The following is a 58,136-nucleotide window of genomic DNA, read 5'->3' on the forward strand; positions in this document are numbered from 1 at the left end:
TCTTGGGTATAATGCTACAAGCTTGGCACACTTGTATTTGGGGAGTTTCTCCCATTCCTCTCTGCAGATCCTCTCAAGCTCTGTCGGGTTGGATGGGGAGCGTAGCTGCACAGCTATTTTCAGGTCTCTCCAGAAATGGTAGATCGGGTTCAAGTCCGGGCCACTCAAGGACATTCAGAGACTTGTCCTGAAGCCACTCCTGCATTGTCTTGGCTGTGTGCTTAGGGTCATTGTCCTGTTGGAAAGTGAACGTTCACCCCAGTCTGAGGTCCTGAGCGCTCTGGAGCAGGTTTTCATCAAGGATCTCTGTACTTTGCTCCGTTCATCTTTGCCTCGAACCTCACTAGTCTCACAGTCCCTGCCACTGAAAAACATCCCCACAGCATGATGCTGCTACCATCATGCTTCACCGTAGGGATGGTGCAAGGTTTCCTCCAGACGCGCCGCTTGGCACTCAGGCCAAAGAGTTCAATCTTGGTTTCATCAGACCAGAGAATATTGAACTATACTTGTTCTAGCCTAGGTTTACTATCTCTCTAAAAAACAGTTATTAACACAAGCCTGTTAAATAATTCTAAGTTAAAGGGGTTAATAAGGGGTATGTGGTTAATTACCCTCTTATCCCAAGACACTAAACATTATAACTATAATATGTCAGATAAGGAATGATTCCCAGATATCCTCTGCGTACATCTCAAGACACACTGCTACGATTTCTCCCCATTGTGGACACTCCTATGTCTGATAAGGCTACTCAGGAAGGAGAAGCTCTTGTGACATAATTTGCAATTGAAGCTGTCCTTGGTGTGAACAGTCTGGTGCTGCTTCACATACCTTGCCTCAGCAAAGCGCTTCCCACACGTGGGGCAGGCATACGGCTTGTCGGCGTCCGTCCTAATGCTCGGCCTCCCACATTGTGACTCAATGACACCAGAGGAGGTAGAAGCAAGCGTTTTTGAGCTCCCTCCTTGACCTCTAGCCATTGTTTGGGTGTTGTTGGGATTGTGTGCTGTGTTATATGCTAGGTACCTCTTATGGTGAACGCCCATCCTGACCCTGTCTGTATTGGTGGGGTAAACCTGAGGTAAGTGAGGAAGGCTAGACCCAGGCCCAGACCTTCTATTAACCAAGTCACCAGGCATTGGACGAGGCCCTGAAGGAGAAGACAGACTTGCTGATAGACTACCACCAGGGGGGTCTCCCACCACTCTCTCTGAAGGCTGAAGCCCAGGGTGACCTGCTCTGTTCATCATTGATACTGTGGTGTTTGTATCATAGGAACAGGAGGGTCGATCTCTATCAGCCCCAGGACCTGCTCCATCCCTGCACTGAGACTGTGAAGAGAAGGGTCTGGGCTGCATACTGGATCCCTGATTGGAGCCTCTGTCTCTCTGATGACCACCAGGACTGAGGTTGTTCAGTCCACCTGTCCACTGGTTGTGTTCTGTGTAGTGGTTGTGGTGGAGTCTCTTTCCCTCGCGGTTGGGTACTAGTTCCGACTCGGGAAGGAAGAGTGATGGCTCCAGATCCAGGGTTTTGATCTGGGGCCAGGGTTTGTGACCACCCACCTCAGATGTCCAGTCTCTTCCGCCAGCAACACCAGACATCAGCTGGTCCTCATTGACTGCAGACTGTAAACAGAAAAGCATAAAGGTTTATATAAGAAACTCTTTGCTGTACACATAGAAACATGACATGATATTATAAAATGTTAACCACAGTCAAGTACCTAACAATATGGAGCCATTGGAGTTTACTATGAAACATTGTCCATATGTGTTGATTCAAGAATGAAATATGTTTTGGTTCGACTGAGATGAGGGAAACTCAGTCTCTGCAATAATACAAAAATAACCAAGTCAGTCAGCACAGCTATCTGTTCTCTCCCCCCGCATACAGACACATCCCCGTCCCCGCAGACCAAATCTACACCTCACCCTGCTCTCAGCCAGTCTGTTGTCATGGAGACTAAGTTTGGTTGTTGTTTTGTGTTCGACTGTCTTTTCTGGTTAACACTGTTGTTCCCCAGCCCAGAGTTGAGGACGCTGTCCCATCCACTGACCTCCACTATGTCGCCTCTGGTCCTGGCCTGCTCGGTAATGTTGTCCCCTGGGCCCTTGGCTGCACCCGTCTGGGTCTGAAAATCCAAGACGGCCGCCCAGTCTCCTCTGTTAGCCTCCAGCCAACCACCTGCAGGAGGTTAGAAAATAGACTTTACAAAGATGGCAGAGAAAACGCTACATATGGAGTTTTTCTTTATCAATTACCTGGTCAAGTTAATTAGGGATAGGTGTTCCGCTAGCGACCCACCTCGACAACATCAGGTGAAATTGCAGAGCTCCAAATTCAAAATACAGAAATGCTCAAAATTAACATTTATAAAAGATACAAGTGTTATACATCGGCTTAAAGATTAACTTCTTGTTAATCCAGCCGCTGTGTCAGATTTCAAAAAGGCTTTACGACGAAAGCACACCATGCGATTATCTGAGGACAGCGCCCCGCTTACAAAAGCATACAAACATTTTCAAGGCAAGTAGAGGAGTCACGAAAGTCAGAAATTGCGCTAAAATTAATCACTTACCTTTGATCATTTTCATCTGGTTGCAGTCACAAGAGTCCCTGTTACACAACAAATGTTCGTTTTGTTCGATAAAGTCCCTCTTTATATCCCAAAACTCTGTTTTGTTGGCGCGTTTTGTTCAGTAATCCACTGGCTCAAAGGCAGCACAACATGCAGACGAATACATCCTAATAGTACCGGTAAAGTTCGTCGAAACATGTCAAACGTTGTTTAGAATTAATCCCCAGGTTGTCTATTGTCTAAATAATCGATAATATTTCAACCGGACAATAGCGTATTCAATAGAAAGGAAAAACAACAAAGGGCGCGCAATCGGTCACACGTGCAAACCAGCTCTGCTTCATTCTACAGTCCACTTACAAAATGGTCTCATTCTTCTTCATTTTTCAGAATACAAGCCTGAAACAATGTCTAAAGACTGTTGACATCTAGTGGAAGCCATAGGAACTGCAATATGGGTCCTAACCCATTACATACTGTATAGGCATTCAATTGAAAAGTACCCACATCAAAAAAATCCCACATCCTGGATGGATTTTCCTCAGGTTTTTGCCTGCCATATCAGTTCTGTTATACTCACAGACATTTTCTTAACAGTTTTGGAAACTGTAGAGTGTTTTCTATCCAATACTACCAATTATATGCATATCCTAGCTTCTGGGCCTGAGTAACAGGCAGTTTACTTTGGGCACCTCATTCATCCAAACTTCCGAATACTGCCCCCTATCCCAAAAAAGTTTTAAGATGTGTGTTTTTGTATGCAAACACAAGTTGCTCTATGCTATAATTATTTCTCCCTTACCTTGCTCCCCCATCTTTAGTCCACTCAGCAGGTCAATGCTTTCTGGTTCGTCTTCGATTGTCTCCTCTTTGACCAGCAGCAGATCAAGCTTCCCATCCTCCATGTCTACTGACTGTAAGAGGTACAGAGTGAGAGGATGTGGGATCAAGAAATGATATGAGCACCCTGCTATGGAGCACCTTCTGATTGGGCAATGAGGGATGGCTATGAGTACTATGGAAACTTGTTAGTTGATTTGATACAATGCAAACATGTTAGTTGATTTGATTACTTGACACTTTTTCATGGTTTGATCATTCAAACTCACACTTAAGACAACATTCATCTAGACCTGGGCCCGTACCTAGAAAGAGTCTCAAAGTAGAAGTGCTGACCGAGGATCAGGTCCTTATCTGTCTACATAGTCTAATTCATTAGGATCTAAAAGGCAAAACCATTCAGACAGTAGTTCACAGTGGGCTCACCTCAGTGAGACTGTGTGTGGTCCTGTGCTGCTCAGCTGGTTCCTCTGTGGGTTCAGGAGGAGGTGTAGTCTGGTTGTCCTCCATGACCATGGTCTCCTCAGTGTTACCCAGACCCTCCTCACAACCATCCTCCTTCACCAGCAGCACCTCTGGACCCTCCTCCTCCTGGAAGAGACAGGTGATACAGATTACACAGACATACTCTCCCTCAGGTACGTACACACAGAAAATAAACACACTTTCAACATGAAGTGTTTACCCATCCTCACGACGTTTGAGTCCTATACTGTAGTTACAGAATGACTTCATTGTTGTTAAACCCATCATGGAGGACATAAATATGATGATGTGGGTAAATATGAGTCAGCTATGATAAGTCAAAAGTAATCATATCACAAACTTGACTAAACTATATGGAATTGTACAGTAAGTGTTAGTGTGTAAGTATATTTAAGTGTATATTGGTTATAAAGTGCTGTTGGATTTATGCAGAATAGGGTGAGATCAGATGTGATGTATACTAAAGAGAGTCTCAATGAAAGTCTTAGAATGAAAAGTCCCATTTTGTGTTTATTAAACATAAACAAGTTTTAAATACACTATTTATGAAAACCACATATATACATCTCAACAAAAAATGTATCACTTGCATACATTTTCTCATTAAAAATGTATTGGAAAAACATGTAGTTTAATAGAAGTAATGAAATAGACATTTGTGAACATCATATAGCCTACACAGTACAAACACAATATGTATCAGACTTTAGACTTATATACACTGCTCAAAAAAATAAAGGGAACACTTAAACAACACAATGTAACGCCAAGTCAATCACACTTCTGTGAAATCAAACTGTCCACTTAGGAAGCAACACTGATTGACAATAAATTTCACATGCTGTTGTGCAAATGGAATAGACAACAGGTGAAAATTATAGGTAATTAGCAAGACACCCCCAATAAAGGAGTGGTTCTGCAGGTGGTGACCACAGAACACTTCTCAGTTCCTATGCTTCCTGGCTGATGTTTTGGTCACTTTTGAATGCTGGCGGTGCTTTCACTCTAGTGGTAGCATGAAACGGAGTCTACAACCCACAAAAGTGGCTCAGGTAGTGCAGCTCATCCAGGATGGCACATCAATGCGAGCTGTGGCAAGACAGTTTGCTGTGTCTGTCAGCGTAGTGTCCAGAGCATGGAGGCGCTACCAGGAGACAGGCCAGTACATCAGGAGACGTGGAGGAGGCCGTAGGAGGGCAACAACCCAGCAGCAGGACCGCTACCTCCGCCTTTGTGCAAGGAGGAACACTGCCAGAGCCCTGCAAAATGACCTCCAGCAGGCCACAAATGTGCATGTGTCAGCATATGGTCTCACAAGGGGTCTGAGGATCTCATCTCGGTACCTAATGGCAGTCAGGCTACCTCTGGCGAGCACATGGAGGGCTGTGCGGCCCCACAAAGAAATGCCACCCCACACCATGACTGACCCACCGCCAAACCGATCATGCTGGAGGATGTTGCAGGCAGCAGAACGTTCTCCACGGCGTCTCCAGACTCTGTCACGTCTGTCACATGTGCTCAGTGTGAACCTGCTTTCATCTGTGAAGAGCACAGGGCGCCAGTGGCGAATTTGCCAATCTTGGTGTTCTCTGGCAAATGCCAAACGTCCTGCACGGTGTTGGGCTGTAAGCACAACCCCCACCTGTGGACGTCGGGCCCTCATACCAACCTCATGGAGTCTGTTTCTGACCGTTTGAGCAGACACATGCACATTTGTGGCCTGCTGGAGGTCATTTTGCAGGGCTCTGGCAGTGCTCCTCCTTGCACAAAGGCGGAGGTAGCGGTCCTGCTGCTGGGTTGTTGCCCTCCTACGGCCTCCTCCACGTCTCCTGATGTACTGGCCTGTCTCCTGGTAGCGCCTCCATGCTCTGGACACTACGCTGACAGACACAGCAAACCTTCTTGCCACAGCTCGCATTGATGTGCCATCCTGGATGAGCTGCACTACCTGAGCCACTTGTGTGGGTTGTAGACTCCGTCTCATGCTACCACTAGAGTGAAAGCACCGCCAGCATTCAAAAGTGACCAAAACATCAGCCAGGAAGCATAGGAACTGAGAAGTGGTCTGTGGTCACCACCTGCAGAACCACTCCTTTATTGGGGGTGTCTTGCTAATTGCCTATAATTTCCACCTTTTGTCTATTCCATTTGCACAACAGCATGTGAAATGTATTGTCAATCAGTGTTGCTTCCTAAGTGGACAGTTTGATTTCACAGAAGTGTGATTGACTTGGAGTTACATTGTGTTGTTTAAGTGTTCCCTTTATTTTTTTGAGCAGTGTATATATCACACAATGTCTGGATGCAATATTCTACCCAGGAATATTCAACACTGAAATCTGTTATTCCAAATATATCTGTGGATCTTTTCTGCTGACAACCGTGAAAATGTACATTTGTCTTTAATGCAGTGTTTGATGTAAATGTCAGAAGCTATTGAGTGGAATGGTTTTTCTGCTGGTGTATCCTGAGGTAGCTCCTCTCTGAGAACCTCTTCCCGCAGTGCGTACAGGCAAACGGCCTCTCTCGCGTGTGGACCATATGGTGCCTCTTCAGCTGGTCCTGACGGGAGAACCGCTTCTCACACTGGGGGCAGCTGTAGGGTTTCTCCCCTGAGTGGACCCTCTGGTGCCTCTTCAGGTCACCAGCCTGTGCGAAGCGCATGTGACACTGGGTACAGCTGAAGGGTTTCTCCCCAGTGTGGACCCTCTTGTGGATCTCCACCTTCTGGGGGCAGCTGAAGCCTTTGTTACAGAACATGCAGAGGAACCGTTTCTCTGTACTATTGTCTGATGTGGCACCCCCTCCCTGAGCCTGGGCTGTGGCCCTGTCGTTTGAGTTCAATACCTGATCGAAAAGGATGTGGCTGTGTGAATCGGAAGGTGCCATCGACGTGGACACTGGGTCGCGATCCCTGAACGCGTGTAAAAGGGAGTGGGTGGCGACATTTTGATTTGTCTCTAAGCTTTCCCTGTAGTCTAAGAAATCTCTGCCCTGCGAGTGTCCGTCTACTAGGTGACCATTCCATGTGGGAGGTACGTTGCCCTCCAATTTTACAGTCACTTCATCTACGACTAAACCCTCACCTTTCTTATCTAGACACCCTTCAGAGTATTCACTACTACTGTACCGGTTCCATTCCCCTCTAGACAGATCAGTCTGTGCTTCTAAACCCAAGGGCATGTTGCCAGGGTCCATCTCTGTAGTGTAAGAACAAGACAGATCATCAACGCCAGTGTCTAACGCGTCGCCATCTCCATCTCCATGGGAATGACCCATCCTCTGGCTCTGGTGAAATACCGGTAGGTACTCTGAGCCGGAAGCAGGAGGACAGCCCAGTCTCTCTGGTTCTGATCTGTGGTCAGATCCTGTGTGTAAGAGCCTGTGTGTTACAGTTAAAGTCTCGGTATCTGTCTCTGACTTGAGGACGGCGTTCGGCGTTCCACTGACCTCCAAGATGCTGTGTCTGGTCCTGGCCTGGGGCATGGCGGCGGTGGCGAGGTCCTCCGTGGCTACAGCCGCTGTTTCAGTCTGGATGTTTCTGCTGTGCCGTGGGTCCTTCTCTCCTTCAGTCCTCTCCTGCTTGACCCCAGGACCTGCAGCCTCTGCAGACTGACAAGAAGAGAGGAGGTTATTATCGATACATGAGTTGAATTGGATAACAATATGGTAGTGAAGTCTCAAAGTCCCCTATGGCAAATAGATGAATAGCTGATGGGAGTCTTTCTGAAATAAACTGATCACATTTGATCTACTGTAATTTTAATGTAACACTATTACACTAACCTCTATCACGATAACGTGCTGGGTTGAGGTTCCACTCCCCTCATCAACAGTGATTGGTTGGTCATCTCTCCATGTGTTGTGTCCCGCTGGCTTCACAAAGCTCCTGTGGCCTCCAGTGAGATGTCCTTCACCTGAGAGAGTGATTGGGGGAAACGGGTGGTTAAGTTAGGTACTCTCAATGCTCAATTGTGCACTTGACACTGTCTACAAGTGGCAAGGATGTCCCTTCTCATAAATTTTTGACATACTATTTATTGATTGATTGATTATGTTCCATGCATTACATTATTTTGAGTATGACAATAGGGAATTCAGTAAATCAAGAATCTGGTTAGAATATGATAATATGAATTGGGTTAGAATATAATATTGTGTCTCTGTGTTAGAATAATTAATTCTTAATTGACCTGCCTGGTAAATACATTTTTTTGCAAGATAGCTAAGTAATCAGGGGAAGTACTACATCAGGCCCGGCCCCAGGCATAAGTGACATAAGCGGTCACTTAGGGACCCCATCCACTAGTGCCCCCCCCCCAAGAAAAGTATGTATAGATTGCCTTGAGAAAGTATTGACACCCCTTGACTTTTTCCACATTTTGTTGTGTTACAGCCTGAATTTAAAATGGACTAAATATGGATTTTGGGGGGGTCACTGGCCTACAAACAATACCCCATAATGTCAAAGTGGAATTATGTTTTGGGGATTTAAAAAAAAACAAATTAAATTAAAAAGTAAAGTAATAAGTATTCAAGCATAAATAAGTTCAGGATAAACATTTTCTTAACAAGTCACATAATAAGTTGCATGGACTCACTTTGTGTGCAATAATAGTGTTTACATTTAGTTTTTTATGAATAACTCATCTCTGTACCCAACATATAGAATTATCTGTAAGGTCTCAGTCGAAGCAGTGAATTTAAAACACAGATTCAACCACAAAGACCAGGGAGGTTTTCGAATACCTCGCAAAGAAGGGCACTTATTGGGAGATGGGTAAAAAAACTAAACAGGCATTGAATATCCCTTTGAACATGGTGAAGTTATTAATTACACTTTGAATGGTGTATCAATACACCCAGTCACTACAAAGATACAGGTGTCCTTACTAACTCAGTTGCCAGAGAGGAAGGAAACCGCTTATGGTTTAATGGCTGTGATAGGAAAAACTGAGGATGGATCAACAACATTGTAGTTACTCCACAATACTAACATAAATGACAAGAGTGAAAAGAAGGAAGGTTGTACAGAATCAAAAATATTCCAAAATATGCATAATGTTTGCAACAAGGCACCAAAGTAATACTGCAAAAAAATGTGGCAAAGCAATTAACTTTTTGTACCACTCCATATTTTCAAGCATAGTGGTGTCTGAATCATGTTATGGGAATTATTGTAATCGTTAAGGACAGGGGATTGTTTTTATTTTTATAAACTTAATGGACCTAAGCAAAGGCAAAATCCTACAGGAAAATCTGGTTCAGTCTGCTTTCCAACAGACACAGGGAGATTAATTCACCTTTCAGCAGGACAATAACCTTAAACAGAAGGACAAATCTGCACTGGAGTTGCTTACCAAGAAGACAGTGAATGTTCCTGAGTGGCTGTGTTTAATTTTCTTAAATCTATTGCAAGAACTGAAAATGGTTGTCTAGCAACAACAACCTATTTGACAGAGCTTAAACAATTTTTAATAATTAGCAAATGTTGCACAATCCAGGTGTGGAATGCTTTTAGAGACTTACCCAGAAAGACTCACAGTGGTCATCGCTGCCAAAGGTAAGTCTACAAAGTATTGACTCAGGGGTGTGAATACTTATGTAAATTAGATCTTTTTGTATTTAATTTTCAATAAATTTGCTACAACATCCAAAAACATGTTTTCACTTTGTCATTATGGGGTAGTGTGTAGATTGGTAAGAAACAATTGTAATTAAATCCATTTTCAATTCATGCTGTAACACAACAAATGTGGAATAAGCAAAGTGGTATCAATACTTGAAAGCACTCACCGGCCAGTTTATTAGGTATACCACCTCATTCCCGAAAATGTGACAACGGAAGGCAGGCTTCATCAGCGCCTCACGCACCACTTGGAGGCAATATGCATTTTGAAAAAAAAATCTGGATCCCATGGCAACATGTGTAAAATTTCAGGAAATTAACTCTAAAACATTCTCTGCCTTCAAACTTTTGCGTAGGGCCCCCAAAAGGTTAGGGCCAGCCCCAGCGCCGCCGGAAAACGTGTGGCGAGACAGTATTTGCCCCAGTACTTTTCAATCTCAAAGCAGCAGCAGCAACAAATGCGTTTACCAGACATATTCATTAGTTAATGTCCTAGAAAAATGTTTTGCAACGGAAAGGAAAGCAGCCGTTTCTTATTGGACAAGTTTACATAGTACCTCCCCCAATTTCAGCCTGTTTTCCTCCGTTTTGTCTAGTGACGCGGTAGCCCCATGCTTGCTGTGACAGGTGGATTCACTTGTCAGTCACAGGGGTCTCCTAGCTACAGCCTCCAAAGCCTCATCAACCACTCCTCTCAACAACTAGTTTGGTTGCACCAGCACCTCGTCAGAGACGGTACAGTATGAAGATAGGCAGAAACTGCTTCTCCAAAAGAAATCCCTGATCACGCATGGAGGCGACGTCATTGCCGCGTTGGCTAGCTTTACTCATGCGCAGAAACATGTCATCGGGTCTAACGGTCGTCTCGTGCCGAACTGCACATGTGCAGGCCGTCAGATCAAAGACACTACTTCGATCTAAAGTTGTTTTTGTTCTCTCATCGACTTCTCAAACCCCGGCCTGGTCTGTTTGGTCTGCTTCGCAACGGTTCCTGGAAGTCTCGCAATGTTGCGTCTCGGTTTAGAAACTCTGTGACCTCGTTGTTTGGCTGTCCTTGCTATCAGGGATCCTTGGGACATCCCTACCCCATTGAAGTTGAAAGTTAAAATGGTTAGGGCTTTAGGGTAGGGATGTCCCAAGGATTTCGAATAGCACTAACCATTGTTTGACTCGCACTTTGCCTCTTTCTGCGCTCACGTTCTGTGGGATCTGAATTTGTGTTTGTGTTATCTAGTGTAAGTCTTCTCCTGCTTGCCTCATGAGAAAGCGAACACACATTTTCATGGAAAACAGAGTATGTGTTAATAAAAGCAGTTAAAGCAGTTTAGTCGTCGTCTAAAACTAGGTAGAAAGATCCAATCTATAGCTAGCTAAAAAAACTACTAACGCTAGTGTAGACTAGCTAGATGGGTAGGTAGAAACACATCCGCCACGCTGATCCTCAACACTGGAGCCCCCCAGGGGTGCGTGCTCAGTCCCCTCCTGTACTCCCTGTTCACCCACGACTGCATGGCCAGGCACGACTCCAACACCATCATTAAGTTTGCAGACGACACAATAGTGGTAGGCCTGATCACCGACAATGACGAGGCAGCCTACAGGGAGGATGTCAGAGACCTGGCCGGGTGGTGCCAGAATAACAACCTATCCCTCAACGTAACCAAGACTAAGGAGATGATTGTGAACAGGACTACAGGAACAGGAGGACTGAGCACGCCCCCATTCTCATCGACAAGGCTATAGTGGAGCAGGTTGAGAGCTTCAAGTTCCTTGGTGTCCACATCACAAACAAACTAGAATGGTCCAAACACACCAAGACAGTCGTGAAGAGGGCACAATAAAGCCTATTCCCCCTTAGAAAAAGAAAAAGATTTGGCATGGGTCCTCAGATCCTCAAAAGGTTCTACAGCTGCAACATCGAGAGCATCCTGACTGGTTGCATCACTGCCTGGTACGGCAATTGCTCAGCCTTTGACCGCAAGGCACTACAAAGGGTAGTGCGTACGGCCCAGTACATCACTGGGGCTAAGCTGCCTGCCATCCAGGACCTTTACACAAGGCGGTGTCAGAGGAAGGCCCAAAAAATTGTCAAAGACCCCAGCCACAGGCTGTTCTCTCTACTACCGCATGGCAAGCGGTACCGGAGTGCCAAGTCTAGGACAAAAAGGCTTCTCAACAGTTTTTACCCCCAAGCCATAAGATTCCTGAACAGCTAATCAAATGGCTACCCAGACAATTTGCATTGTCCCCACCCCTTCCCTGTTATGCTGCTGCTACTCTGTTTGTTATCTATGCATAGTCACTTTAACTCTACCCACATGTACATATTACCTCGACTAACCTGTGCCCCCGCACATATACTCTGTACCGGTACCCCCTGTATATAGCCTTGCTATTTTTTTTACTTAACACTTATTTTTCTTAACTGCATTGTTGGTTAAGGGCTTGTAAGTAAGCATTTCACTGTAACGTTGTATTCGGCGCATGTGAATAAAAAAAAAAAAAAAAGTAGTTGATTTAATGATTGAATATATGGATTTTACAGGCAATCAGTTCCTACAGTGAGCACCAGGAAACCAACCTCTGGTGGGACAGATGGAGCCCAGGACAACAACACAAAGTTAGTGGTTTTATGACTTACACATAAAAAACTGTTACAAAGTCTACTGTGTATAGTGTTAAATGTAACCCTGCCTTACATAAAGATTACAGAATTAATAATTGCATTAGAGCACTGCAATTAGATTAACAAATAGGTTTTATGACATTAAATTAAGACTTTCAAACCTGTTTGCTTAACATTGTGTATAGAGTGAAATTAATATTTAAAGACATTGTAACCATTCTTTGCATAACGCTCAGCCCTGCTATAGTAGTTCACTAAACTACAGAGCATGGTGTCCATTAAAGTTGTCTTCTCTGGCTGTTTTGATATCTGATTTAGAATGAATAATAACAAGGTTTGTGGTAGTTTGAAAGGGTTTGATCCACCTTAGGCCAGGAGTGTTTCCAATTCACATGACCAAAAAAAATCCAAGCCCTATAGTCATAACACAGATGAAAAGGGAAGCTATCTATAACAATATTTTGTCATAGCCTAGGAATAGGACCCAGAGTTTTACCTGACCAGGAAAAACTCTAAACAATCAACCCGTTTATTGCATACTATCCAAAAACTGACCAAGTCACAATTCTGGGTAACATCTGAACACATGCGCAGAGGGGAACTGGATAATTTATGCAAAATGTACCTCTTGCCAATCCTCTGTATCGGTCGAGGATCTTGACACTACTGGGACGACTGTCAAGGACGCGCTCTCGTGCCACCTTCAGTTCCAATATCTGTAGTTTCCTCCGCAATCCCCTGTTTTCTTTCTGGCTTTGAGACATTTCCAAACGGAACACTGCATAGTCGTCGTCTACGAGTTTACAGATCTCTGCCACGGCTGCATTCGCTAGCACCTCTATGATGGAGGCTATTTGAGTGTGAAAACCCATACAATTAGCCATTGTTGTTAGCGGCTACCTAGCTAGCGTTACCTAGCTAAATAACATCTATCAACCAAGTCCTGTCTCCAACGCGAATTAAAAACTACCTGAGGTAAGTATGTAATGCTTTGCAGTTAAATCAGTCATATTTTGAGTTCCATGGTGTTAATAAACTTCTAAATAACAATAAAACCGCTAACGTGGAAATGGTTATTGGTCACTGTTTACTTTTGTTTACTACTTCTTCGATGAAGTTTAACTGCGGTTGGCATCCAATAAATGTTGCGTTACCGCCACCTATTAGACTGGAGTATAACTCCCTTATTCTTTGCTTTAAACAATTGTTTAATAAGAATAATACAACAAATACCCTACCATCTAACACTACACTCACACAAAAATGTAATAATAATTTTAAAAAACATACTCCACTATTTTAAATCTATTTAGTCCTACTCCAGCCCAACAGCCTGAAAGGATGGGACACCACCACTTAACACACCCAAATACCTCTCTGCAGCTGCCACCACAAAAATCCAATATTACTGAAACATATCACTTGTTGGTTTATCTCTCTGTACTGGTACAGATCTACAACTCACACCACTCCTCTCAGGATCCCTCCCCCTTGACTCATCTTCCTCTACTTTCTTCACTGCCTCAGCATAAGACAACTTCTGCACTACTCTGACCCTGGAAACCTCAACCTGGCTCTCTCACACTGGACATTTCTGATCCCCAGCCCCATGGGCACCCCTACAATTAACACATACCACTACTTTCCCCAATGCTACACATTCCTTTGTCTCATGCCCTTCCGCATGCACACTTCTCACACCTAGAACCTCCCTACACACTGCTGCCAAATGCCCATAAGCTTGACACCTGTAATAACGTAATGTATTCGGCACAAAAGCTCATACAGGATAACTTATATCCTAACATCACTTTGTTGGGCAAAGACTCAACATCAAAACTCAAAAGAACAGAAAATGACTTCTGTTTCTCCACTCATGCCACCCTGTCTGCGTCGCAACGAGCAACAGAATTTTTTTATTTTTATTTTACCTTTATTTAACCAGGTAGGCCAGTTGAGAACAAGTTCTCATTTACAACTGCGACCTGGCCAAGATAACGCAAAGCAGTGCGACAAAAACAACAGTTATACATGGGATAAACAAATGTACAGTCAATAACACAATAGAAGAAAAAAAAAATTATAATCTATGTACAACGTGTGCAAATATAGAAGAGTAGAGAGGTAGGCAATAAAAGGCAATAAATACGCCATAGAGGCAAAATAATTACAATTTAGCATTAACACTGGAGTGATTGATGTGCATAAGATGATGTGCAAGTAGAGATACTGGGGTGCAAGAGGGTAAGTAATAATATGGGGATGATGTAGTTTGGTGTGCTATTTACAGGTTGGCTGTGTACAGGTACAGTGATCGGTAAGCTGCTCTGACAGCTGATGCTTAAAGTTAGAGAGGGAGATATAAGACTCCAGCTTCAGTGATTTTTGCAATTCGTTCCAGTCATTGGCAGCAGAGAACTGGAAGGAAAGGCAGCCAAAGGAAGTGTTGGCTTTGGGGATGAAATATACCTGTGAAATATACCTGCTGGAGCGCGTGCTACGGGTGGGTGTTTCTATGGTGACCAGTGAGCTGAGATAAGGCGGGGCTTTACCTAGCAAAGACTTATAGATGACCTGGAGAAAGTGGGTTTGGTGACAAATATGTAGTAAATCTTCTCCGTCAGCTTTCACATTTACCGCTACCCCAGTAATCACTCCTTTCAATGGCACCCTTTTCTTGGGAGTAAAACCATTCACATCTCTTGCCCCCATTCGTTTAACATGAAGTGCCTGATCCCTCTGACCAGCAGAAACACCAGCAGAAACACAAACCACTTCTGGTTATTTTATGAAAGTTGAATATTGATATTTCTGTAGTTTGAATTTCGCGCTCTGGAATTTCACCGGATGTTCTTTGAAACGCGGTACTGCTTATTACATTACACATCAAATCTCCTATGATCAGTATCTTTCGAGCTGAGAGCAGACTTGTGAATTAATCAGACTGCAATACATCTAATTTGTATATACAGCATGAAACTAATGTAACATTGTGCAAATGTTCCTTACAAGCAAGAATATTGAATCAAATTACATGTGAACTTACTCTACGCTGGTGATCTGTGCGGTTTGTCCTTCAGTTGCTCGATATTCGAGAAATTATCGACAGGAAAGTATTGTTTAACCGGCTTTTTAGAGCACTATTACTGCCGTTATAAATTATCACCTGGCACGTATACAAAAACATTTAAACACCTGCAGACTTCAGATTCATGAATACTTTGCTTTTCCATGTACTTCCGTCTTGTGCACGGGCAAAAAAATCTGGATTGCCACACACAGAGATCTGCGTTTTGAAGTCTGGTTAATAACACTGTCCTGTTGATATTTTGTCTAACATGTCTACCAAGAGAAGGACGAACACCACGGACAATCAGCAGAGTAAGTTCAAATTAAGTTTATTAAACATTCTGACTTGTAAAGGGACGGTTTGTCATTATTGAATGTATATGTGCGCACAGTGTTTGCATAATTTGAAGGCCACGTTTCGTGACTAACTTGTAAGGAAAGAACATTGTGTTCATAAGAATAGAGCAGAAGAGAAAATAATGATAATCAGCTTCTTGATATGCCACACTGGAGAGGTGGATGGATTATCTTGGGAAAGTAGAAATGCTCACTAACAGGGATATAAACAAATTTGTCCACAACATTTTAGAAAAATAAGCTTTTTGTGCATCTGGGACATTTCTGGGATCTTTTTCAGCTCATGAAACATGGGACCAACACTTTACATGTTGCGTTTATATTTTTGTTCAGTGTACATTACACATAAAATCTCCTATGATTGCTATCTTTAGAGCTGAGCGCAGACTCGTTTAGAAAGAAGTGTTAGCAAGAATAGAGTAGAAGAGAAAATAATTAATTTATTCCATCTACATCGCCTCAGTAAGGTAAAACAACGGTCCTTGTTCTAGCCTAGGTTTACTGTCTCTCTAAAAACAGATTCACACAATCCTGTTTCAAATGATAAGTTAACAAAGGGTTAATGAGGGATATGTGGTTAATTACCCTCTTACGATAATGTCAGCGAAAGAATGTTTCCCAGACATCTCAAGCCACACTGCTACAATTTCTCCCCACTGTGGACACTCCTATGTCTGATAAGGTTACTCAGGAAAGAAAAGCTCTTGTAACATAGTTTGCACTTGAAGGGCTTTTCCTTGGTGTGAACGGTCTGATGCTTCTTCACATAGCTCGCCTCAGCGAAGCGCTTCCCACATGTGGGGCAGGCATACGGCTTGTCGGCGTCAGTCCTAATGCTCGGCCTCCCAATGACACCAGAGGAGGTAGAAGCAGAAGCCACCACCCTTAGGTGGTTAGTCTTTGAGCTCCCTCCTTGACCTCTAGCCATTGTTTGGGTGTTGTTGGGATTGTGTGCTGTGTTATAGGCTAGGTACCTCTTGTGGTGAACGCCCATCCTGGCCCTGGCTGTATTTGTGGGGTAACCATGAGGTAGCTGAGGAAGGCTGGACCCAGGCTTCCCATGAACCCAGTCACCAGGCATTAGACAAGATCCTGAAGGAGAAGACAGACTTGCCGATAGACTACCGCAAGGGGGGTCTCCCACCACTCTCTGTGAAGGCTGAAGCCCAGGGTGACCTGCTCTGTTCATCATGGATACTGTGGTGTTTGTATCAAAGGAACAGGAGGGTCTATCTCTATCAGCCCCAGGCCCTGCTTCATCCCTGCACTGAGACTGTGAAGAGAAGGGTCTGGCCTGCAGACTGGATCCCTGACTGGAGCCTTGGTCTCTCGGATGACCACCAGGACTGAGGTTGTTCAGTCCACCTGTACACTGGTTGTGTTCGGTGTGGTGGTGGTGGAGTCTCTGTCCCTCGTGGTTCGGTCCTAGTTCAGACTCGGAACAGAAGAGTAACGGCTCCTGATCCAGGGTTCTGATCTGGGGCCAGGGTTTGTGACCAGCTGCTTCAGAGGTCCAGTCTCTTCCGTCAGCAACACCGGACATCAGCAGGTCCTCATGGACCGCAGACTGTAAACACAAAATTGTACAGAAGAGCATATAAAAGGTTTATATAAACTCTTGCTGTACACATAAACATGACACATTTATATACCACGCCCCCTTGTGCCTTATTGCTATTATGAACTGGTTACAAATGTAATGAGAACAGTAGAAATAAATGTTTTGTCATCCCTGTGGTATACAGGTGTTAAGCATTCAGGGCTCAAACCACCCAGTTTATAATACAATGTAAACCAAAGTCAAGCCCATCTCTAACACTATGATTCAAGTATCAATATGGAGCCACTAGAGTTTTTTAAATGTTCTTTAAATCAGCAGACCACGTGTAACCGCGCCAGCCCAGAACCTACACATCTGGCTTCTTCAGCTACGGGATCATCTGAGACCAGCCACCTGGACAGCTGTTTAAACTGTGAGTTTGCACAACCAAAGAATTTCTGCACAAACTGTCTGAAACCGTCTGAGGGAAGCTCATCTGTGTGCTCGTCGTCCTCACCAGGGTCTCGACCTGACTTCAGAGGGAAAATGCTCACCTTCAATGGCCACTGGCATGCTGGAGAAGTATGCTCTTCACGGATGAATCCCGGTTTCAAATGTACCGGGCAGATGGCACACCAGATAGTGACTGGTTTTCTGATCCACGCCCTTACATTTTTTTAAGGTATCTGTATTCTTAGCAGTGTTGTAGTACTCGAGACCACATTTTGAGTGTCTGTCTTGTGTCGGATACATTGTACTCAGTCTTGACTCTGTCTCAGACAGTGAAGCCTCGTAATTCCTTCCAGAGACCAGCGGAGTAAAAAATCCATAATTATCAGCTTCCATTCAGTAAGTGCATAAAACCGCTTTGTTTTCTGAATGATATGTTAGATTAAAGAATAAAGCATTGTACAAGTCCTTACATACGGGGTCCAGGGAACAGCCCAGCTAGTCGATTACCTATCAACTAGACTCTGTAACATTATCATTTCAATAGAAAGTGCAAACATAACAGCACAACCATTAAGTTCTTAACAGTCAAGTCATAACAAATGAAAATGCATTACATTTTCTTTTTACTCCAGTTGTCCTGTTCCTGTTTTTTTTAATATATAACAGAGGACGAGTTAACACAGTCCCTTGCTTACAGAGTAAGCCTGTCCGGTGGCTTACACAGCCGACCCACCCGTGCGTAAGTGTGGGCTCTGACAGGGGTAGGTCAAGGGTCACGAGCTGGAGAGCTTGGTGGGGTAGAAGCCTCACCCTCAGTTGGCTCATGTCTCCATTCTGCGCCCTTAGGCCAGGACTGTGATCCAGCTCATCTAGGTGAGTTTATGGTGTGTTCTGTATTGTCTGCTTTCCTACACGGAGATTGAGCCGATTGTGACCCGATTGTGACGATAGAGGGAGCCACTGACATCCACCAGGTAAGAATGTGGTGCAACTCTCTGTAGGCACGTGCCCAGCCTCCAAAGTCCTGTGTGGGCTCCCGGCAGCGGTTTCACCCTTATCGTTTCACCCACCTTCAGCTCTGGTAGGTCTCGAGCAGTCCGGTTGTAGAAGCACTTAGCTATCTGCTTTCTGTGGCGCAGTACGCAAGGCTTTACGTAACATGTTTTTATTAGGGGTTGTTGCTGTCACGCAAAGCCTTGCGTAACATTTTTTTTGCAATCTTGATAGCTGACTCTGCCTTGCCATTTGCCTTTGGGTGCCTTGGAGAAGAGGGCTATACTCGGCCTTGTCTCAGGATGGTAAGTTGGTGGTTGAAGATATCCCTCTAGTGGTGTGGGGGCTGTGCTTTGGCAAAGTGGGTGGGGTTATATCCTTCCTGTTTGGCCCTGTCCGGGAGTATCATCGGATGGGGCCACAGTGTCTCCTGACCCCTCCTGTCTCAGCCTCCAATATTTATGCTGCAGTAGTTTGTGTCGGGGGGCTAGGGTCAGTCTGTTATATCTGGAGTACTTCTCCTTTCTTATCCGGTGTCCTGTGTGAATTTAAGTATGCTCTCTCTAATTCTCTCGTTCTCTTTCTTTCTCTCTCTCGGAGGACCTGAGCCCTAGGACCATGCCTCAGGACTACCTGGCATGATGACTCCTTGCTGTCCCCAGTCCACCTGGCCGTGCTGCTGCTCCAGTGTCAACTGTTCTGCCTGCGGCTATGGAACCCTGACCTGTTCACCTGACGTGCTACCTGTCCCAGACCTGCTGTTTTCAACTCTCTAGAGACAGCAGGAGCGGTAGAGATACTCTTAATGATCGGCTATGAAAAGCCAACTGACATTTACTCCTGAGGTGCTGACTTGCTGCACCCTCGAGAACTACTGTGATTATTATTATTTGACCATGCTGGTCATTTATGAACATTTGAACATCTTGGCCATGTTCTGTTATAATCTCCACACGGCACAGCCAGAAGAAGACTGGCCACCCCTCAAAGCCTGGTTCCTCTCTAGGTTTCTTCCTAGGTTTTGGCCTTTCTAGGGAGTTTTTCCTAGCCACTGTGCTTCTACACCTGCATTGCTTGCTGTTTGAGATTTTAGGCTGGGTTTCTGTACAGCACTTTGAGATATCAGCTGATGTAAGAAGGGCTATATAAATACATTTGATTTGATTTGGTCACGTGGTCAAACTCCCATTCTGAGGTGAAATGCTTGAACTGTGCAGTGAATTGTGGGCCATTGTCCGTGATGACCTCGTCAGGCTGGCCTTGCCTTGCAGTGCTTTATGACTGTCTCTGCAGACAAGTCAGGGAGCAGTTCAATTTCCCAAAAGTCAGAGTAGTGATAAACGTTGATAAGAGTCCATGTCGCTGAATACATCCATGCTGACGATTTGCCAGGCCCTTTTTTTAACCTTTATTTAACTAGGCAAGTCAGTTGAGAACAAATTCTCATTTTCAATGATGGCCTAGGAACAGTGGGTTAACTTCTCTAGGGTAGGGGGCAGCATTCGGAATTTTGGATGAAATGCATGCCCAAATTAAACTGCCTGCTTCTCGGGCCCAGAAGATATGATATGCATATAGATTTGGATAGAAAACACTCTAAAGTTTCCAAAACTGTTAAAATAGTGTCTGTGAGTATAACAGAACTGATTTGGCAGGCGAAAACCTCAGAAAAATCCATTCAGGAAGTAGTTTTTTTGTTGGTTTTGTAGTTTTCAATTCAATGCCATTACAGTATCCATTGACTTAGGACTCAAATTGCAGTTTCTATGCCTTCCACTAGATGTCAACAGTCTTTAGAAATTGTTTCAGGCTTGTATTCTGAATAATGAGGAAGTAAGAGCAGTCTGAATGAGTGGACCCTAAAGTGTCACAGAGCTTTTTCATGCGCGAGACCGCATTTACCTTTTAAATTGACGATGTTATTGTCCGGTTGAAATATTATCGATTATTTAGGCTAAAAACAACCTGAGGATTGAATATAAACATCGTTTGACATGTTTCTATGAACTTTACGGATACAATTTGGATTTTTCTTGTCTTCCTGTTTTGACTGCGTTTGAGCCTGTGGATTACTGAAGAAAACGCGCAAACAAAACGGAGGTTTTTGGATATAAAGAGACTTTATCGAACAAAAGGAACATTTATTGAGTAAATGAATGTCTTCTGAGTGCACCCATATGAAGATCATCAAAGGTAAGGGATTAATTTTATCTCTATTTCTGACTGGTGTAACTGTTCTACTTGGCTGGTTACTGTTTGTAATGATTTGTCTAGTGGGCTATGTTCTCAAATAATCGTAAGGTATGCTTTCGCCGTAAAGCATTTCTTTAAATCTGACACCGTGGTTGGATTCACAAGAAGTTAATCTTTAAACCTATGTAAAATATGTTTTGTTTTCTGAATTTTTATAATGAGTATTTCTGTATTTGAATTTGGCGCCCAGCAATTTCACTGGCTGTTGAAGAGGTGGGACGCTAACGTCTCACGTACCCAAGAGAGGTTAACTGCCTTGTTCAGGGGCAAAACAACAGATTCTTTACCTTGTCAGATCGGGGATTCGATCTGCAACCTTTCAGTTACTAGTCCAATGCTATAACCACGAGGCTACCTGCCGCCCCTTGTGGGCAGTTCATGCGACATCAAGGTTTCCTTTTGCTGTTCATTAGCGTACTCGTTGCATGTGGGGGACAGCTGCTGACAAAGTCTTTAATTTCGGGTTGCATATTTGGCCAGTATAATGATTTGGGGATAATGACAAGATGTCATTTTGCATGCTGATCTCATCTCGAAAGGTCCAGTATTCTCTCACTGTGAAAGGTGTCTCTTCTTTAAGGTACGGCCAACCTATGAGAACCATGGACTTCAGGTACTGTAGGTGTTCGTCCTTGTCAGTGTGTTGCCTGATCTGAGCCTAGGTGGTGATTTGTGATGTTTAAGTAGTCTGCCTGATTGATCTGTTGAACATCTTGTTGTTCCTGCTGTAGCGAACAGATGCATGCCACTGATAGGCAGTGCCTCTGCCTGTACATTGTTCTGTTGCCCTGCTCAGTGTGTCGCTGATGTACATCTCTGGTCCTGGCTTGTAGATGATTAGATGAAATTTCAGACTGAAATTTTGCAGTCAGGATCATGCTTTGAAGCCTCTTGGGCGCGTTGAGAGATTTACTGAATACGGTTTGTGATCAGTTTCAGAGGTGACCAGCTCTCGACCATATACAGTTGAAGTCGGAAGTTTACATACACCTTAGACAAATACATTTCAACTCAGTTTTCACAATTCCTGATATTTAATCCCAGTAAACATTCCTTGTCTTAGGTCAGTTAGGATCACCACTTTATTTTAAGAATGTGAAATGTCAGAATAATAGTAGAGAATGATTTTATTTCAGCTTTTATTACTTTCATCACATTCCCAGTGGGTCAGAAGTTTACATACTCAATTAGTATTTGGTATTATTGCCTTTAAATTGTTTAACTTGGGTCAAACGTTTTGGATAGCCTTCCACAAGCTCACCACAATAGGTTGGATGAATTTTGGCCCATTCTTCCTGACTGAGCTGGTGTAGCTGAGTCAGGTTTGTAGGCCTCCTTGCTCGCACCCGCTTTTTCAGTTCTGCCCACAAATCTTCTATGGGATTGAGGTCAGGGCTTTGTGATGGCCACTCCAATACCTTGACTTTCTTGTCCTTAAGCCATTTTGCCACAACTTTGGAAGTATGCTTGGGGTCATTGTCCATTTGGAAGACCCATTTGCGACCAAGCTTTAACTTCCTGACTGATGTCTTGATGCTGCTTCAATATATCCACATAATTTTCTTCCCTCATGATGCCATCTATTTTGTGAAGTGCACCAGTACCTCCTGCAGCAAAGCACCCCCACAACATGATGCTGCCCCCCCCTGCTTCACGGTTGGGATGGTGTTCTTCGGCTTGCAAGCTTCCCCCTTTCTCCTCCAAACATAACGATGGTCATTATGGCCAAACAGTTCTATTTTTGTTTCATCAGACCAGAGGACATTTCTCCAAAAAGTATGATCTTTGTCCCCATGTGCAGTTGCAAACCGTAGTCTGGCTTTTTTTAATGGCGGTTTTGGAGCAGCTGCTTCTTCCTTGCTGAGCGGCCTTTCAGGTTATGTCGATATAGGACTCGTTTTACTGTGGATATAGATACTCTTGTACCCGTTTCCTTCAGCATCTTCACAAGGTCCTTTGCTGTTGTTCTGGGATTGATTTGCACTTTCTGCACCAAAGTACGTTCATCTCTAGGAGACAGAACAGGTCTCCTCCTGAGTGGTATGACGGCTGCGTGGTCCCATGGTGTTTATACTTGCATACTATTGTTTGTACGGATGAACGTGGTACCTTCAGGCATTTGGAAATTGCTCCCAAGGATGAACCAGACTTGTGGAGGTCTACAATTTTATTTCTGAGGTCTTGGCTGATTTCTTCTGATTTTCCCATCATGTCACTTTTGCAAAGTGATTATTAGTTCCACAAGCTCTGCATGGTTTTCCGTAGGCAGGGCAGTGCTCTTTGCGTGTGCATTTTCACAGTGTTCACCGTTCGTTGTGAATTACTCTGCCTCGATTGGTTTTGTCTGAATGTTTGCCTGGCAACAGTGTGAACAGTATCAGCGTCGGTGTGTGGGGTTTCGATTTATATTGCTCTCATTCTCATGTCAGTGGCTTCAGCAGTGCGGCACATTTCAATGGTAGTTGCTAATGTTAAGCCTCTCTCTCTTAGTAGACGCCGACGCATGTCCTCATTTGCAATTCACAGTACTATTTTGTCTCGAATCAGTACATCTTTCAATCCCCGTATTCACAAGTAGCGGATCTTTCTCTCAAACGGGTTACAAAGTTGTTTACTGACTCACCATCTTCCTGTTTGCAGCTTCCAAAATCAAACTGCTCGTAAATGACGTTCCTGGCAGTTCTGAAGTAATTATCCAATGGATCCAGTATGTTGTGAGTGTGAGATTGCACAAGTAGATGTGCCTCGATTCGCTGCCCATTAAGCTCCTCAGAGTTGCCGCTTGGAACTCATTGGGTTTTTCATGTTGACCGGTCGCCAGTGCATAGTCCACGAATTCATCCCTAAAGTTGTCCTAATTTCAGGCCCCTGTCAGAATGTTCGCTGCCATAGCGATGGAATAGATCTCTTTGCCTTATAGGTTGTTAGTGATGCTAACTAGCCAGCTAACAACGAGTTGATCAGTGGTGAGACGAATGTTAGCAGTAGGAAACGGCATGTGTTCTCATGAAGGAGTGCACTTTTTGTAAAACGGAGGCTATAAGCAGGTATAAATCAAATTTTATTGGTCACATACACATGGTTAGCAGATGTTAATGTGAGTGTAAGCGAAATGCTTGTGCTTCTAGTTCCGACCATGCAGTAATTTCTAACATTTTTTTATGGCCATTTCGTATACTCACTTCTTAATCCCCACTGATGCATATCAAAGTAGTGTAGTGGAGGTATACGACTTATCAGTTATGTAGTACAATAGAGAAATCATGCACAAAGTAGCCTACACAATCGCATAGCACGTGAAATATATTCCCATGCGTGGCGCACAGCCTAGTTTCAGCAGAATATCATCTACAGGCAGCAAGCGCGCACAGCTCTGGTTTTGGCATGGAGTAGCTCTCAGAAGAATGACATCGGTAGCCGGTAGGGTAGGTAGGAAAGACATTTCAACTTATGATATCTACAAGTAAATGGGTATGAAAACCAGGTATTGAAAAAGTTTGGGTCAAAGTATTTGTTAGTAGGCTATTTGTGATACACAATTCAGTCATCATGCCCTGTTTTCATCAGGGGTGCAGGCATGGCCAGGCCCACCCTATCAGATTGAGCAAAAACAAAAAAAGAATACATTATTTTTACAAAAATAGTCCACACCTTCCCTTTCTGATTTTCCCCAGACCTCCAAAATGGTCTCAGGATGTGGTTTAAGCATTGTTGTGGACTTAGAAAAACAACAAATGTGATGTTCTATTTAAAAAAGTGTGATTTTGAGAGTGCAAATCTGAAAAAGATATAGGAATACTAATAAAAAACGATTAGGGAATCATAGGGTACCTTGTATTTGTATTTAACATGCCAAAGCAGCAGATAATTTTGCTGGACCCCAGGAAGACTAAGGCAGTTTATACAATTTTAAAAACAATTCATTCACAGATTTCAAAGCACACTGTGTTCCCTCAGGCTCCTACTCCACCACTACCACATATCTACAGTACTAAATCCATGTGTATGTATTGTATGCATGTGTCTGTGCCAATGTGTGTTGCTTCACAGTCCCCGCTGTTCCATAAGGTGTTTATTTATCAGTTTTAAAAAAAACGAATTTTACTGCTTGCGTCAGTTATTTGATGTCGAATAGAGTTCCATGTAGTCATGGCTCTATGTAGTACTGTGTGTCTGTTCTGGACTTGGGGACTGTGAGGAGATCTCTTGTGGCATGTCTTGTGGGGTATGCATGGGTGTCCGAGCTGTGTGCCAGTAGTTTAGACAGACAGCTCGGTGCATTCAACATACCTCTCATAAATAAAAGTAGTGATGAAGTCAATCTCTTCTCCACTTTCAGCCATGAGAGATTGACATGCATATTATTAATATTAGCTCTCTGTGTACATCCAAGGGCCAGCTGTGCTGCCCTGTTCTGAGCCAATTGCAATTTTCCTAAGTCCTTTTTTGTAGCATCTGACCACACGACTGAACAGTAGTCAAAATGTGACAAAAATAGGTCCTGCAGGACCTGCCTTGTTAAGAAGGCAGAGCATCGCTTTATTGTAGACAGACTTCTCACCATCTTAGCTACTACTGCATCAATATGTTTTGACCATGACAGTTTACAATCTAGGGTTACTCCAAGCAGTTTAGTCATCTCAACTTGCTCAATTTCCACATAATCTATTACAAGATTTAGTTGAGGTTTAGGGTTTAGTGAGTGTTTTGTTCCGAATACAATGCTTTGAGTTTGAGAAATATTTAAGGCTAACTTATTCCTTGCCACCCACTCTGATACTAACTGTCATTTTAGTCGCTGTAGTAGCTGACGTGTAGTGTTGAGTCATCCGCATACATAGACACTATGGCTATACTCAGTCAGCGGCATGTCATTAGTAAAAATTTAAAAACGCAAGGGGCCTAAACAGCTACCCTGGGGAATTCCTGATTCTAACTGGATTATATTTGAGGCTTCCATTAAAGAACACCCTATGTGTTCTGTTAGACAAGTAACTCTTTATCCACATTATAGCAGGGGGTGTAAAGCCATAACACATTTGTTTTTTTCCAGCAGAGACTATGATCGATAATGTCAAAAGCTGCACTGAAGTCGAACAAGACAGCCCCCACAATAATTTTATCATCAATTTCTCTCAGCCAATCATCAGTCATTTGTGTAAGTGCTGTGCTTGTTGAGTGTCCTTCCCTATAAGCATGCGGAAATTCTGTTGTCAATTTGTTTACCGTAAAATAGCATTGTATCTGGTCAAACACAATTCTCTTCCAGAAGTTTACTACGGGTTGGTAACAGACTGATTGGTCGGCTATTTGAGCCAGTAAAGGGGGCTTTACTATTCTTGGGTAGCCAAATTACTTTAGCTTCCCTCCAGGACCGAGGACACACACTCTCTAGTAGGCTTAAATTGAAGATGTGACAAAAAGGAGTGGCAATATCGTCTGCTATTATCCTCAGTAATTTTCCATCCAGATTGTCAGACCCCGGTGGCATTTTTCACCTCTTCCACACTGACTTTACGGAATTCAAAAGTACAATTCGTCTTTAATAATTTGTTCCGATATACTTGGATGTGTAGTGTCAGCGTTTTGTTGCTGGCATGTCATACCTAAGTTTGCTTATCTTGCCAATGAAACGTTATTAAAGTAGTTTGCAATATCAGTGGGCTTTGTGATGAATGAGCCAAGATGGCTTTTTTCCCCCAAAAATGTCATTTAAGGTGCCCCAAAGCTTTTTACTATCATTCGTTATATAATTTATCTTTGTTTCTTTAGTTTAGTCACATGATTTCTTAATTTGCAGTACGTTTGCCAATCAGTTGGGCTGCCAGACTTAATTGCCTCCGCTGGTCAGGTCATTTTGGTAAAATTGGAGTATACCCACTTCTCCAAGCACCACTACATGGGGCCGATGGAAAGACTGCAGCATGATGTTAAAGAATAAGCAGTCCATTCACACGGCGATAATAAGCCAGTAGGTCCCAATCATAAGAAAACAAAAACACAACCATTAGGCGAAGCATTTCCTAATCGAAATGTAGAACTTACTTCCAACTGCAAAAACATTTAGGACAAAGTAACCGGTGACCTAAAGTTTAAATGCAACAATGTTTCATACACAAGTTATTTTCAAAGAGATGGCTAAGAAAAGCAAGTGAGCTCCAATAAAACAGTTCAACTCGCCAGATGGTGATCATTTGAAATTTAACTTCTTGATGGAAGTTATTCTTGAAAAGGGAGAAGCTAACAAATTAGTAACATCTTCAATAACTGCTGCAGCCACTGCAAACTAGCCTACCACGAAAGATAGCTAGCTAGACAGTGAGAAAACTACTGCTCGCTATTGCGCAGTGACCTGTTGGCCTTTGAGAAGGCAGACGTTCCCATATGTTTTTTTGTAAAAACAGTTCAACCCATTCATTACAAGTCAAAATGTGATTGGTTGATTCCATTGTCTAGCCAAAATGTTGCCCTTATACCGTTTGAATGGCAGATCCCTTCTGCCTAGCTTCTAGTGGTCTAGCCAATGTCTTACGTGGCAAGCTAGATTTATCTACCCAGAGACCACCAAAGAGAAATCCTGATTGGATCTTTTTTTCTCTTGAGTGTTAACCCTTTCCAACAAAATGCAATGGATTAAATCAGAACATAATTGAAAATAGTAATGTAAATAGCATTATTATTTTATAAATCCTTAGCCCTTCTCTGAAGATGTAGAAGGCCCTCATTGTTCCCCACTGTGTTTGGGTTAGTAATAATTTGTAGAGTGGCTCTATTTTCCCTTAGCATGCATTTTTTCACCATTCTTAATGTCTAAAATACTGGACATGTTTAACTCTTACAATGGTGGCGATTGGACAAAATTCCAATCGTCTTGAATTGGACTCAAATTTTTCTGGTCTCAGTCTCGCCCCCCTTTCGGTCTTGAATTGGTCTCGCTTTAGGTGGTTTTGAACACAACACTGATTCCAAGTCATGTGAAATCCATAGATTAGGGACTAATGAATTCATTTTTATTAACGTATTTCCTTATTATAAACTAACTCAGTAACATTTTTGAAATTGTTACATGATGCGTTAACTTTTCTGTAAATCTGGTACCCTTGCTTTGATAAAATACATTTTAAAGTACTTTGGAAAAGGTTAAACATTACACACATCTTCACTACTTCATTTAAAGTAAACATGAATTAAGGCACTATCATTTCCTTATTATAAAACACCAGTATCAACCTAAAGGGACAAAGTTTGTCACTCTTCATCAGTGAAGCATTTCTACAGACACCATCACACCAACCATCGCCTCATCATCCTCAGTTCACCTCATCCAGTTCCCTATACATCCAAAACCAACATAATTAACTGCAAATAAACAAATTAGTACTACATATCACTATACTCTATACATGGGCTGTGTGCATTTTCTGCTGGTGTATCCTGAGAGAGCCCCTCTCTGAGAACCTCTTCCCGCAGTGCGTACAGGCGAACGGTCTCTCTCCCGTGTGGACCTTCAGGTGCATCTTCAGATGGTGCTGGTGGGAGAACCTTTTCTCACACTGGTGGCAGCCGTAGGGTTTCTCCCCTGTGTGGACCCTCTTGTGCAGCTTCAGCTGATGCTGGTGGGAGAACCTTTTCTCACACTGGGGGCAGCTGTAGGGTTTCTCCCCTGTGTGGACTCTCTGGTGCCTCTTCAGGTGGCCAGCCTGGGCAAAGCGCATGTGACACTGGCTACAGCCGAACGGTTTCTCCCCCGTGTGTATCCTCTGGTGGATCTCCACGTGTTTTGGGAAACTGAAGGCTTTCCCACAGAACGAACACGGGAAGCGCTTCTCCTTGGCGCTGCCACCTTTACTGATTCCATCTCTACTACTCTCATTTGTCGATGGGCTTGTGTAGCCATTTAGTGTTGAGGCACTGGCATTGTCTGAGGTCTGGTTTAACATAAGGAGAGCGTGAGGAGTATGAAGGCCAGGAAGTGTCTGTGTTGTCGCAGGGTCCAAGTTCCAGTTGATAGATCCTATAGAAGGCAGGCTGAAGCCAGCACCTGCTAGGGGCTTAACCTGAGGCCCCATCAGTCTCTCTGAATCACAACTATAGGAGCAGGACGGTGCATCACTAGCCGTGTCTGTTCTCTCCCTCCACATACGGACACCTCCCCGTCCCCACAGACCAAATCTACACCTCACCCTGGTCTCAGCCAGTCTGTTGGCATGGAGACTAAATTCGGTTGTTGTTTTGTTTTCGACTGTCTGTTTCTGGTTAACAGTGTTGTTCCCCAGCCCAGAGTTGAGGACGCTGTCCCATCCACTGGCCTCGCCTCTGGTCCTGGCCTGCTCTGTGATGTTGTCCCCTGGGCCCTTGGCTGCACCTATCTGGGAATCAGAGATGGCCACCCAGTCTCCTCTTTTAGCCTCCATCCAATCACCTGCAGGAAGAGGTTACAAAAATGAAAGAGAATGCTACATATGGATATTTTTTTGTCAATTATCTGGTCAAGTTCATACATTAAGATGTTTTTCTATGTAAACATAAGTTCTATTGATTTAATTTTATGAATGAAGAAAAGATAAAAATTGTCAGGAAGATTTATTACTGTATGTAGGCTATATGTATTTCTCCCTTACCTTGCGCCCCCAGCTTTAGTCCACTCAGCAGATCAATGCTCTCTGGTCCGTCTTCTATTGTCTCCTCTTTGACTAGCAGCAGATCAGGCTTCCCATCCTCCATGTCTACTGACTAAGAGATACAGAGTGAGAGGATGTTGGATCAAGAAATCTGATATGATGTTGGATCAAGAAATGTGGGTAACACTTTACTTGACACCTAGCATCATAACATGGTCATAACCGTGTCATATCTCATAACAGCTGACATAACCTGTCAAAATATAGTCATAACACATACTTAGACCTCTTGTGACATATTGCATTATTTTATGGCTGTTATGACACCTACATAAGTGTCAAAACCCACAAATCCTACCTGGAACATTTTCTAAAATTTACCATATTCATATATTATTGTAATTGCGCACACATTGATGTCAGACATGCACCTTCCCCAATGCTCTGTTGCTGATGAATGCAGGAGCAGATTTCAAGAGCAGGAAAAGACACCCTCTTTTTTTTTTGAAAACTCTGTTTATTAAGTTTTACACACACAGACAAGACAAAGCAATATAAATAATATACTCAACTAGAAAAAATACAAATAATACGTAAAAAAAAAAAAAAAAGCTTTAAAGATACCATACTTTAGACAAGTTAAACACACCAGGCAGAAGGCTACAAAGGTTAAAGGGCAATCTATAGTATAGGGACAGAGCAAACACCTCACCATTGTTCCTGTAAACAGTCAAGGGATGGGGTGGAGAAATGCAACCACTCACAGACAGTCAAGGCCACAGACCGACCATCCACTGGACCAAAAATAAAAAGTTTACAATGCTTTAAAATAAAAAATGAATAATAATAATTTTATGTAGGCGTGAACAAAATTTAAAAATAAAAATAACTGGGAAAAACAAGCTCACACCTTAGTCTCTGCCCGGGCAAGATGAACAAGGCATCCGCAGGTCACAATCAATAAGCACATCAACCTTAATGCCCCCCACCCCCACCCCAGAAAAAACACAGAGAAATGCTCATCCAACCCCTAAGTCACAGGGGGGTCAAATACAGACTTATTTTGGTTTTAATAGGAATGCCATCAGAGGATGGACTGTTTAAAGTAAGACCGGAATGGAGCCCAAGCCTCATTAAACAGTTTGGGGTTCCCACGTGAATTGAATTGAATTTTTTCTAGTTTCAGAGAGCACAACACATCTCACCCAATATTTATAAGATGGGGGAGCTGCCATCTTCCAGTTCTGTAGTATTAGCCGTCTAGCTAAAAGAGTTGTATAAGCAACAGTGTCCGACTGGATTCTTGACAGGGGGGTACCTATGGGCAGTACTCCAAAAAGGTCTGTAAGGGGAGAGGGATCTATAACAGTGTCATATATATCAGAGAAACATTTAAATATTAATTCCCAGAAACCTGACAGTTTATGACAGCCCCAGAACATATGCAACAGTGTGGCTGGTTCAATTTTACATCTGACACAGGTAGGATCAAAATCAGAGAATATTCTTCCAAGTCTGGCCCCAGACCAGTGGATACGGTGAACCACCTTGAATTGAATGAGGCTGTGTCTAGTGCTAAAAGAGGACGAGTGCACCCTGCGCAGCACAGATTCCCAGGTGTCTTCCCCAAGTTCCTCCCCCAAATCCTTTTCCCATCGAGTCTTTAAAGGCACCAAAGAAGGGTTCTGTAAGTCATGAATGATTGCATATACATCTGAAATTGCACCCCTAGGAAGCTTGTTCAGCTCCAAGATGCGCTCTATAGCTGTATTCGCAGGCCTATGGGGAAATTCAGGTGTGTTAGCTCTGACAAAGTTCCTAGTCTGGAGATAGCAGAAAAAGTGGGATTGGGGGAGGTTGAACCTTTCCTGTAGCTGAGCAAAAGAGGCAAATGTATCATCAAAGAATAATTGGGCTAGTGAGGAGAGGCCTAGTGAGTGCCAGATGCCAAAAGCCCCATCATTCAAAGATGGAGGAAATAAAATGTTCTGATTGATTGGGCCTGATAGAGAAAAGCCTCGGAGGCCAAAGGCTAAACGGAACTGATTCCAAATTTTAAGAGACTGCTTTACAATTGGGTTGACACACCTTTTGCCTAGGGACACTGGGAGAGACGAGCACAACACAGAAGAAAGTGCAGCAGGTTTACACGATTCAGACTCCATCTGGACCCAGAGTGGTCTAGGGCCAGTAGGATCAGTCTGCAGCTAGTACAGAAGGGCTCTGAAATTTGCAGCCCAATAGTATGTCTGAAAATTTGGTAGAGCTAAACCCCCCAATGACTTAGGCTTCTGTAAATGTTTTCTACCAATCCGTGGTACCTTGCCATCCCAAATAAAATGCATGAATGTTTGATCCAGTGAAATAAAAAAGATTTTGGAATAAAAATGGGTAAACATTTAAATAAATATAGAAATTTGGGCAACACACTCATTTTAATGACATTAATCCTTCCGATAAGAGAAAGAGGTAGCGAATTCCAAAAAGTAAAAGATTGTTTCAAACTGTCTGCTAGAGCAACCAAGTTTTCCTGAAACAGATTTGAATATTTCCTTGTCACTTTAACTCCCAAGTAGGTGAATTGATCCCGGACAATCCTAAACTGAGAACTTGTAAAAGAGCACTTTAAAGCAGCCTTGTTTACAGGAAAATGCTCACTCTTGCCTAGATTCAGCTTGTACCCTGAGATTGATCCAAACCTTTTAAGAACAGATAAGGCGCGTGGCAATGAGGTATCAGGGTTAGAGATAAACAAAAGGAGGTCATCCGCATATAGCGAGACTTTCTGCTCTGAGCCCGTCCTGATTATTCCTTGAATGGCATCATTAGAGCGTAGTGCAATGGCGAGAGGTTCGATTGCCAAAGCAAACAACAAGGGCGAGAGTGGACAACCCTGTCTGGATCCGCGGTGCAAGGGAAAATAGTCAGAGGACAAGTTGTTAGTCCGTACCGAAGCCATGGGGGAAAAATAAAGAATCTTTATCCACGCAATGAATTTGGGGCCAAAGCCAAATCTATAAAGGGTAGCTGTTAGGTAATCCCACTCAACGCGGTCAAACGCTTTTTCTGCATCAAGTGAGACCACCACCTCTGGGTCCTCCGACGCTGGGGAGTACAGTATATTCATAAGGCGCCTAATATTGCAAAACAAATGCCTATTTCTCACAAAGCCAGTCTGGTCAGAGTGTATTACTTGGTGCAGCGAGCCTTCCATACGGATGGCTAAAAGCTTGGCTAGGATTTTGTAATCACAGTTTAAAAGCGAGATAGGGCGATAGGATCCACATTCCAGGGGGTCTTTGTTTTTCTTTAATAGTAATGAAATTGAAGCCTGATAAAGACTAGGCGGTAGCTTTGAGGTATTAAGGCACTCTGCAAATAGTCGAGACAAGAATGGGCAAAGCAGACCAGAAAACGTCCTGTAAAATTCGGTTGGAAAACCATCCGGACCCGGTGATTTACCACTTTTCATTGCGGACACTGCTGTTGCAATCTCCTCAGGTGTAAATTCTTCTTCTAGACAGTCATGGGTGTCTGTATCAATTGAATATTCAGGCCATTAAAGAAGGAATCAATCAGCAAAGGGTCTTGAGGGGATTCAGAGGTGTATAGCGCAGAGTAAAATTGTTTGAATTGATCATTGATCTCTTTATGTATAACTGTGGTGGCACCGGACGGGGTCCTTATTTGTGGGATTAAACGTGAGGCCTCAGATTTACGGATCTGATGTGCAAGGAGTTTACTGGCCTTGTCGCCTTGTTCATACACTCTGTACCGAGCTCGCAAGAGTAACTGTTCAGCTTGCCTGGTAGAAAGCTCATCAAATTCAGATTGGAGTAGTTGGCGCTCTTTATGCAGATCAGAGGAAGGAACCGTAGCATACTTCTCATCCAATGTGGCTATGGATTCGCTCAGGTCCCGAAGTCGCTGAGTGCGAACTCTGTTTTGGTTGGCTGTATAAGAAATAATTTGGCCACGTAGGTATGCTTTGAGAGATTCCCATATGGTAGAGCAGGACATACCTGGTGTTGAATTAGTTTAGGAATAAGGTGATTTCAGAAGAAATGAAATTGACAAACTCCTTATCTGAGAGTAAAATGGGGTTAAGACGCCATTGATAACACATAGGAGGTCGCTGGGGAAACACTAGTTCAAGCACTAATGGTGAATGGTCAGAAATAACAATACTCTTGTAAGTACACTGCCGAAGGTTAGGCAGAAGTTTTTTGTCCAAAAAGAAGTAATCAATCCGGGAGTATGTTTGATGAACATGAGAATAAATGGAATACTGTCTATCTGTAGGATGTAGGAAACGCCAGGCCTCAAACATGGCATATTTCTGAAGAAAGGCTTGAATAAGTAGGGCACATTTAGATGGGCCTGTAGTTGTTCGTGAGGACTTGTCAAGAACTGGGGACATTTTGCAGTTGAAATCCCCCCCTAAAATCAACAAATGAGAATCTAAATTGGGTATAGCAGACAAAAAGGAAGAAATGAAACTTGTGTCATCCCAATTGGGAGCATAAACACTAGCCAAAACAAGAGGGGTAGAAAACAGTTTACCGGTTACTATGACGTATCGTCCCTTAGGATCAGCGATAACCTCAGAAGCTACAAAGGGAGTAGCTTTATCAACCAAAATGGCAGCCCCTCTTGATTTACTATGAAAGTTAGAGTGGAACACTTGACCAACCCAGTCCCTACGCATCCTAAAATGCTCAACAGTCCTCAAGTGAGTCTCTTGTAGAAATGCAACATTTGCATTCAAACCCTTTAAGTGTGTCAACACCCTCTTACGCTTCACTGGGTTATTAACCCCTTTGATGTTCCACGAAATGTACTTGATCGCATTGTTTCGGCCCCTCTGGGCATTCCCGTTATACAACCCTGTCATTAGAGCATAGAATGGAAAAGCAATGAGCGCCCAAAAACCCCAGAATAACTTGTCTCAGAGTAATAATGTACGGTGGTAGATGTTTGGGAAAAAGTACAGAAAACCCCCCGAAAAAGACAGAATGACAACATTAGAACTGAACAATTCAACCCCTCCCCCCTCCCCCTCCCCCCATCCCAGACAATACCTCCCCAAACGAGGTACAAGCCTAAATAGAAAATGTTCTTCGCACAGTATGTCTGTGAGAGTGCGGTCTTAAACCTAAACCCACAGTCCCGCTCTTTAAAGTCGCGTTTTGTTAGTGGATCAAACAGCAAAAAGAGATATTTTTTTTATTTAAAAAATGATTAAAAGTGAATCCCTTGTGCAAACGAAATTACAAAAGAACCACTTGTAGATGTATATAATTATATTCCCAGTCTTATAACAGGCATTTGAGAGAGAAAATAAATAAAATGTATAAAGGCTCTCAGCCGAAAACCTAATTTGAAGTAAGGAAATCGTAGTAAGACAATCAAAAATAATAATAATAATAATTATTATAATAGTTGTCTAGTTGAATGCTGAGACAGCTTACAACCAAGACCAAAAAACTACGTGTGCGCAACGTTGAACGCTTGCTGGGCATAAATGACGCTCAGAACTTTTACAATTTAAGTGAAGACCCCAAAAAACGTGTCGCCTCGGGAAGCATTTACTGTTTACTGGGTCAATGCAAACGGATGCAGTAAACAAATAACCAAGAATATTTTGAGTCACTGAGACACTATGTAAACAAACTGAATAGGTGAGCAAGACAGCCTAGAAACACAGGAGTAAAGTAAAACCTCAATACAATGAAATTAAAATGACTGAATGCTTGTAAGGCAAGCACACTAGATGATAAAAACATTAGATCACATCAAATAAGCCTGAATGGGTTCGCCAACTCCAACTATACAAAATTAGCATGTTATAGCTAAACATAATTGTACCACAGGTGGGTTACTTACTATCCACAGTTCGCAAGCAACAGTTGCTGAACTATGAGCAAGTTTAAGACTTCTTGATGTGACGTTGAATGTGAGAGAGAGCCTCATCCGGAGATTCAAATGTGTAGTCTTTACCATCATGAGATAGCCATAAACGGGCCGGGAATCGCAGTCCGTACTTCACACCTGGATGGTCCCGAAGTAGTCGTTTGGCCTGTCCGAAAGCTGCGCGCTGCCTGGAAACAGTGGGGGAGTAGTCCTGGTAGATGGAGAAGCTCTGTCCTTGAAAGCTCAGAGTGGTATTGTGGGCTCGTCGGAGAATCTCCATCTTCTCATGGAAAAAGTGCACTCGAAGAATTATGTCACGGGGCCTCTCCCCATCCCGGGGCTTTGGGCGCAGCGACCGGTGGGCACGATCAATCAGGGGCTTTTCATCTAAGGCAAGAACATCCTTCAGCAGCCCAGAAACGAAATCCGTGGCACGAGGCATTTCCGCTGCCTCTGGGACTGATACAAGTCTCAGGTTGTTGCGGTGAGAGAATCCCTCTAAACTTACACAGCTCTCCTTCACCTTTTTCAAATCCGCAGCTAGGCGTTTCACGTCAGCCTCCAGGGATGTAGTTAAGTCGGAGACATTTGTAGCGGAGGTCTCCAGTGCTGCAATCGTTGTAGTGTGCGACGCCATTGTTGTTTTGAGTGATGTGATTGCTGGCACCGTCTCGTTCCGCAGGATGGTTAGATCTGCTTTTAAAGTATCAGAAACCTCCTTTATTCGGGCCACAATCGTAGCAACCACCTCCGTTTTCATTTCAACTATCTCAGAGCGTAGTAGTTTGATGGCCTCGAGAATGTTCATTTCAGCGCCGCCAGGCCAAGCCGCCCCCCCGGGTAAAGTGTCAGTCCCCGGGCCGTCAGGCTCAGGAGAGGGCGGTGATGAGAGTGTGTCTTGTAGGCCGGGTTTTCTCAAAGTCATGCTTTTGGCCTTATGTTTCGTCGACATGCTGACATTTGGAAGTAAAGTAGTCTTGGTTTTTACGGGAAGGGATCACCAAAATAATATATGAAAATAAATACGGTTCTGCTGCAAAATTCACATAAACTTTAAAAATACCACGGGAGCAAACGGAAAACACGTCAGTCGCACATGGCGTCCCTCCAATCCCCCAAGACACCCTCTTTTTGACTGATGATTAACATAAGGGCATGTACGTGGCAGACCTGGCTTACATCATTCTGGTCATAATGCTTCTTGACCGTGTCAAAGTGTATTTTCTTAGTCCAAGTAAAGTGACAAAGGATGGTCATAATGCTTCATGACAGTATTTTCTACACGTTATTTAAAATATGATGAAATCAAAAACACGACTGAAGAATTCATAACAACAACAAAGGATCTAAGAAAAACTTTCAAAACTAAAAAACTTCTTGGCAGGGAAAAAACACAGTTGAATAAATGTGGGTTGACACTTATGTAGGTGCCATACAATAATGTAATATGTCACGTGTAAATGTGTCATGATGCTAGGTGTCATGTAAAGTGTTACTGAAATCGGATATTTGCGCCCTGTTATGGAGCATCTTCTGATAACGCAATGAGGGATTGCTAAGAGTACTATGTAAACATGTTGATTTGATTACTTGACACTCTTTCATGGTTTGATCATTCAAAGGCATGGTGCCACACTTAAGACAAAATTAATCAAGACCTGGGCCCGTATCCACAGAGTTGAAGTGCTGATCGGGTATCAGGTCCTCACCTGTCTATATAGTCTTATTCATTAGGATCTAAAAGACAAAACTGATCCTAGATCAGCACTCATACTCTGAGAGGCTTTGTGGATATGGACCCTGACCTAATACCATTCAGACAGTAGTTCACAGTGGGCTCACCTCAGTGAGACTGTGTGTGGTCCTGTGCTGCTCAGCTGGTTCCTCTGTGGGTTCAGGAGAAGGTGTAGTCTGGTTGTCCTCCATGACCACGGTCCCCTTAAGGTTCCCCAGACCCTCCTGCTTCACCAGCTGCACCTCTGGACCTTCTTCCTCCTCCTGGAAGAGACAGGTGATACAGACATACTCTCTCAGGTACGCACACACAGATAATAAACACACTTTCAACATGGAGTGTTTACCCATCTCCACTACATGAGACCTGTACTGTAGTTAAATCATTATTTTGTTGTTGTGAAACCCATCATAGTGGACATAAATATGATGTGGGTAAAAATAAGTCAGCTATGATAAGTCAAGTCATCAGACAACACCTGACTAAACTAGTTTGACGTGTACAGTAGGTGTTTGTTAGTGTGTGAGTATGTGTAGGTATATTTAGTAAGTCTATAATGGTGATAAAGCACTGTCTGGTGTATGCCAAATAGGGTGAGATCAGATATGATGTATACTAAAGATGTGGACACCAAGGAAGTTAAAGCTCTCAACTTGCTCCAATACTGCCCCGTCGATGAGAATGGGGACGTCCTCGTCCCTCCTTTTCCTGTAGTCCACAATCATCTCCTTTGTCTTGATCACGTTGTTATCTTGGCACCACACTGTCAGGTCTCTGACCTCCTCCCTATAGGCTGTCTCATCGTTGTCGGTGATCAGGCCTACCACTGTTGTGTCGTTGGCAAACTTAATGATGGTGTTGGAGTCATGCTTGGCCATGCAGTCATGGGTGAACAGGGAGTATAGGAGTGGACTGAGCACGCACCTCTGAGGGGGCCCCGTGTTGAGGATCAGCGTGGCAGATGTGTGGTTGCCTACCCTTACCACCTGGGGGCGGCCCATCAGGAAGTCCAGGATCCAGTTGCAGAGGGAGGTGTTTAGTCCCAGGGTCCTTAGCTTATTGATGAGCTTTGAGGGCACTATGGTGTTGAATGCTAAGCTGTAGTCAATGAATAGCATTCTCACGTAGGTGTTCATTTTTTCCAGGTGAGAAATGGCAGTGTGGAGTGCAATAGAAATTGCGTCATCTGTGGATCTGTTGGGGCGGTATGCAAATTGGAATGGGTCTAGGGTTTCTGGGATAATGGTGTTGATGTGAGCCATAATCAGCCTTCCAAAGCATTTCATGGCTACAGACGTGAGTGCTACGGGTCAGTAGTCATTTAGGCAGGTTACCTTGGTGTTCTTGGGCTCAGGGACTATGGTGATATGCTTGAAACATGTTGGTATTACGGACTTGGTCAGGGACAGGTTGAAAATGTCAGTGAAGACACTTGTCAGTTGGTCAGAGCATGCTCGGAGTACACGTCCTGGTAATCCATCTGGCCCTGCGGTCTTGTGAATGTTGACTTGTTTTTAAAGGTCTTACTCACACCGGCTACGGGGAGCGTGATCAGACAGTCGTCCGGAACAACTGGTGCTCTCATGCTTTCCTCGAAGCGTGCATAGAAGTCATTTAGCTCATTTGGTGAGCTCGTGTCACTGTGCAGCTCGTGGCTGTGCTTCCCTTTGTAGTCCGTAATAGCTTGCAAGCTCCGACGAGCGTCAGAGCCGGTATAGTACGATTCAATCTTAGTCCTGTATTGACGCTTTGCCTGTTTGATGGTTTGTCGGAGGGCAAAGCAGGATTTCTTATAAGCGTCCGGGTTAGAGTCCCAATCCTTGAAAGCGGCAGCTCTACCCTTTAGCTCAGTGTGAATGTTGCCTGTAATCCATGGCTTCTGGTTGGGGTATGTACGTACGGTCACTGTGGGGATGACGTCATCGATGCACTTTTTGATGAAGGAGGATAGAGTTATCGTCAGATTTGCCAAATGGAGGGCGAGGGAGAGCTTTGTACGTGTCTCTGTGTGGAGTATAGGTGGTCTAGAGTTTTTTTTTCTTTGGTTGCACATGTAACATGTTGGTAGAAATGAGGTAAAACGGATTTAAGGTTCCCTGCATTACAGTCCCCGGCCACAAGGAGCGCCACCTCAATGAGCATTTTCTTGTTTGCTTATGGCCATTTACAACTAAATAGTGCTTCCAAGACTTCCTTAATATTAGATGTCATGCACCAGCTGTTATTGACAAATAGACACAGTCCGACACCCCTTGTCTTTCCGGAGGCAGCTGTTCCATCTTGCCGATGCACGGAAAACCCAGCCAGCTGTACGTTATCCATGTCGTCGTTCAGCCACGACTCTGTGAAACATATGATATTACAGTTTTTAATGTCCCATTGGTAGGATAGTCTTGATCGGAGCTCATCTAGTTTATTATCCAATGATAATAGGACTGATGGTAGAGGTGGATTAACTACTCGTCGTTGGATTCTTACAAGGCACCCCAACCTACGTCCCCTATATCGCCGTCTCTTCTTCATGCGAATGACGGGGATTTGGGCCTTGTCTGGTGTCTGAAGTAAATCCTTCGTGTCCGACTTGTTAAAGAAAACACCAGTACGAGGTGAGTAAATACTGTTCTGATATCCAGAAGCTCCTTTCGGTCATAAGAGACGATGTTACAAATAACGCAAAAACATGCATAATTTGTTAGGAGCCCGTAAAACTGCAGCCATCTCCGGCCCAATTTGTGTGCTGAGGATTATTATTATTTTTTTTTTGAAAATGTCAGGGGGTCTGAATACTTTCCGAAGGCACTGTATATTCTTTATATATCACACGTCTGGATACAATGTTCTACCCAGGAATATTCAACACTAATACATCTGAAATACATATTCCAAATACATCTGTGGATCTTTTCTGTTAACAATAAAACATTAATCTTTGTCTTTAATGCATGGTTTGATCTAAACCAGGGCTGCCCAACCTTCTTCCTGGAGATCTACCGTCCTGTGGATTTTCAGTCCAACCCTAATTTAAACACACCTGATTCTACTAATCATCTGCTCAACAAGACCTTAACTAGCTGAATCAGATATGCTAAATTAGGGTTGGACTGAAAACCTACAGGACAGTAGATCTCCAGGAACAGGGTTGGGCAGCCCTGATCTAAACGATCTACTTTCTATGTTAGTGTGGAATAACTCCTCTCTGAGAACCTCTTCCCGCTGTGTGTACAGGCGAACATCCTCTCTCCCATGAGGACCTTCTGGTGCATCTTCAGCTAGTGCATGTGCATTCTCACACTAGTGGCAGACAAATGATTTCTCACCTGTGTGAACCATCTGGTGCCTGTTCAGGTCACCAGCATGGGTGAAGCGCATATGACACTGGGTACAGCTGTAGGGTTTCTCCCCTTTGTGGAACCTTGTGGATCGTCACCTTCTGGAGGCAGCTGAAGCCTTTGTTACAGAACATGCAGAGGAACCTTTCCTATTTACTGAGCGAGTGTACGTGTGGTTCGCAACTTCTGGATTTGTCTCTAAGCTTTCCCTGTAATCTAAGAAATCTCTGACCTTTATTTGTGGTGCAACACAAATAAAAATATTATAACAAATGCGCTTTCTCCTGCATTGGATAGTGGTCGGTGTCCGTGGTCCTGAAACATCAGTGCGCTCTTGAATTGGCTCCTTTTCCTAGACCATGTTGCTATGTGCATAATAGCAAAGTTAACCAGCATATTGGTGTTGAGAACAATGCGGCGGAGGCAGCGGCAGAGTTCGGAGATGAGAAATAAAGGCTTAAAAAAACATTACAACAGACTCTCTGGTACCTTATAATGTATTTAGTGTTGTTTACGTAGTTCCAAAACGGTCAGAAAAATTATATCTGTAATCTGTTTGGCACGTAGCGCTTACTTCATACCTTATTTTTCTTGAGCTACAGTATTTTTCCACAACTAGTTAAATGTATTCATCTGACTTCCCTTTTACCTCCTGCGCAGCCAGTAAACATTCCCCGTTTTGAGTTTGTCACGTCCTCTGCATCCATTTTGCTGTCACATGAGTTACGGCATTCAGTTTGCTAGAACCTATTTATTGATGCGATTATGATATGCTATAGGTCAGGCCCTATTGGTCACGTGCATGTGTCACATAAAGATAGCAAGGGTTGAGGGAATGTTTTTCCTAAACAAATTAGATTTTGGTAACAACTTTTCAGTCAGAAATGGCTGTAATTAGGCTATGTTGCAACTTCAGCAACACAGACAGTGCTATACACACTGATGTTCTGTGGTGGTCACTGCAGCAGGGAGGAGAGGAAGAGACAACAGGTGCTAGTGTAACGGATGTGAAATGGCTAGCTAGTTAGCGGGTACGCGCTAGTAGCGTTTCAATCAGTTACGTCACTTGCTCTGAAACCTAGAAGTAGTGTTGCCCCTTGCTCTGCAAGGGCCGCGGCTTTTGTGGAGCGATGGGTAACGATGCTTCGTGGGTGACTGTTGTTGATGTGTGCAGAGGGTCCCTGGTTCGCGCCCGTGTCGGGGCGAGGGGACGGTACTAAAGTTAAACTGTTGCACTAGTCACACAATCACTCTCTTTTTTTTTTAAACAAAGTGCAGCAAGTCAGCCAGGCGGCACAATCAAATCAATTGCGGTCGGACTCCCTCTAGTCATTTGTGTGTCTTAATTATTTCATCAAACAGTTCGCTTAAAGCATCAGACAAGCTCAGTGCATATATTTGATTACAACACAATCGATTGATCGAAAGAAAAGACAACTCTAGGTCGCCTAAGATTTTTTTTTTTTAGTCGGTGACGGCCTTAGTGTTAAAGTCTGTGTCGGTCTATGACTTGAGGATGGCGTTACATTGACCACAATGATGCTTCGTCGGGTCCTGTGCTGGGGCACTGCTGAAGGGAGTTCCACTCCAGCCGCTGCTCCAGTCTGGATGTGTCTGCCGTCTCGTGGGTCCTCTCCTTCAGTCCTCTTCTGCTTGACCAGAGAGAATCCTCCAGGACCCGAGGCCTCTGCATGTGCCGACTGACACAATAAAATTTGGTTATTAACTGTTAGGGGTGTGAACATTTAAAAAAATTGGGATCGTTAACATTTAGAAAAATTCCCTAACCATTTTTTATATATACTTTTTGTTAGCACAGTGCATTTATCACATAACTACCACTAACAGGTCCCGATCATCATCATCAATATCTGTATTTTGCATATTTGGGTATTATTCTACACACTGGCTATTATTCTAATGAGCGCCGCCCCCAAACAAGACCACCTTTGGTTGATCAGGACCAGACAAAATTTGAAACCATCATAGACGTCTGTTTCACAAGTTTGGACATCAAAGTACTCTAGTGTGTTCTACTGTAGTAGAAGATGTCTCAAGTTTCAAAGGAGCATGCAATTGACATGCTGACTGCAGGAATGTCCACCAGAGCTGTTGCCTGAGAATTGAATGTTAATTTCTCTACAATAAGCTGCCTCCAACATCGTTTTAGAGAATGTGTTAGTATGTCCAATGCAGACCACGTGTAACGACGCCAGCCCAGGACCTACACATCCAGCTTATTCACCTGCGGGAAGCTTCCCGGACAGCTGATGAAACTGTGGGTTTGCACAACTGAAGAACTTCTGCACAAACTGTCAGAAACCATCTCAAGGAAGCTTATCTGCGTGCTCATCTTCCTCACCAGGGTCTTAACCTGACTGCAGTTTGGCGTCGTAAACGACTTCAGTGGGCAAATGCTCATCTTTGATGGCCACTGGCACGCTGGAGAAGTGTGCTCTCACGGATGAATCCTGGTTTCAACTGTACCGGGCAGACGGCGTATATGGCGTTGTTTGGGCAAGCGGTTTGCTAATGTCAACATTATGAAGAGTGCCACATGGTGGCAGTGGGGTCATGGTATGGGCAGGCATAAGCTACAGAGAATGAACACAATTGCATTTTTCAATGGCAATTTGAATGCACAGAGATACCGTGACGAAATGTCCCAGTTCTTCCATGCCCTGCATACTCAGACATATCACCCATTGAGCATGTTTGGGATGCTCTGAATCGACGTGTACAACAGCGCTTTCCAGTTCCTGCCAATATCCAGCAACTTCACACAGCCATTGAAGAGGAGTGGGACAACATTCCACAGGCCACAATCAACTCTATGCGAAGGAGATGTGTCGCTCTGCATGTGGAAAATGGTGGTCACACTGGATACTGACTGGTTTTCTGATCCACACCCCTGCCTTGTTTTTATTTATTTATCTGTGACCCAACAGATGCATGTCTGTATTCCCAGTCATGTGAAATCCATAGATTAGGGTCTAATGAATTTCATTCAATTGACTGATTTCCTTATATGAACTGTAACTCAGTAAAATCTTTGACATTTTTGTTCAGTGCATTACACTTATGAGTGCACCACTCGTTTGTGCTATTAGAAGTAAAACTCCGGGACTATTTCATTTGTTTATAAGAAAGAATGTGCTTTATTTTACAAGTTTAATTTATTGTAATAGGCTACCTGTTGGTTTGGCATGGGCCCTCAGATCCTCAAAAAGGTTCTACAGCTGCACCATTGAGAGCATCTTGACTGGCTGCATCACTGCTTGGTATGGCAACTGCTTGGCATCCGACCGCAAGGCGCTACAGAGGGTAGGTGCATACGGCCCAGTACATCACGGTGGCCGAGCTCCCTGCCATTCGTTGGTGTCGGGCAAGCAGTGTTGCTAGCGCACGCACTTCACACCTCATGCAATCGGTCACTGCATTGGTTAGTCCCGTTTTGGAGTCATGCTATATTCGGAAAATTATCCATTGTATTGCTTAACCAATAACTGTAGAAATTATGATTTAAGTTTGTCTATCGGATTTCCTTTTAGTGTCTACAACAATGATCTAGCCATGTATCTGCTTAAAGTGTGCATTGGTATGGTTTCTCTCCAATTGGGTGTGCAGGGGGATATTGTGGGTATAGAAGACCGTTCTTTACCATTATCAGTAGAACTGCTGTGAAGATAGCAACACATTAAGTTCTCTAAACAAATTCTCAGTTGAGTGAGTTTTTTTTGGCCTGTTATAGGCTTTATGCGTTTTGCCTTTCGTAGCCATTTAGTTGCTATTGCATGATATTGTTCTTTATTTTGACCTTTTTGTCATTTGTCGACTGCAAAAGGCTACCAGGACGTAATTTTTGGATACATTCTGAGCCATTTTTGTAAATATTCACCTTGTAAAGTGCACTTGTAAATAAAACCTTACATTTTGGACCATATTTTTTTCTATGGTTGTTCTCGTGCTCAAACTCTCCTGTTAGACTGCCGGATCCCGTGATATCTTAACACAGTAGTTGAAACAAACAATTGTGTAGCCTATTTGGCGCGTGTACAGTTATGCCCTAAAGCTTGGCTTATGTATATAATAAAAGAAAGAAGCCTATAGATATTAATTGCACATGTATGGATTTATGCATTGTTTTCTCTTCATTCAACCCATACAATATTTCATGACACTAAATCCACCTGCCCCCCGGATATAAGCGCGAGCAATGTGGTTATGAGTCAACTCGCACATCACTAGCCTACATTATATTCACTGTGTTTATGCAAGTTTTTTGGGCCTTAAAATTCATCAATATGATGCTAGGATCCTGTTGCTGAAGCAGCAGCTACTCATCCTGGGGACCACACAAAACACAGTGCATAAGGAAAGTATTCAGACCCCTTCGCCTTTTCCAGATTTTGTTACAGACGTATTCTGAAATGGATTAAATTGTTTTTTCCCCTCATCAATCTACACACAATACCCTATAATGACAAAGCAAAAACACGTTTTTAGAAATGTTGGTAAATGTATTAAAAACAAATGTAACATTTGCATAAGTATTCAGACCCTTTACTCAGTACTTCGTTGAAGCACTTTTGACAGTGATTACAGTCTCGAGTCTTCTTGGGTATGACGCTACAAGCCTGGCACACCTGTATTTGGGGAGTTTCTCCCATTCTTGTCTCCAGATACTCTGTCAGGTTGGAAGTGGAGCGTCGCTGCACAGCTATTTTCAGGTCTCTCCAACAATGTTTGGTCGGGTTCAAGTCCGGGCTCTGGCTGGGCCACTCAAGACATTCAGAGACTAGTCCCGAAGCCACTCCTGCGTTGTCTTGGCTGTGTGCTTAGGGTTGTTGTCCTGTTGGACGGTGAACCTTCGCCCCCAGTCTGAGGTCCTGAGTGCTCTGGAGCAGGATTTCATCAAGGATCTCTATGTACTTTGCTACGTTCATCTTTTCCTCAATCATGATGTGTCTCCCAGTCCCTGCCACTGAAAAACATCCCCACAGCATGATGCTGCCACCACCATGCTTCACCGTAGGGTTGGTGCCAGGTTTCCTCCAGATGTGATGCTTGGCATTCAGACCAAAGAGTTCAATCTTGGTTTCATCAGACCAGAGAATCTTGTTTCTCATGGTCTGAGAGTCCTTTAGGTGCCCTTTGGCAAACGCCAAGAGGACTGCCATGTGCCTTTTTCTGAAAAGTGGCTTCTGTCTGGCCACTCTACCATGAAAGGCCTGATTGGTGGACTACTGCAGAGATTGTTGTCCTTCTGGAAGCTTCTCCCATCTCCACAGAGGAACTCTGAAGCTCTGACAGTGACCATCGGGTTCTTGGTCACCTCCCTGACCAAGGACCTTCTCCCCCGATTGCTCAGTTTGGCCTGGCAGCCAATTCTAGGAAGAGTCTTGGTGGTTCCAAACTTCTTCCATTTAAAAATAGTGGCCACTGTGTTATTGGGGATCTTCAATGCTGCAGAAATATTTTGGTACCCTTCCCCAGATCTGTGCCTTGACACGATCCTGTCTCAGAGCTCTACGGACAATTTCTTCGACGTCACAGCTTAGTTTTTTTCTCTGACATGCACTGTTAACTGTGGGACCTTGTTTAGACAGGTGTGTGCCTTACCAAATCATGTCAAATCAATTGAATTTAACACAGGTGGACTGCAATCAAGTTGTAGAAACATCTCAAGGATGATAATTGTAAACAGGATGGGCCTGAGCTCAATTTTGAGCCTCAGAGCAAAGGGTCTGAATACTTACGTAAATAAGGTATGTTTAAAAAATATATATATATACATTTGCAAAAATATCTAAACTTGTTTTCGCTTTGTAATTATGGGGTATTTTGTATAAATTGATTTGGGAAAAAATTTATTTAATCAATTTTAGAATAAGGCTGTAATGTAACAATGGGTAAAAAAGGGAAGGTCTGAATATTTTCCGAATGCACTGTACATGTAAGCAAGTGAATGGCTGAGGAAAGCATTGCTGAAATAAACAGGCCACATTTGATTTACAAAGTAACACATTTTTTTTATGCAACACTATTACACTAACCTCTATCACAATAACGTGCTGTGGTGAGGTTCCACTCCCCTCATCAACAGTGATTGGTTGGTCATCTCTCCATGTATTGTGTCCCGCTGGCTTCACAACACTCCTGTGGCCTCCAGTGAGATGTCCTTCACCTGAGTGATTGGAGGAAAAGAGGTGGTTAGGTTAACTATGGTCATTGCTCAACAGTACACTAATGACACTGTATAGAATTGGCCAGGATGTAAGGTAACACTTCTAATAACTTCTTGGTATACTATTTATTGAACGAAATGCAGTAAATTAAAATAAACTAGTTAGAATGTGATATTGTTGTGCAAGATGGCTTAGTAATCAGGGGGATTATTGCATACTATCTAAAAAACTGACCAAGACCCAATTCCGGTTAACCACATCTGTGATAAACCACATCTGTGATAAACATCTGTGGTAAACACGAATCACACATGCGCATAGGGGAAAGGGCCTACCTCCTCTGTATCTGTCGACGATCTTGACACTTCTGGGACGACTGGCGAGGACGCGCTCCCGTGATACCTTCAGGTCCAGTAGCTGTAGTTTCCTCCGCAATGCCCTGTTTTCTTTCTGGCTTTGAGTCATTTCTAAACGAAACACTGCATAGTCGTCGTCTACGAGTTTACAGATCTCTGCCACGGCTGCATTCGCTAGCACCTCCATGATGGAGGCTATTTGAGTGTGAAAAACCATACATGTATCCATTATTCGCTAGCCAACGTTAGCAGTTACCGAGAACAATTATCAACCAAGTCCTGTCTCCAACGTGAATTAAACACTACCTGGTGTAAGTATGTTATGCTGTTAAATGAGTCATATTTTGAATTACAATGTGTTAATGAACGGCTACATAACGACAAACGCTAATGGGGAAATTATTCTTGGTCACTTCACTTCCGTTTATACTGAAGAGAAAGGATCTTATTGGTTGGCATTGTAGCTGAAAGGGTGTGGTTACATTTTTAAGTTATGCGCGCTGTACTTTGAATTACGGTACTGCTTATTACGTTACAAATCAAATGTACTATGATCATTTTATTTCAAGCTCAGCGCAGACTTGTTTAGAAAGAACTTTTAGCAAGAATAGTGTAGAAAATAAATTACTTTATTCGAGCTACATCACCTCAGTAAGGTAAATATTAAACTGTCCTTGTTCTAGCCCAGGTTTATTGTCTCTCTAAAAACAGGTATTTACACAAGCCTGTTTCAAATAACTAGTTAATAAGGGGTGTGTGGTTAATTACCCTCATACCCCAAGACACTTCACATAACTATAATATCAGCTAAAGAATGGTTCCCAGATATCCCCTGCATAAAACTCAAGCCACACCACTACGATTTCTCTCCATTGTAGACACTTCTATGTCTGTTAACATTAGTCAGGAAGGAGAAGGTCTTGTATCATAGTTTACACTTGTAGGGCCTCTCCTTGGTGGGAACGGTCTGGTGCTTCTTCACATACTGTAGTTTGCGTTAGCAAAGCACTTCCTACACGTGGGCAAGGCGTACGGCTTGTCAGTGTCCATCCTAATGCTTAGCCTCCCACATTGTGACCCAATGACACCAGAGGAGGTAGAAGCAGGAGGCACCACCCTCAGGTCGTTAGTCTTTGAGCTCCCTCCTTGACCTCTAACCATTGTTTGGGTGTTGTTGGGATTGTGTGCTGTGTTGTAGGCTAGGTGCTTCTTCTGGTGAGCTGTTATGATCTTTATGACTAAATGATGTATACATTTAACGTAGAACTATAACTAATTGAATTCTTCCCTGTTTTTCTGTATTGATAAATAATGTTAGTCCATAAGAAAGAGGTTATGTAGCATGTACATGGGAAGAGAGGAAGGTATGTGTGTGCCTAAAGAAATAAAGTGGATCATTAAACTATGTTTGAACCTGACCCGGCTATAACTCTGGGGAGATAAGATAGGACATGGAGAGCAAAAATATTGACACTTTGGGCCCAATTTGGACATTTTCACTTAGGGGTGTACTCACTTTTGTTGCCAGCGGTTTAGACATTAATGGCTGTGTGTTGAGTTATTTTGAGGGGACAGCAAATTTACACTGTTATACAAGCTGTACACTCACTACTTTACATTGTAGCAAAGTGTAATTTCTTCAGTGTTGTCACATGAAAAGATATACTCAAATATTTACAAAAATGTGAGGGGTGTACTCACTTTTGTGATATACTGTATGTGCATAGGTTAAGAGAATATTATAAAAGGGACGTTTTTGTATATGCACAGCAGATCTCTCGTGAATAAACTTTGCTGACAATTGTAGACTGGACTCTGTCTGTTTCATTTCAATAAGAACCTTACAAATTCTTAGTAACAGACAGAGTAGTTTAAGTGAAGTTCAGTTTATGAACATTGAGAAAGAAATTCTCTTAACATGAATGCTCAACCTGACCCTGTCTTTATTGGTGGGGTAACCATGAGGCAACTTAGGAAGGCTAGACCCAGGTCCAGGCTTTCTTTGAACCCATTTACCAGGCATTAGACAAGATCCTGAAGGGGAATAAAGGCTTCCTGTTAGACTCCCACCAGGGGGAAACTCCCACCACTCTCTGTGAAGGCTAAAGCCAAAGATGACCTGCTCAGTTCATCATGGATACTGTGGTGTTTGTATCATAGGAACAGGAGGGTCTCTCTCTATCAGCCTCAGGCCTTGCTTCATCACTGCACTGAGACTGTGAAGAGAAGGGTCTGGGTTGCAGACTGGATCCCTGACTGGAGCCTCGGTCTCTCTGATGACCACCAGGTCAGAGGTTGTTCAGTCCACCTGTGTCCACTGCTTGTGTTTCTGTGTGGTGTTGGAGTCTCTGTCCCTCGGGGTTCAGTCCTGGTTCAGACTCGGGAACGAAAAGGGATGGCTCCTGATCCAGGGTCCTGATCCGGGGCCAGTGTTTGTGACCAGCCACTTCAGAGGTCCAGTCTCTCCCGCCTTCAACACTGGATATCAGTAGGTCCTCATTGACTGCAGACTGTGATAACAAATTTAACAGAAAAGCATAAAAGTTTATATAAGAAACTCTTAAACTCTGTACACATAGAAACATGACATTATAAAATGTTAACTACTGTCAAGCCCCATCTTGAACACTGTGATTTAAGTACCTAACAATATTGAGCCATTGGAGTTCATTATGGGAGATAAAAAGTAAATGTGTTGATTAAAGAATTAAGTATGTTTTGGTTCGACTGAAATAAGGGAAACTCAGTCCCTGCAATGATACAAAAATAACCAAGTCATTCAGCAGAGTCAATTTTGTATTTAATTTCAACAAAATGGTCATACTCACATTACGTTAAGTATAAGTCATTTTTAGAATACTTTGGAAAAGGTTCAACATTACATTACACACATCTTCAGATGTTAGAGCGTTGGGCCAGTAACCGAAAGGTTGCTAGATCGAATCCCCGAGCTGACAAGGTAAAAATCTGTCGTTCTGCCCCTGAACATGCAGTTAAATAAGAATTTAAGAATAAATAAGAATTTTTTCTTAACTGACTTGCCTAGTTAAATACAAATTTAAAAATTAACCCTAATTGCTCCAGGGTCACCATCAATAATGGCTGATCCCTGGCTGTGACCCCAGGGGTGTCTCAGGGGGAGTTGGGATAGACACAAAACATACCCCTCCCCAGCATCAAACAACAGGACAAGGTTGTCACTTTTCATTAGTTAATCATTTTTACAGACACCATCACACCAACCATCACCATATCATCTACTCTGCCTCATCATACTCATTCTTTCCTCAGTTCACCTCATCCAGTTCCCTATACATCCAAAACCAACATAATTAATGACAAACTAACTAGTACTACATTACATCACTATACACTACTGTTGTGTGAATTTTCTGCTGGTGTATCCTGAATCTACTCTCTGTGAACCTCTTCCCACAGTGCGTGCAGGTGAATGGCCTCTCCCCCATGTGGACCTTCAGGTGCATCTTCAGCTGGTGCAGTTGGAAGAACACCCTTTCACACTGGGGGCAACTGTAGGATTTCTTTTGAACGGTAGTGTATGCTGAGCACTTGTTGGCTGATTTTCCTTCACTCTGCGGTCCAACTCATCCCAAATCATCTCAATTGGGTTGAGGTCGGCTGATTGTGAAAAACAAATTATAGTCCCACTAAGCGCAAACCCAATGGGATGGCGTATCGGTGCAGAATGCTGTGATAGCCATGCTGGTTAAGTGTGCCTTGAATTGTAAATAAATCAGACAGTGTCACCAGCAAAGCACCCCCACACCATCACACCTCCTCCATGCTTCACAGTGGGAACCACACATGCGCAGATCATCCGTTCACCTACTCTGCGTCTCACAAAGACACAGAAGTTGGAACCAAAAAGCTTAAATTTGGACTCATCAGAACAAAGGACAGATTTCCACTTGTCTAATGTTGATTGTTCATGTTTCTTGGCCCAAGCAAGTCTCTTCTTCTTATTGGTGTCCTTTAATAGTGGTTTCTTTTCAGCAATTCAACCATGACGTGCTATAAATTCTCAGACAACACAAAGATTCCTTGATGCCCTTCCAGACTCCCTCAGCCTACCCAAGGACGTCAGAGGACAAAAATCAGTTAACCACCTAACTGAGGAACTCAATTTAACCTTGCACAATACCCTAGATGCAGTTGCACCCCTAAAAACGAAAAACATTTGTCATAAGAAACTAGCTCCCTGGTATACAGAAAATACCCGAGCTCTGAAGCAAGCTTCCAGAAAATTGGAACGGAAATGGCGCCACACCAAACTGGAAGTCTTCCGACTAGCTTGGAAAGACAGTACCGTGCCGTATCGAAGAGCCCTCACTGCTCGATCATCCTATTTTTCCAACTTAATTGAGGAAAATAAGAACAATCCGAAATTTCTTTTTGATACTGTCGCAAAGCTAACTAAAAAGCAGCATTCCCCAAGTGAGGATGGCTTTCACTTCAGCAGTAATAAATTCATTAACTTCTTTGAGGAAAAGATCATGATCATTAGAAAGCAAATTACGGACTCCTCTTTAAATCTGCGTATTCATCCAAAGCTCAGCTGTCCTGAGTCTGCACAACTCTGCCAGGACCTAGGATCAAGAGAGACACTCAAGTGTTTTAGTACTATATGTCTTGACACAATGATGGAAATAATCATGGCCTTCAAGCTGCATACTGGACCCTATTCCAACTAAACTACTGAAAGAGCTGCTTCCTGTGCTTGGCCCTCCTATGTTGAACATAATAAACGGCTCTCTATCCACCGGATGTGTACCAAACTCACTAAAAGTGGCAGTAATAAAGCCTCTCTTGAAAAAGCCAAACCTTGACCCAGAAAATATAAAAAACTATCGGCCTATATCGAATCTTCCATTCCTCTCAAAGAATTTTGAAAAAGCTGTTGCGCAGCAACGCACTGCCTTCCTGAAGACAAACAATGTATATGAAATGCTTCAGTCTGGTTTTAGACCCCATCATAGCACTGAGAGACTGCACTTGTGAAGGTGGTAAATGACATTTTAATGGCGTCAGACCGAGGCTCTGCATCTGTCCTCGTGCTCCTAGACCTTAGTGCTGACTTTGATACCATCGATCACCACATTCTTTTGGAGAGATTGGATACCCAAATTGGTCTACAAGGACAAGTTCTGGCCTGGTTTAGATCTTATCTGTCTGAAAGATATCAGTTTGTCTCTGTGAATGGTTTGTCCTCTGACACATCAACTGTAAATTTCAGTGTTCCTCAAGGTTCCGTTTTAGGACCACTATTGTTTTCACTATATATTTTACCTCTTGGGGATGTCATTCTAAAACATAATGTTAACTTTCACTGCTATGCGGATGACACACAGCTGTACATTTCAATGAAACATGGTGAAGCCCCAAAATTGCCCTCTCTAGAAGCCTGTGTTTCAGACATAAGGAAGTGGATGGCTGAAAACGTTCTACTTTTAAACTCGGACAAAACAGAGATGCTTGTTCTAGGTCCCAAGAAACAAAGAGATCTTCTATTGAATCTGACAATTAATCTTGATGGTTGTAAAGTCGTCTCAAATAAAACTGTGAAGGACCTCGGCATTACTCTGGACCCTGATCTCTCTTTTGACGAACATATCAAGACTGTTTCAAGGACAGCTTTTTTCCATCTACGTAACATTGCAAAAATCTGAAATTTTCTGTCCAAAAATGATGCAGAAAAATGTATCCATGCTTTTGTTGCTTTTAGGTTAGACTACTGCAATGCTCTACTTTCCGGCTACCCGGATAAAGCACTAAATAAACTTCAGTTAGTGCTAAATACGGCTGCTAGAATCCTGACTAGAACCAAAATATTTGATCTTATTACTCCAGTGCTAGCCTCCCTACACTGGCTTCCTGTTAAAGCAAGGGCTGATTTCAAGGTTTTATTGTTAACCTACAAAGCGTTACATGGGCTTGCTCCTACCTATCTTTCCGAGTTGGTCCTGCCGTACATACCTACACGTTCGCTACGGTCACAAGACGCAGGCCTCCTAATTGTCCCTAGAATTTCTAAGCAAACAGCTGGAGGCAGGGCTTTCTCCTATAGATCTCCATTTTTATGGAATGGTCTGCCTACCCATGTGAGAGACGCAGACTCGGTCTCAACCTTTAAGTCATTATTGAAGACTCATCTCTTCAGTAGGTCCTATGATTGAGTGTAGTCTGGCCCAGGAGTGTGAAGGTGAACGGAAAGGCTCTGGAGCAACGAACTGCCCTTGCTGTCTTTGCCTGGCCGGTGCCCCTCTCTCCACTGGGATTCTCTGCCTCTAACCCTATTACAGGGGCTGAGTCACTGGCTTACTGGTGCTCTTTCATGCCGTCCCTAGAAGGGGTGTGTCACTTGAGTGGGTTGAGTCACTGACGTGATCTTCCTGTCTGGGTTGGCGCCCCCCCTTGGGTTGTGCCGTGGCAGAGATCTTTGTGCGCTATACTCGGCCTTGTCTCAGGATGGTAAGTTGGTGGTTGAAGATATCCCTCTAGTGGTGTGGGGGCTGTGCCTTGGCAAAGTGGGTGGGGTTATATCCTTCCTGTTTGGCCCTGTCCGGGGGTATCATCGGATGGGGTCACTGTCTCCTGACTCCTCCTGTCTCAGCCTCCAGTATTTATGCTGCATTAGTTTATGTGTCGGGGGGCTAAGGTCAGTTTGTTATATCTGGAGTACTTGTCCTGTCTTATCCGGTGTCCTGTGTGAATTTAAGTATGCTCTCTCTAATTCTCTCTTTCTCTCTCTCTCTCGGAGGACCTGAGCCCTAGGACCATGCCTCAGGACGACCTGACATGATGACTCCTTGCTGTCCCCAGTCCACCTGGCCGTGCTGCTGCTCCAGTTCCAACTGTTCTGCCTGCGGCTATGGAATCCTGACCTGTTCACCGGACGTGCTACCTGTCCCAGACCTGCTGTTTTCAACTCTCTAGAGACCCCAGGAGCGGTAGAGATACTCTTAATGATCGGCTATGAAAAGCCAACTGACATTTACTCCTGAGGTGCTGCACCCTCGACAACTACTGTGATTACTATTATTTGACCATGCTGGTCATTTATGAACATTTGAACATCTTGGCCATGTTCTGTTATAATCTCCACCCGGCACAGCCAGAAGAGGACTGGCCACCCCTCATAGCCTGGTTCCTCTCTAGGTTTCTTCCTAGGTTTTGGCCTTTCTAGGGAGTTTTTCCTAGCCACCGTGCTTCTACACCTGCATTTCTTGCTGTTTGGGGTTTTAGGTTGGGTTTCTGTACAGCACTTTGAGATATCAGCTGATGTACGAAGGGCTATATAAATACATTTTATTTTATATGATGCCAAAAACTAAAGCCGATATGATGCTTCAGCCCACCATCTAGGTTTGAAGGAAGCCAAGGAAACTAAGGCCAATTTTAATTATAAACGATAAACAAGCAAATAAAAAGGCAACACATCAAAAGGACAACATGATTTCTCATTAATTAACAGATTTAATCACCTATTTTTAGTACATAAAGGAACAGGTACCACCTGATTATGCCAAATAATGTTGGGAGGGACATTATATTTGTTATGAATAGAACATAGGTAAAAACCACATTTAGAGGAGAAATATAGTGTTACTCTTGTTAGCAGTTGTTATTCTTTAATAACACAGACCCCAAAGTAAATCAGGGGGAGGAAAATAGGTTTATTCAGATCGGACAAATCATGCTTGGAAGTAGATGGTCATTCTCCCCTGTCCTCAGTGATGCTCTCCTGAGTGATTCTCTCCAGTGAACAAAGGGACAGGATGTAGTTTATAACCCAGCCCTAACCTGTGTTTGACCAATTAGAATTCCTTGCAATAAAACTGGGCCAATGGCCATATAACAAGTATCCTATTTCAGGTTGGACCAATGAGAACGTGCCACACGTAGCTATAAGTTCAGGATCGACATTCCTAACAGATGTTGAACTGAAAACCAACTATTTCCATTGATAATTCCCGTTTGACCGTTAGTACTCTATTGACTTTTAGTACTTTTGACCTCTCGTCCTCTGTGTTGTGTATTTATCTTCGAAAAATTCTTACACTCTTCAATAACATGACAGTGTTTTGGCTATTCTAGCACACCAAACAACAAGTCTGTATCATCTGAAAATGTGAGCATATCTAGATACTCAATTGAGGGAATTAGTCATCCCAAAAACACCCAGTCTTACCCCAGGACACTTCACATGATAACTATAATATCTCAGATAAAGAATAGTTCCCAGATATCCTCTGTGTACATCTCAAGCCACACTGCTATGATTTCTTCCCATTGTGGACACTCCTATGTCTGGTAAGGATACTCAGGAAGGAAATACTCTTGTAACATAAGCACCTGGTTCTAACTTGTGTCCTTTGTCCTGATCTTGTCCACATTCTGATTGTGCCCACATTTTTAGACAGGTGTAGACAATCAAAAGACACACTGTGATCTGATTGTGATCAGATCACCCTGCTCACCTCCGGAGCTAGTCAAGACACGTATTGTCTGGACAGAGAAACCATTTAAATCATCATTATTCCAACCACTAATATCATTGACAGGTGGCACTATTAAGATCTATATGTGATATCTTATAGTCCATACTCCCAACTGCACAAATGAATGAAAATCATGCCTGTTGGTGGCCCTTGATTATGTCCCAATGTCAATGTCATGGGGATGATCTGATTTGTCCAACCAGACGATCTCTCACCTGAGCCGCCACAACCGCCCTTTACTGTCCACGCTTTGTCCATTTGATGTGTGCAGCAGCAGCATGAGAGAAGTTTAGATGTGATCTCTACATGATCACTCTACATGCTTGGTCTCAGGACAACTCATGCAGCACTCCTGAGAAAGGTTGACACAGGTTGCAGGCTCGGACTCAGGTCTCGGGTAATAGTTGTTAGGGACAGGGCCGTCGTGGGTGCCATAACTTCAGCCTGTTAGAGGGGGTGGGGTTAATTTCACACTGATCTGGTCAAATTCCTTTCATGCATTGAGCTACCGTCCTATCACCATGACCTCGATAGAAGACTGACCAGAACAACAGTTTAGGAAACGTCTGATTCAGAACTTCAAGACAAATTATTCACTGTGGCGTATTACATTTTCCAACATTCTTAATACAAATGTCTAAAACAAATGTCGAGGAAAATAACAGAACAATTTTGAAACCATTTGGCAAGTTGACTTATACTTCCCTTTTATATTTGGCGATCTCACTGCAGAGTTACAGGGTCAGGGAGTTAAAGGGCCAACCCTCGGGTTGAAATCTCGACAATACAGCAGACCCAATCTGGTGAGTTTGTATTGAAGCAAAGACAAAACCAGACAACACAACAAAGGCAATACACTTGAGCAGAAAATTGAGCATTCCATTTTATATTCAAACTTCACCCAATGTCTCTGGACTTTCAAGTGAGGGTAATCAGGCCTCATCAGAAAGTCAGAACAGAGGTCAACAACATTAAGTGAGTCTGTTCTTTCTCTTTTCTTTCCCTGTACTTCAGACTAATTATTTTAAAACATTATCTGTACGAGGTTCACATTGTTTTTCAGTACATTTCTCATTTATTGTCCGAAACCAAAATTCGGACAATAAATACTTGTTATTTGCGTGTCCTTATTAAGGTGCATACTTTCTCACCCATGAAGAACCAAATAAAAAGACCACACACAATAAATCAGACGTGGTATTAACACCACTAACAAGTACTTATAAGTATAGACGGGTGTGTGTGTGGGTGGGGGGTCAAAAGTAGGGATGAAAAAAAACAAATGACCAGGCCTTTTTTCATTTCAGAGCTCTGTTAATGGTTTTGGGTACCTTCACACTAAGAATTTCACTAACTGCTCTCCAAATACAGCAGGCCTCAGGAAGCATTGCAAAGGGAGAGATACAGAATCATTGTTAAACTCATCTGAATACTTGGTACTGGACATTCAATCAGTCCTGAAAGCTAAAAAATATATATATAGTTTTCACTATGCTACATTTTAATCCAGTCAACAACAAAAAAAGACAAATTCTCAATCTTAATCATTCCTAAAAGTTATAAATTCTCCATCTTAATTAGTCCTAAAAATGAAATATTCGGTACTACAAGGCATATGTACCTCCCTCCTTTTTCCCAATTGAGCTCACTGCATTTTGTCAGGAAGCCTCGAAAAAACCATGCGTTCATATTATCATACTGGAGACATCAGATGATACAGGGTCCCATTAAGCGAAATAGGCAGCTACTAAAGTTAACAATCCCAGAGCTCCTTTCACTTGTAATCTTATGGTCTAGACCTGTTGCATTGACATATGGCTTGCTTCTGTATTTTCTGTCCCTGGGCCATCAACTAGACAAAATATGAAACCTGTTGTTTAACAAATCTGCTAGGGCCTACAAAAAAATTGGTGCCGGTTTATCGGCACTTTTTCCCCCCACAGCCCTTGTACAAAAACATTTATTATACACTGCTCAAAAAAATAAAGGGAACACTAAAATAACACATCCTAGATCTGAATGAATGAAATATTCTTATTAAATACTTTTTTCTTTACATAGTTGAATGTGCTGACAACAAAATCACACAACAATTATCAATGGAAATCAAATTTATCAACCCATGGAGGTCTGGATTTGGAGTCACACTCAAAATTAAAGTGGAAAACCACACTACAGGCTGATCCAACTTTGATGTAATGTCCTTAAAACAAGTCAAAATGAGGCTCAGTAGTGTGTGTGGCCTCCTCGTGCCTGTATGACCTCCCTACAACGCCTGGGCATGCTCCTGATGAGGTGGCGGATGGTCTCCTGAGGGATCTCCTCCCAGACCTGGACTAAAGCATCCGACAACTCCTGGACAGTCTGTGGTGCAACGTGGCGTTGGTGGATGGAGCGAGACATGATGTCCCAGATGTGCTCAATTGGATTCAGGTCTGGGGAGCGGGCGGGCCAGTCCATAGCACCAATGCCTTCCTCTTGCAGGAACTGCTGACACACTCCAGCCACATGAGGTCTAGCATTGTCTTGCATTAGGAGGAACCCAGGGCCAACCGCACCAGCATATGGTCTCACAAGGGGTCTGAGGATCTCATCTCGGTACCTAATGGCAGTCAGGCTACCTCTGGCGAGCACATGGAGGGCTG

At 43.2% G+C, this 58,136-nt stretch overlaps 3 protein-coding genes across 3 annotated transcripts; all 3 read right to left on the reverse strand.

Annotated features, from left to right (window-relative positions):
* Positions 1 to 411: 411 nt before the first annotated feature.
* LOC120034858 (zinc finger and SCAN domain-containing protein 32-like) lies at positions 412 to 7,742 on the reverse strand. Its single transcript, XM_038981508.1, has 6 exons — positions 7,697 to 7,742; positions 7,361 to 7,522; positions 3,851 to 4,015; positions 3,387 to 3,498; positions 2,063 to 2,190; positions 412 to 1,631 (listed from the first exon to the last, which is right to left on the reverse strand). The coding sequence occupies exons 2-6, from the start codon at positions 7,394 to 7,396 to the stop codon at positions 708 to 710; spliced, it is 1,365 nt and encodes a 454-aa protein (XP_038837436.1). The 5' UTR covers positions 7,397 to 7,522; positions 7,697 to 7,742; the 3' UTR covers positions 412 to 707.
* An 8,489-nt stretch (positions 7,743 to 16,231) lies between these two features.
* Positions 16,232 to 18,409, reverse strand: LOC120034729 (zinc finger protein 850-like). Its single transcript, XM_038981332.1, has 2 exons — positions 18,395 to 18,409; positions 16,232 to 17,158 (listed from the first exon to the last, which is right to left on the reverse strand). Exons 1-2 carry the CDS (start codon positions 18,407 to 18,409, stop codon positions 16,232 to 16,234), a joined length of 942 nt encoding a protein of 313 aa, XP_038837260.1.
* Positions 18,410 to 27,743: 9,334 nt separating this feature from the next.
* LOC120034830 (zinc finger protein 507-like) lies at positions 27,744 to 47,436 on the reverse strand. Its single transcript, XM_038981474.1, has 5 exons — positions 46,952 to 47,436; positions 46,485 to 46,615; positions 37,207 to 37,362; positions 29,452 to 29,563; positions 27,744 to 29,252 (listed from the first exon to the last, which is right to left on the reverse strand). Exons 1-5 carry the CDS (start codon positions 47,199 to 47,201, stop codon positions 28,228 to 28,230), a joined length of 1,674 nt encoding a protein of 557 aa, XP_038837402.1. The 5' UTR covers positions 47,202 to 47,436; the 3' UTR covers positions 27,744 to 28,227.
* Between the last annotated feature and the right edge of the window lie 10,700 nt (positions 47,437 to 58,136).

Source organism: Salvelinus namaycush, chromosome 42 (genome assembly GCF_016432855.1).
Source record: "Salvelinus namaycush isolate Seneca chromosome 42, SaNama_1.0, whole genome shotgun sequence".
NCBI lineage: Eukaryota > Metazoa > Chordata > Actinopteri > Salmoniformes > Salmonidae > Salvelinus > Salvelinus namaycush.

Excerpts from the sequence above, each read along its gene's own strand:
- LOC120034858 (XM_038981508.1), bottom strand. The coding sequence starts at position 7,396 with ATGCCCCAGGCCAGGACCAGACACAGCATCTTGGAG. Across the intron at positions 3,499-3,850 it reads CCACACACAGTCTCACTGAG|TCAGTAGACATGGAGGATGG; the intron begins GTGAGCCCACTG and ends TACCTCTTACAG. Across the intron at positions 1,632-2,062 it reads CCAGAGGCGACATAGTGGAG|TCTGCAGTCAATGAGGACCA; the intron begins GTCAGTGGATGG and ends TTCTGTTTACAG.
- LOC120034830 (XM_038981474.1), bottom strand. The coding sequence starts at position 47,201 with ATGGATACATGTATGGTTTTTCACACTCAAATAGCCTCCATCATGGAG. Across the intron at positions 46,616-46,951 it reads CGTCGACAGATACAGAGGAG|GTGAAGGACATCTCACTGGA; the intron begins GTAGGCCCTTTC and ends CCAATCACTCAG. Across the intron at positions 29,253-29,451 it reads ACTAAAGCTGGGGGCGCAAG|GTGATTGGATGGAGGCTAAA; the intron begins GTAAGGGAGAAA and ends CTCTTCCTGCAG.